The sequence below is a fragment of the Peromyscus maniculatus genome, chromosome 20 (genome assembly GCF_049852395.1).
Source record: "Peromyscus maniculatus bairdii isolate BWxNUB_F1_BW_parent chromosome 20, HU_Pman_BW_mat_3.1, whole genome shotgun sequence".
NCBI lineage: Eukaryota > Metazoa > Chordata > Mammalia > Rodentia > Cricetidae > Peromyscus > Peromyscus maniculatus.
The window spans coordinates 7,174,643-7,246,731 of NC_134871.1; the positions used below are offsets into that span (position 1 = coordinate 7,174,643).

General features: G+C 40.0%; 1 protein-coding gene across 1 annotated transcript; it reads left to right on the forward strand.

The window, feature by feature from the left end:
* Positions 1-23,236: 23,236 nt before the first annotated feature.
* Has2 (hyaluronan synthase 2) lies at positions 23,237-51,542 on the forward strand. Its single transcript, XM_006982381.3, has 4 exons — positions 23,237-23,838; positions 34,497-35,123; positions 46,112-46,213; positions 47,967-51,542. The coding sequence occupies exons 2-4, from the start codon at positions 34,497-34,499 to the stop codon at positions 48,894-48,896; spliced, it is 1,659 nt and encodes a 552-aa protein (XP_006982443.1). The 5' UTR covers positions 23,237-23,838; the 3' UTR covers positions 48,897-51,542.
* The last annotated feature ends 20,547 nt before the right edge of the window (positions 51,543-72,089 follow it).

Here is a 72,089-nt window from a genome sequence, read left to right on the forward strand (position 1 = left end):
CAGGGCAGAAGAGAAGCTATTTTGGGGGAAAAATATATATATACACCAAGAGCTATATACACCAAGCTCTTTTGTCCATTTACTTTATTCTTCAGTGATAAAATTCTATCTACATAGCTTCTGAACTGTTCTCATGCCTAGCTTCTTTCTTGCCTGATTTCTCTCTACATTTATCTGCTGTCCCCTCTAAGTTCTATCTTAATTCTCTTGTCTTAGTTCTGCCCCATCTTGTTCTTTCTCATCTCATTCTTCTGTATCTGACTCTTCCTCATCTTCCATCTCATCCTCAAGTACGCTAGTCAAAATCCTCCTCTATGTCTCCTTATACTTCTCAGTTCTCTCCAAGTCTTTGAGTTATTCAGTTATGAACCTAAGCAATAGCAATTCTCTGGCAGAGCAAGGTCACCAGGCTTGAATTCTTTCAGGGTTATAAAGGCAGATAAGAGTTTTCTCCAGGCAGTGACCATCAGGCTTTCTTTTACAACCCAAAAAGGGAGTGGTAAAGGAAGAGGTCAACTGAGAGCTAATGATCGGTTAGTACTAGAGAACAGTTTGGAAGCTATGTATATAGAATTTTATCCCTGAAGAATAAAGTAAATGGACAAAAGAGCTTGGTGGGTTTATGTGCTCAATCTACACTCCTAGAAGTAGTTTGGTAAAATGTTAGGAGTCTATAATGTTAGTATAAATGCTGCTAAGGCTGTATAAGAAAGGAGGGTCTCAGCTTAAATTGCACAAGAAATAAAGCTATCTGCCTGACCTAGGAGACAGGTATTGTTTCTATAAGGGTGTTACCTTAGTTCAGGAGATCATTTGGCCTTGGATGCTTGATAGATATTTTAGATAAATGCACTGTTAGGAGTTCTTGGAAGCACACATAGTATACAAGAAAATCATTGCAGGAATCAGCTAATATATATACAAAAGCTAAAATATCACCAAGACTTCTTAAGCCATGGCTTGACCTTCAGAAAAGTCCTTGACCTTTCCAAATAGTAGCTTATGAGATAGTAGCTGAATTCCATTACATTTTCCTGTGGCTTGCAGCATATATACTAAGTTCTCTGATCTTATAAGTATACTGGTTTTATAATGGAAAACAAAAAATTAATAGTTTCCTGCCATCATCCTTCATTTTGTATCTTAGTTTCATTTCTGTAGCTGTGATTAAAAAACAAAAACAAAATAATAAAACAAAACAAAACAAGACTTGACAAAATAACTTTAAAGGAGAAAAATAAAGAACTTAATTGGCCAAAATTCCATGATATAGCTCCTCATTGTGGGGAAGTCAAGGCTACAGCATTTTGGGGCAGTCAAGGCTACAGCATTGTGGGTGTGGAGGGCCCCAAAACAGCTTGACCACACAGCAGCCATGACAGGCTTAGAGGCCTAGACACAGCTTCTGGGAAAGGCTTATTGGCATGCAAACACCCAGATCCAGGAAAAGCCTTAAGCTGATACGACCCAGGGATCCATCCAGGGATGAGGAAGTACCTGACATCCCAAACATTCCAACCATTAGATAAGGTGGCCAGATGTCCTTGAGTCTAGCACATACCTATTTTTGTTTTACAGATACCCCTAGACAATTGTCAGCCAATCCCCTGGAAATTCCCTCACCCCAACCTCTGCTATGATAAAAAAAAAAACTCTGCTGCACCTGAGCTCAGGGCTCTCTGCTCTCACTGCTGCGTTGGACAGAGAGAGGGACCGAGCCCTGAAGCTTGAAATAAAGGCTCTTTGCTTTTACATGTGGGATTCTGTTTCCGTGGTTATCTTTTGGGGGCCCCCCGAGATCTGGGCATAACAGTGGGATGTCAAGATTACAGCATTGTGGGGTAGTCAAGGGAAGGAGCTTGAAGCAGCCACTTACATCTACATCAAGAGAGGAAAGAAATGATGTGGGCATGTTTACAGAAAGCTTTCTGGCTTCTGCTTGGTGTACCATCCTTCCTGGGACTAACCTAGGGAATGGTACCACCTACTTTTAGGCTATCAACTATATTTTCCCACATCAACTATGAAATCAAGATAATGCCCCCACAGACATGCTTTCTGATCAAACAGATCTAGAAAAGTCTCTCACATTTCAGAAGATTCCAGATTGTGCTAAACTGACAATTAAAACCAACCATCACAATGCTATCATCATATTTATATACCTTTGCCTCATATCATTTTTGTTTTTAAGCTTTCTGATTTGAGTTATATTTTAAAAATTCAAATTTAAATTAATTTTGGCTTGGGATTAGGAGGTAATTTTTAATTATTTCTGAAATGGTCCTGAACATCCTTCTGTCATTTTGTACAACATATTTATGTGCAACAACATTCCCAGTTGATCAACTCTGAAAAACGATTCCTAATGATACTCTGCTATACTCATAGACCACAGTCTAGCATAATTGTCATTAGAGACTTCATCTAGCAACTGATGGCAGCAGATAAAGAGATCCACAGCCAAACATTAGGCAGAGCTCAGGAAGTCCTGCTGAGAAGGGAGAGGAAGAATTGCAAGAGCCAAGGGATTGAAGGACACCAGGAGAGCATGGCCCCACAGAATCAACTAAGCAGGGCTCATATGAACTCACAGAGACTGAAGTAGCAAGCACAGGGCCTGCACTGGTCTCTGTTAGGTCCTGTGCATACATGCTATGGTTGTTTAGTGTGGGGTTTTTGCGGGACTCCTAACTGTGGGAGTGGGGGGGTGTTTGACTCTTTTGCCTGCTTTTGGGACCCTTTTCCTCCTTGTCTAGTCTTGATATGAAGGTATGTGCCTAGTCTTATTTGTTATGCCTTTTTGGTTGATGTCCCTGGGAGGCCTACTCTTTTATGAAGGAAAACAGAAGGAAAATGGAGGAGGAGTGGATCTGGGGAAGCAGAGAAGTGGGGAGAAGGGACTGTGGAGGGAGGAGAAACTGTGATCAGGATGTAATATGTGAGAGAAGAATAAATAAATATTAAAAAAGAGAAAAATATTGACAATTCCTATATATTGTTGTATCAACTATTCAGACAAGATTTAATCAGTTATGTAAAAAAATGTACAACTATCTCATTATTATGCACATTTATTTTAGCCTTTAATAAATGATAATGTATGTATACCAAAGAATTAGTTTAAATAGGTTTCTTTATGGCTTATCATCAGAAAAGGTTTGATTTATGTACCTAGGGTTGATAAGATTTTCGTGATGAAAAGGGACCATGATAAGAAAACATTTAAAAAACCCTGATCTATACAGTGGAAGTCATAATTCCCACCTGCATCCTATGTTTGACACAAACGTTAAACTAATGAGCATGAGCAAAATGTTAGAAGCAGTGCTTGATACTCAGGCATATTAACTCTCAGCTCCTTTTCACAATATATCATACCAGTTAACAGCCAGGGGCTCTGGAACCAAATCTCCTGATTACACAGAGGGACCTTTATAAACTCCACCACAAGCACTAAAATCTAGCACCTTACACACTCATGGACAGATTGTCTTCTTTTTTATTTTTTATTAAGGATTTTTTTTTTTATTCATTTTACATACCAACCACAGATCCTCCTTTCTTCCCTCCTCCTGCCTCTCCAGCCTCCCCTTCCCAACCCTCCCCCCCATTCCCTCTTCCAACAAGGTAAGATCTCCCATTGGCAGCCAGCAGAGCCTGGTATATTCAGCAGGGGCAGGTCCAAGCCCCATCTCCTGCATCAAGGCTGTGCAAGGTGTCCCACCATAGGTAGTGGGCTCCAAAATGCCAGCTTATGCATCAGGGATGGATCCTGATCCTACTGCCAGGGGGCCCCTTAAGCAGATTAAGCTATACAACTGTAAGTGGATACTAGATGCAAAGCAAAGAACAAACAGACTACAACACAGCCCCAGAGAAGCTAGCTAACAAGGAGGACCCTAAGAGGGATGCATGGATTGCCCTGGGAAGGGAAAATAGATGAGATCTCCAAGAGTAAACTGGGGGTGAGCGGGGGGGGGGGGGGTGATGGAGGATAGGGGTTAGGGGATGAGAACATAAGGGAACGAACTGGTCAAACTGGAACACGGACAGAGCAGGAGAGCAATGAAAGAGATACCACAATAGAGGGAGATGTTAAGGGAACAGGGTGATTACTAACCCCAGTAATCAGATCAGTGAATATCCTGTCATCATAGAGCCTTCATCCAATAACTGATGGAAGCAGATGCAGAGATCCACAGCCAAGCACCAGGCTGAGCTCCAGGAGTCTAGTCGAAGAGAGAGAAGAGGGATTCTCTGAGCAAGGGGCATCAGAATAATGATGGGGAAACCTACAGAGACAACCAAACCAAACAAGTGAGAACTCATGAACTTTAGGCCAACAGCTGTGAAGCCTCCATAGGACTGGACTAGATTAAGTCTTCTTGTACCTGTACTCTGCTAAGCACCTTATTCTTGAACTCGCCCAATGATCCCAGAAAATGACTATTTCAGGTCAGCACTTTCTCTGCAATTTTACAACTGAAACCTGAAAGTATTTATTCAATCAATGGATGTATTGATATAAGATCTTTCAGAGGTGAACTTTGGCTTGATTTGAGACAGTCTATTCATTTATAGACTTTATCTATTTAAAATCAACATTTATCTGACTCACTATAGACATTGTAATAAGTTTCATATTGGAATTGTCTCAAATCCTCTAAAAATGTTAATATATTTCTTTGGATTATTAAATAACATGCAGTGTTTGTGCTGTATTGCTTTCTAAGCATTTGGAACTCCTGATCCCTTTTCAGGATGATAGAAATTATTTATGCATGTCTGCCAATTTACAAAATAGTAGCGAGTTAGACACTAAACCTAGATGAATGCTGTGTTCTAAAAAATTTAACTTAATAAAGAGCTTCAGAAGACTTAAAAACATTGTCATAGTTGTTAGGAGCATTAAGTATAAGCTACATTTGCAACTTTTTGAGTTTAACATCACCAGTCGATGTTCTATTTGCTGATTAGTCTGAATCAGGGTTTAGCCGCTCTTTGAAGATGACTCACATGGGCTTGAATTTGTGATGATATACAGCTAACACTCTCAAATTCTTCACTAAAGAGAGAGGAGATGACAGTAGAGACATAGAAGAAGCAAAATTAATAAAGAGAATTTGTGAAAAATATTAACATCAAAGAACAAGTCCACATATTATTTCCCTTATAAGTTGTTCCTGATGTACTCACTCTAGCAGATGAATTTTTGCCTCTGCGTGTCTGCAGAATTTCATACCTCTACAATAAAACTTAACTCACGCTAGCCATCTAAATTATTACACAGGCGTCAGCTTCCTGATAATGAGGACAGCCGGTATCCATTTTTGTACTATTCAGGGTACATGAAAAGTGTTTAAATGGTTTAATACATATCTAAATTACATTAAGCAATTTCCTTAAATAAAAGTTTGTATGTAAAATGTTTCACTTTTCTATATTACCAAATGCATCTGCTCTCCAAAGTTTTAATTAAGGAATTATCAGTCCTTATCGTAACGTCATGTAGCAGAAGTGAAAACCAAAAGCTGAAGAGCTACTGTTCGAAACGAGACAGGTGCCAATGCGAAGGGCATCCCAGTCTGTGCTTGGCAGACTCAGAACCCACAGCTTCATGTTTCACAAGAAGACATAGCAGCTGCAGACCAGTATGCGCGAGTAGGTGATCTTAGAGAAAACATTTCTAACATACTTGGAAACACTATCTTTCTTTGTGTGTATGTTAAAATGTTAAAGTCTGATTTGTTCTCTCCAGAAGTTCCCTGAAATTGGAATACTCAAAGCTATTGGTGCCTCATCCCTTCACTTGATTGTTCTCTTTCAATTATACAACATTAGTTAAATTCAAGAGTAAGGATTAGCTGAGCTAGTGAAGACTAGAAATAGTTGATTTTTTTTATTAAAGTAGGTTCAATAATCTACCCTTTAATTCTATCCTTTCTATATCCCATTTTTTTTTCTTTTCAGAACAAGATCCCTGAATCTAATCTTCTCTGTTTAATTATTTTCTGACCATTACCAATAACAACTTGTAACCAACCCTCATAAATGATGACAAACATTCATAATTTATGTTTGGGAATGTGGCATATTTCTCTAGACTATTCCCTGTTGATTGGAAGTGCTGGTAATTTTGGGGGGACCCTGAGAAAATTTATGATTATCATCAAGTCCTGACTGAATTCTATGAGGCTGAATCATCTCAGCCAGCAGCCTTAAAGCTGTTCTGGATGTAGAACTCAGAGGAAACTGCAACAGAGTGCTATTTAAAGTTGGATTATCTGGACCATTCATTCCCAGCAGAGATGATTCAGAGAGTCTTCCTCAATCAAACCTGATGTTTCTTAACCTGGAATGTATCACAGCCTCTCATTCCCTGTGGAAATAAAAGCAGAACCTCTTTCCCAAAGTAACATATCTTTTGACTTAACTTTTGAAGTCATGATATTTTTAAAATATATAGGTTGGCTTAATCTGGTAGTGTTCATAATCAAATGTTTCTTAGAAGTTACATTTGTTTAGTAGTAGTCAAACATTTAAAGACAATACAATAAGATATAGTATCTAGACTCTCTGTGTATTTTCCATCTTTATGTGGCTTTTCATATTTCTTTATTACACTATTCCATTTTTATGGACTTTATTTTAGAACTATATTTTTTAATCTAAGACTGTATATATAGCCAGGTGGTGGTGGTGGTGGTGGTGGCGGCGGCGGCGGCGGCGGCGGCGCATGCCTTTAATCCCAGCACTCAGGAGGCAGAGGCAGGCGGATCTCTGTGAGTTCGAGGCCAGCCTGGTCTCCAAAGCGAGTTCCAGGAAAGGCACAAAGCTACACAGAGAAACCCTGTCTCAAAAAACCAAAAAAAAAAAAAAAAAAAGAGTTAAAAAAGACTGTATATATGTATATATATATATATATATATATATATATATATATAAGACTGTATATATGTATATATATATATATATTCTTTTTCTTCTCTCTCCCAAGCCTATGCATATTTCTAAAACACACTATGACCCATTTAGAGGCTCTTTTTTCTGTCCGAATCTCTCTTTACTGCATATCTCTATCTTTTTCTGACCTCATGAGCCTTTAAACTGCAGTGTGGCTAGGACCAAAGAGGTGGCTTTGGTGACTGTCTATGCCCCACTTGGTTCACTATGATGCTAGTCTCTTGGCAGAAGTACATTTACCACCAGCTCTGGGAGTCATGTAATCACCCCAACTCTAGGAAGTTTCTAGGGCCATGCTGCCACTGAGTAGCATGCCATTGGCTGCTCATAAACACCATTTCAGTGTTTGTCAGCAGAGCCTCTTAAAAGAGCCACCCATTTTTGTCACTAGCACCAAGTCAGGAATCCATCTTTTAAAGGTGCTGCACCTCTGCTCACCACCAGCACACAGAGCCCACCTGAGAAAAGACGGTACCAACAAGCTGTTCTTGACTCTGTTTTTGTGTGCTTAGAAAATTTTTAAAGCTTTGTCAGGTTTTATGTGGAAATTTTGGCCATACCACACGTTGGAATGCCATATGTAAACAGACGTTTCTTGTCCCACAGTTACTCTCAAGTAAACACACTGAGGCTTATATTAATTACTATAGTTCAGGCTTACTACTAGCTAGCTCTTACAACTTAAATTAACCCATTTCTATTACATAGGTATTGCCAAGTTGCTCATGGCTTTACCTGACCTCTAGCATGTCTTGTGTCCTGGGTGGCTGGCTGGCATCTTCCTGACTCTGCCGTCCCTCTTCCCATCATTCTCAGCTTGGTTTTCTTGCCTAACTTCCTGCCCAGCTACCAGCCTGTCAGTTTTTTGTTAACCAATGAGAGTGATACATACTAATAGTGTAGAAAAGGATTGCTCCACAGTACAAAATGTTAAGTTTCTCATTCTAATTTTATAGTAATCACTTCAAAAATCTTAGTTTGTGTCCATTAAGTCAATTTTATTGATTTATGTAGAATTTTACAAATGTGTTAATTATAATAGCTTAAAAGTGGAACAAGCCAGGACTGGAGAGATGGCTCAGTAATCAAGAGCACCACCAGTTTTCCAGAGGGCCTGGTTTCAATTCCTAGTATCCCCTTGGTGGCTCACAATCATCTATCAACTAGTTCCATGGGATTTGATGACTACTTCTGACCTCTGAGGGTACCAGGCAAGACATACTGGCAAGCAAAACATTCACACAAAAGATAGTAAATAAATCTCCAAATTTTTTAAAACTTAGAGCAAACCTCTGCTTCTGGAGAAAGTAAAATGCACATTTTTTTTGTATAGTTTTCCCTGTGCTCAACTAGAAACCTTGAGAATTACATAAGACCAATGTAAGAAAAGCTTGAGAAGTGGAGAAAAGAAGGTTGACTAACTAGGCATCCTGGGATCTAAAGAATAACAAATGAGTGACTTTCTGTGAGTTTCCTAGGAATACACACACACACACACACACACACACACACTTATATAATATCATATCCATATACACATGTTATCATACATATACCCATATATGTGTAGACACAAGTATGATATCACACACACATATATATTATATGCATACAGATACATATACACATATGTATATAATATCACACACATATAGGCACATATGTATATAAAATCACATATACACATATATATGCACACATGTATATGATATATACATATACACACTTATATATACACACATTTATGATATCATAGACACACATATGTTTTGTAAATCACACTGTAGCAAAGTTGGCCACTTAGAAACATCAATTAATTTAGAAAACAACTTCAAAACCTTACCAAATATATATATGATATATCTCTTTAGCCAGTATATCAAGAAAAGAGCAGCTAGCAAGACAGAAAGCATTCAATAGAATTTCCAGACACACTGAAATAACTATGGAATCTCTCTGTGCAGGTAAAAGCCTAGTGGTGAGATAGGTTTACCCCTTTATCAGGCTAATCTAGAAGATGTCACAACTCCAACATCCTCTGCCAATTTGCTGCCAAAGATTTAGCAGGGAACCAGTAGTGCCTGCCTTGTGGTAATGAACCCTTATTGCCTGAACTACCACAGGAGGTGAATTAGGAACCTGGAAGCCCCACCTCTACCTGGCAGTAACAATGCCCCACCCCAGCTCTGTGTTGGGACAGTATTTGTGAGAACGGCTATAGTGCAGGACTTTACCATTGTCTCCGTGAGTCAGAGGCTACACCCCTCTCCTGTCCACTGTGTCAGTGAGGACACACCAAGAGCCATAGCACACTACCCCTTCCCAGACAGGATCCCAAGGCTGGAGACCTACTCCAAGTCCCAGCTGTATCAAGTAATAATAAAGAGAGCCTTCCTAAAATGTCAAGTGGAAAACCCAAACTCCTACCCTCATCTGCCTAAGATGGGCTGATAAACTTTCTCTCTCCCCACAGTGATGTCAAAAAAAAAAAGATGACTGTAACAGGATTTAAATGAAATCCATAATCTCTTGTCATAATACCCCAAATACCCAAGTTTCCATTTAGAATAACTCATCAGACCACAAACTAGGAAGATCTCAAACTAAATGAAAATAAAAACATGGATATTTACACTAAGAGGGCATATAAATATGTTGAATCTCTCAAAGGTGATTTTAAAGTAGTATTATAAAGTGTTTTCAGTATTTTAAGATGATATATAAATGAGTAATTATGAACATCCACAAGGGAGAAACTAGAAAGCCTAAGCAAAGAGATGGAACATTTGCTGACTTTGGAGATGTGTAAAAGTTAAAACCTTCCTTTTAAAAAAAAAGAAAGGGGAAGTGCTGTGGGACAGTCTGTATGTCAAATTGCTCTGATTGGTCAATAAATAAAACACTGGTTGGCCAGTGGCCAGGCAGGAAGTAGGTGGGGCAAGGAGAAAGGAGAATTCTGGGAAGCAGAAGGCTGAGGCGGGGAGACACTGCAGCCACTGCCAGGACAAGCAGCATGTGAAGACGCCAGTAAGCCACCAGCCGCGTGGCAAGGTATAGATTTATAGAAATGGGTTAATTTAAGATATAAGAACAGTTAGCAAGAAGCCTGCCACGGCCATACAGTTTATAAGTGATACAAGCGTCTGAGTGATTATTTTATAAGTGGATTGTGGGACTGCGGGGCTTGGGGAACCTGGAGAGAAGCCCTCCAGCAACAGGGATGTAAGACTAGATGATTTGAATAAGATTGTAGACAGAAGACCTAACACAGATACACACTGAACATTCCACCTAGCTGTGCCACACAATATGTTTTTCACATTCACACGAATCTTTTTCTAGGACATAGTATGTGGTATATTATGTGTTAAGTCATACAATGAATGTCACCAAATTTAAGAGTAGAATAATGCCAGATTCTGTGTGTCATCACAGTGGAATGAACCTGAAAAATTCACATGTATGTATGAATTACAACACATGTTGGAATAACAATTGTGTTAAAGTAGGCTACTTCCATGGGAACTTCCATCTTTTTAAATTTACATAACCTAACTATACCTCAAGGAAATAATTCCTCCAATTAGCAGAAAGACTTTACAAGGATTATTAGAGCAGAAAATGCAAAATACAAAGAGTTAAAAATCACTGAAACTAAGAGATGGCTCTTTGAAAAGATAACAAAAACTGACCTTTAGTTAGACTAAGAAAATAAAAGTGTTAAATTAATCAAACTCAGGAAAGAAAAAAGATAATTTATTACTGCTGCTACAGAAATAATAAAAAGATATCAACAAACAACCTAAAAATGGATACATTATCAGAAACATACAAACTACCTAGTGAACCCTGAAGAAATGCAAAATCTTAATAAAATTATAATTAGCATGCAGTTGAATCAATAAAGTCAACTTTAAGAAAAGCAACCATCCAGATGTGAAACAAGTGAATTTCAACAAGAGGTAAGAGGCAATGCCCCTCCCTCTCAAATTCTCCCAGTAGACAGAAAAGAAGGGAGTAATCTCAAATGCAGTTTGTGCAGCATTTCTCTGATATTACAGCTAGTCAAAACAAAGGAAAACTATAGAGTAGGGTCCCTGGTGAATGTAAATAGAAATCCCATGCCAAATTAATAAACTAAAATTAACAACAAGTTAAATGGATCATATACTATGACCAAATAAATTTCATCCTTGGAATTTAAAGGTAGCTTAATACATAAAAATCAATGGTGTATTACCTCAGCAAGTTAAGAGTTAAAAGTCACATGATCATCTCACTAGAAGAAGGACAGACTATGCTTAATGAAACTAAACACTCATTCACAACAATTTTTTTTTTTTTTTTTTTTTTTTTTTTTTTTTTTTTTTTTTTTTTTATCAATTGAGGGTAGAAGGAGTATAGTAAACAATAGGGATGAAGACCAATCAATCACCACACTTACTCAAGGGTGAAAACTTAAAGCCTTTCATAAGATCAGGCACACACACACATACACACACACATACACACACACACACACACACACATACACACACACACACACACACACACACACACACACACACACACATATATATATATCACTACTCTCTCCACTTCCATCTAGTAGAATCCATCCAGAGCATTCAGGGATAAGTAACCAGACAAATACAGAAAGCAGGTCCAGATCAGGATCTGAAAGGAAAAAGTAAAATTAGCTATGTGCAACAAACGTAATGGACAGAAAGCCCTGGATTCCCTAAAATAACTAAAGTTAAATTGGTAAAATTATAAAGATACAAAATCAAGCAAAACTCAGGAGTAGACTCAAAGGAACTTAGCGAAATAACTGTGCTTGAAATAGCACCCAAAAGAATAAACTATCTAGCAATCAACTTGAAAAGCTGAAAGATAGAAAGCTACAAAACACTAAAGAAAGTAATTAAATGCGACAACCCTCAAGGACATAACCTTGTTCTTGAACTGAAGAGTTACTATGTGGCACAAATTCTAATGGGTCTTAGTAATAAAAACCTGGAGTCAGATATCAGGGTAGGCTGGAGAGATGGCTCAGTGGTTAAGAGCACTGACTGCTCTTGCAGAGGTCCTGAGTTCAATTCCCAGCAACCACATGGTGGCTCACAACCATCTGTAATGAGATCTGGTGCCCTCTTCTGGCCTGGAAGGACACATGAAGACAGAGGACTGTATACATAATAAATAAATAAAATCAGATATCAGGGTAAATGCTCAAAGATCAGAGAAATGAAGGAGCTAGCCAATAGAGCGACTTCTTACCTCCATGGAATTGCCAAACCAAGGAGTTGCCGAGCTCCTGTCTCCTCCCACCTTGTATTACTATCTCCACCTCCCTAGTGCTAGGATTAAAGGCATGACCTCCACAGACCCGCTCTGTTTCTCTTTTAGACTGGATCAATCTTGCAGAGCCCAGGGTGGCCTTGAACTTCTGATCTTCCTGCTTCCCCCTCCCAAAGCACTGGGATTAAAGGTGTGTGCCACTACTGCCTGGCCTCTCAGGTTAACTAGTAGCTAGCACCTCACTCTGATCTCAAGCAAGCCTTATTTGTTAGAGCACTACAAAATATCATCACATGTACTACATGTAAGATGTCTATACTACCTCAAGTGATCAATAGATCAAATATGTTCCCTATCAAAACCTAAATGAGATTATTTTCAGGAAAAAAGAATTCTCTAACACACTCTTTTTTCACTGTTGCCTCTGATTGAATGCAGAGCTTTGGGAATGTTACAAAGTACTGTACCACTATGCTGCACCTCTACCTACTCACTCCCAATATTTCCTGGCAAGGAATATTAATATTAATATTAATATTCACATGGAATGAAAACAGCAAGTTTTCAAGTTTTGATTGGCAGCATCAATATCTGATTTCAAAATATATTAGGAAGCTGCATTGATCCTGCCATTAAGACAGGCGTAGTTAATGAAACAAGAATATAGAGCCCAGAAACAAATCTTCATGTATACGCTTGACTGACTTTTGACAAGGCTACCAAGAATTCACAATGAGGAGAAGATAGTATTTCCAACAAACATTCTTGGGAAAACTTGATATTTGTATGCAATGAATGAAATTAGACTCACATTATACATAAAAATCAAGCAAAAAATTGATTAAAGATTTAAATGTAAGACATGACACAGTGCAATTAAAAGAAAATATGATAAAAAATCTTCACAATGATGGTTCTTTTACACTGATTTCATGGATCCTACTACAGATGCAAGCAATAACAACCCGAAATAAACATGTAAGATTATCTCCAATTAAAAAGTTTCTTGACAGCAAAGGAAACACTTTGCATATGGAAAGTACGCTTGTGGAGTGAGAAAAATGTTTGAAAAATTTATACATAAGGGATGAGTCATCAAAATATATAAAGGACTACAACTCAATAACTCAAAATAAAATTTTCATTTTAAAAATTAGCCAAAGATGTTTCTCCAGTGACAATACATACTATGTCAACAATACTGGAAAAATGCTTATATCACAAATCATCAGATAAATATAAAGCAATAAAATAAAATATTTAATTGTATCTGTATTGCTACACATGTATACTACAGAATTCCATTTACATGATCTGCCTAGAAGAATAAAATTTCCCTCAAAAGTAGAATGGAGAGGCAAGTTTCATTTCTAGAATCTATGTAGAGGAGGAAAGAGAGAACTAACTCCTTAAAGCAGTCCTCTAATCTCCACGTGCACCACATACACAAACATATTATTCACTTGAACACATAACAACAATCAAAAGAAGCATGTAAGAATAAACTTCCCATTTTTTTTTAAAAAAGGAGTGGTTATTTTAGTAACACCTCATGCAGAAAAAGGAATATTATTAAATACTGAGAGGTGAATCTTGTAGTGATGACGTAATGATCTATCTAGCAAATTCCGTAGCCCAAAATATCTTTGCAGTAAAAATTTATAGAACTGTAGTCTTTGAAGACAATTATTAAACCAGGAAAGAGAGAAAGGACAATTTAAAGCTGCAACTGCAAGCTCTAAGACTAATTTTTAAACCACACTGAGGGCAACTTGAAAGTTGATAAAATAATAGGACAACAGAATCATTAGCAATAAAATTGAATATTCCTATCCTAGGACTCACATAACACACTGTAGAGAGTATCATGAACCATAAAGTAAAACCCTCCAAATGTAATGAATTAAAATGACATAGACTTTATTCTCTGGCCATGCTGCAATCAACCTAGAAATCTATAACAGAAAAGTGGAGACAAAATAAATTGTGGTCAGATATGTATATATACATATATATATACCTTAAACTGAATGAAAACAACAACAACACAGGATCTAAAATGTGTGGGCGGTTTCTACAACAGTGTTGTAGGGAGTTCACAGTGCTATGTGTTTTAATTAGAATTGAGAAAACATCTAAAGAAGGAAAATCTCAATTTTAAATACCTACATATTTTCAAATTATTTATTTGTCTCTCATACTTTACATCCCGACCACAGTCTCCCCTGCCTCCCTCCACCCCTCCTACTCTCTCACCACTACCTTCCCTCTCCCCCAGATCCCCCCCCTCCTCTGTTGCTCTTCAGAAAAGAGCATGCCTCTCATGGATATCAACCAAACATGGCATAAAAAGTTACAATAAAACTAGACACATACCCTCCTATCAAAACTGGACAAGGCCACCCAGTAGAAGGAAAAAGATCCCAAAAGATTAATTTAGATTTACTGACATATTCTTACTATCCTATTGCAATTTAAGGGACTCCTTAGCTCAAAGTCAAGACTCAGTTGTCTACAGCTATCTGCTTTGCCATCTTAAACTCTAGGTCAAACATCTGCTTAACTACACACATCTTATTCATTCATCTAAGGACTGGCTGTCTGGAATCTGGGAATGCAGGTAGGTTTGCCTGAGACCTTCTGCGCTGTCTCATTCCCCAGGCTGAAGACAAGAGTGATGTGTTTGGTTTTGTCTTTTCAAGTCTTCCAAAACAGCCCATCTTGGAGGCATATGAACCTGTGATGAGAAGTCAGGATGTCCTCACCCCAGCAGGAGTCATTACAACATGACAAGTCCCCACAAGGCAGCAATCATCTTGTGATGAGTAGCAAATTGCCCCCTCAAGCAATCAAACTTTCTCTGGAGTCAGCTAGTCCTCCTACAGACTGATCTGAGACTATGATAGGAAACCACAACTCCATCAAGACTGTTGGAGGATGAAGCTGTGCAAACCCCTTGCCTCCATCCTTAATTCTTCCATATACACTCCTAAAGGTCACCTTGGTGTTCAAAGGAAAGGGTTTAGGATGCTAGTCCCTTGTTTCTTCCCTGATGATCACACTGAATAAAAAAAAAAAAATCAAAAAAACTCCCTCCTTAGAAAATGGAGTAGAAGCCAGCCTGGGCTACAGAATGAGATTCTGTCTTAAAAACAATACAAGGGATGGAGCTATTTCTCAGTTGTAGAGCATGTACCTAGTACAAAGCAAGGTCTGAGTTTAGTACCACATACTGCAAATAAAAAGGAAACCACGGGGGTGCTTATTCTCCAAACTATATGTTTCCTCTGGTAAAAGCTGGGGTCTCCTATTTATATAGCTACTCTAAAAAGCCATTTATTTTTACAATAGAGTTATTTAACTTTTTTACATTTATTTATTTATTCTCTCTCTTTCTCTGTGCATGTGTGCGCGTGTGCGTGCGTGCGTGTGTGTGTGTGTGTGTGTGTGTGTGTGTGTGTGTGTATGTGTGTGTGTATAGCAACTTTGTGAGGGTTAAGACAACTTACTGGAGTTGCTTCTCTTCTATCATGTGGGTTCTGTGGATTGAAACTTGTCAGCAACTACCACCGCTTCCCACTGAGGCATCTCCCTGCCCCCTTGCAGTGGGATTACATATTACAATACAGTGTTAGCAAAAAAAAAAAAAAAAAAAACATTATCTAAGTAAAAGGTTTTCTATAATTTAGATAGACTCGGCAAGTTTTATTGCTGTTAAGTGTTGTTTTCTCAAATATGCTCTTCTGCCTTTCAACAAAATAAGTTCTTGACACACGGGTTTCTTTAACGCCAAGGAAAATTATGCTGTTTGCTTTTGTGTCTCTTAGGATACCTGAGTCAAAGATTTTAAACTATTATGTATTTAATAAATATCAACCAAAGAAACTAATGAGTATGTAAGTGATCACTTGCTATCTTTTAATATAATCAACCAAAAGCCATGCTGTGGTGGAACATTCTAGAAGGCACTGTGCAACAATTGCAGTAAGATGAATTTTAAAGGAGGAAATAATAACAGAGGAAACAACATTTGCTGTAAACAATGTGTTGTGTTTCTTTGATCCTCCTAGTCATGCTATGATAAAGTAAAGCTGATGCCACAGACTCCATCTTGTAGCTGAATACTCCAGCACTCAGAGAGAAAAATTACTCTGGAGGCTAGGAACTTCTAATTCTTCCATTTGTCAAGGTAAATGTCTCCTTGTTCTGTTATCTCCTGGTGGAAGAACAACAGAGCACCCACAGAGAGACAGCCCAGACTTTGTATCAGAAACTCCCCCTTAATCACTATCCCCTGATATAACAAGGGTACTAATCCTTCCTGAAAGCAGAAACTCCTGACCGGATCACCTCCCAAGGAGCCACCTCTCCAACACATCTCAATACTGGTTAATTTTCTCATGCATCTCAGAGGAGACTGTCAAGCCACAAGTTCTCTCAAATGAGTATTTTAAATTTTTTTTTTTTTTTTTTTTTTTTTTTTTTAAGATTTATTTATTTATTATGTATACAGAAGAGGGCGCCAGATCTCACTACAGATGGTTGTGAGCCACCATGTGGTTGCTAGGAATTGAACTCAGGACCTCTGGAAGAGCAGTCGGTGCTCTTAACCTCTGAGCCATCTCTCCAGCCCGAGTATTTTAAATTTTAAACAAGGAGCTTACAATACTTTCGGTGAGATTTGGCAATCGTTAATCTAGCCAGCTCCTTAGGTACTGCATACTTGCTGCTGATGCTTAGGAGGTGCTTTCGGAGGAACTGTCTGCAGGTGTTGAAAGTCAGATCCGCAGCTCTTAACTCTTCGGGAAGAACTGACCAGTGTTTTATGCTTTAGAATGCTAAACAGTCTCACTGTAATGAGAAGAACAAATTCTTAGGGACACTGCCATTTTTAAACTTCTAGTGTTTTCAACAGCACTAGTAATTATGGCTAACTCTTATTTGATACCTATCAGAACATTAAAAGAATATTATTGTTTATGTCCCACAATGTACTTCGAAGATAAACTTTCCCATTCATATCCATTTTATTATAGAGAAACTAAGGCTTATGCAGACTAAGCAATTTCCCAGAACCATGCGGAAAACAAAAGCAGGATGCCCAAGGGGGCAGTTGAGTTTCAAGCCCTCACTTTTCACAGGCTCCCAGCCTTCCTGAATGTACCCAGTGGATTAAAGTACTAGATTTGGTACTTTAGATAAAGTATTACAATTGGTAGCCTACCGATTGCATGGACCTCAGGGTGTAAAAAATAACATAAAGCCATCAACAGGAAATGCTTGAAACTCCACAGTAGCATCATGCAAAAGAGGCAGCTTTTCAATGACCAAATAGTGTTAAAGACAAAAGCTGTAACTACAAATAACCATGTGTAAAAGGCACAGGGAATCTCATTTGCACCTCCAATGTTACTGAAGCTTAAGGTCCCTAGCTTCAGGAGTGCGTAAGAACTACCAGGAGGCTTTCCAAATTTCCCAACATATTTCCTGGAGTCACTAAAGGTTCTGAGGAACTAGGTTGGCCTGAGGCTTTAACGTAATCTGCATTTTTTTTTTTTTTTGGTTTTTCGAGACAGGGTTTCTCTGTGTAGCTTTGCGCCTTTCCTGGAACTCACTTTGGAGACCAGGCTGGCCTCGAACTCACAGAGATCCGCCTGCCTCTGCCTCCTGAGTGCTGGGATTAAAGGCGTGCGCCACCACCGCCGGGCTATAATCTGCATTTTTAAAGCAGCCTAGAGCATGTATCGAAGACCATCCTCTGACCGGTTTGAAAAAAACGGGTTTATATTTCTTTTCCCTTTTGACTCTCAACGCTCCTTGTCTTTAACCTTAAAACCACTCCTTAAACTGCTTAATTAAAAGTCTGGCAATTTTTGTATTGAACAAACTGCCATTTGTGAGAGAGGAGCCAAGAGCAAAACCCAACAGTATATATCCATGCTCAGATCTCATATACCCACATTGATCCAATGGAACTAAGAACTGTCAAGGTGTTGGAAGGAAAATTCCACAGGAGAGACCGTTTCTGAAACTCAGGAAAAGAGAATTTCTTGGAAAAGCACCACCATGTCTTGCTGTCATTCTCAAGTCACCCTGACGGTTAGGAAGTGACTAAGCTTGGAGTGGCACTTCTTGAAGGTACTTGGGTTGACAGTGGTGATGTTTGCCCTCAGGTGCAGTTCCTGTAACTGGGTGTGCACCTGGCACCTTCCTTCCTTAAGGGGAGGAAACCTCACTTTGCACTCTAAGTCCAGACACATCTCCCCCCAGTTTTTGCCACTTGAATTTGTTTGTTGTACTTTCTCTCTCTCTCTCTCTCTCTCTCTCTCTCTCTCTCTCTCTCTCTCTCTCTCTCTCTCTCTCTCTCTCTCTCCCCCTTCCTTCCTTCCTTCCTTCCTTCCTTCCTTTCTTTCTTTCTTTCTTTCCTCCCCCTCCCTCCCTTCCTTCCTTTCTTTTTTTCTTTCTTTCTTTCTGTCTCTCTCTTTCTTTCACTTTTCTTTTAGTTTTTTGTTTTTTTTTTTTTTTTTTTTTTTTTGTTGTTGTTGTTGTTGTTTCTTTTTTGAGACAGGGTTTCTCTGTATATCCCTGGCTGTCCTGGAACTCATTTTGCAGACCAGGCTGGCCTCGAAAATCAGAGATCCACCTGCCTCTATCTGTGCCTCCTGAGTGCTGGCTTGGAGTTTTCTTAACCTGAATACCTTCTTAACCTGAAAACTTTTGCATTAGCTTAAAGCTGTGAAATCAGGTGTCAATACCTGATTAAATACCTGAGTAAAGGGAATGTAATGAACTCTTGAAGAATCTAACATCCCCAGAATTCTCCCAGAGAACCAAGCATTCCCTAACATTTCTTCCAAATTGCTTCCTAAACACTAAACATTGTCTTCCAAAGTGATTTCTGAACAGTAAAAGGAACTAAGTATGCGTCATTAGAAGAGATATCAGCATGGTAGTATTTTTCTCTCTCTTTTTTTTAAAAATAAGTACATATTATAGTTTCTAAATAATTAGGAAGAGTTGGGATGTCATGGTCTTTTCAAAGATACTGCAATGTTTCACTTAGCATGGGATTTTTAGATTTGTGGAAACAGGTTTGGAAGGCAGTAGGGGGCTTCTGAAATCACATCGTAATTTCTGGATGTGTGTGAATTATTTTGGGAATACAGTAAAAAATTATCAAATGTCTGTCATACTCTCTGGGTCTTTTTGCCATAAGAAGCATTAGATATTTCCTACAGCTGTGCTTCATGTAACATACTGACATGTGTGTTCCTAGTTCTAGATCTCATCTCTATCAGTGACAGTTTGTGTAAAATCTTAAAATAAAATTGATAAGAAAAGCACAGAGTCACATCCCACTGCATTTAGTGTATATAACATAAAATAGTTTTTTTTTTTGTTTGTTTTTTTTTAATCCTTTCGGGAACCCAAGACTCTTCAAGGTTATCTAGGCTAGTTATAATAATAACAATGCATTATTTTTATCTTCCCCCTTAGTTGTCTTGAGGCAATACGTGGTGCCTATCCTGCCAGGCTTTCCAGAAGAAACAAATCATTGCACTGAAGTGACCCCCGGCACACTCACGAGCAATGAGCAGTTTCATTTGAGATGCCCTAGATGAAGCATTATAGATTCCTGACCAAATTTCAACTCTCAGCTTTCTGGGTTCTTAAGACTCTTTATGAAGATATGGGAAGTACATGGAAAAGCCTTCTGCTGTGCACTTAATCACCGTGGTTGTTGGCTGGACATGCTTCCTTGTGTTGTGTCCTGTATTGGACACTTAGATCCTAGAACATCATTTTTCTTGAATGAACAAATTACTATTATTTTATTGGTTTTGTTTATTTTTTAAGTATTAAGATAGCATCTTACTCTATAGGCCAGGTTGGCCTTGAACTCAAATCCTCCTGCCCCATCCTTCAAAGGGCTGGGATTATGGTTATATACTAATAATGTTCAGCTTGAAGGATCTCTTCTAATTCAATGAAGCGAACCTGCCACCACAGTGTCAAGGACTGATGGTATCTGCTGCTGCTGGAAACCCTGAGCATCCAGAAGAAAATTCCTATGTGGGAAATGTCCATTTCTCATGATTGGTATGAAAGCTTCCAGTATTTGGAGCTTAGAGATTGTGCTAATGACTGAGTGTACTTTTCAATAGTGTGATATTAATAATTTGAACATCTGAATAACCTAGTAAACTGGTAGGTTTCAGTATCAACATGTGATATTACAAATTTATGAATGTTTTCAAAAGATGGTTTATTTATTTATAAGATAGATGGTACCAAGGCTGGTTTGAACTCATGATCATCCTGCTTCAGGCACTTGGTGTCTAGGAAAATTTAATCACAATGCACAGCACCAACCAAGAGACACATTTAGCATGTTAGATGGACAAGTTTTTAAGTGGCAGAGTAGCTAAAGTTCACTCCTGTTTCTGTAGGTTGGGCGGTGGAACCCTCCACGCTGTCTCTGGAGACGATTAAAACATTGGTCCATTTCAGTAACATGGATGTGGAAAGAGCAGCTTTATTTTCATAGAGCTCTATCAAAGCAACAGATAAATACTGAACAAATGCAGTACAGTTTTCTTCCGTAAAAGACTAGACAGTAAACACACACACACACACACACACACACACACACACACACACACACACACATGCATGCGTGCCAAAGACCAGAGAGAGAGAAGGAGAGGGGTAAAGAGAGAGAGAGAAATGCACAAATGTTCCTTTTTCCTGTCCTTTTCCCCTCCCTTCCAAAATACAAAATTAAAGATCCAGAGAAGTAAAGTACCTTTCTAACCCCACAGACAATAAATACCAAAGGTGTGATTTGCACATAAGGTCTATTATTGTGAATCCCTTTTGCTTATAGGGAACTTTATCTTCTAGCTTTAAAATGTGCTAGCATTTTCTCTCTTGCCTCAGCGGGGGAGGGGAGGGCAGAAGTTCACAAATGTAGTTTATATCTGCCCACAGCAGGAGGACATGCAACATTGCTTCGTGTGTGATGAACTACAAGGTAGAAACAACAAACGTGTTTTTCTTTAATAAAGAAACTCGGTTTTATAGGTGCTCTGTTGCTTGAATTGTTAGCATAGGGATGGTAGAACACCCTCATTGGTGGGCAGTTAGGTGGTTAGACATGGGATGGAGGCGACAAGGCCCTTTGCGGGGCTTACAGGTAGAGAGCCTTGGCACCCCACAATGTCTACCCTACTCCTAACTCAGTTTAATGTACACTATAGGTCGTGGAATAGAAGTTGGGTCATACTTTATAATAATAGTTTACCATTCCTCAAACCCTGAAAAATCAGGAAACTCAAGTCTGATTAAGTGAGATGAAACCGTGCTCTGAAGTTGAAGCCAGTCTTTGTAAGAGTGGAATCACCTCAGGCGGAGTTCAAAGACTGAGTGAAGTCAAGCAGCGGTCTGCTGGGGAAATGAGGAAGTGGGTGTCCCCAGAGTGGACTGCAGTCATCCACCACAGCAATGCTGCCCAGAGGTGAAATGACCTGTGTGTTTTGAGGGTGGGGGCGGCGGACTGGCTTTGCTGACCCAGCTCTGGGGGATGGGTCAAGCTGAACTACCTGGCATTGGAGCTGCAACCCCGGTCACACCCCGCAGCAACTCCACACCTGTCCGATGTGCAGCAATCGCCACTCTCAGTTTACCTTTCAGTTTACGTTTGAACTTCGACTCTGGCCCAAATTTATAGTCGGATCTTATCAAAAACCAACGACCCAGTCATCAAGAAACAGTAGAATTGAAAAGAATTCCACATCAACGGCACGTAGAAGGGAGGGAAAAGAAAAGAGAGGAAGGAATAAAAGAAATGGAAGTAAAAGACAAGCGAGGCTTTACTAAATTACTTTAGCCAACTTTTCAAAGACCAAGTTACTGCGAAATCCGATCTCATTTTTTCCTAAACAGCGCCACCTACTGTCCAGTTTTTTACTCATTGAACTTTTTTTTTTTCTTTTTACCTTTTACTTTGGGTGGGGGCTGGGGCGAGGGCTGGGGCTGGGGCGGCGAAGGATCAAGGAAAAAGAATAAAGGGGCGCGGACGCCTGCAGGTTGAGGAAATAACCGGGAAAACGAACTGTGCCGTCTTGGCGGCATTGAATTTTTTTTAAAAGTATTTTGAAATCATTGAATTAAAGGCTCTCAAGAAGCAAAAGTCACTTCAGCGGACTTTAGAGATGACAGTTTCCCTTCCTTAAGCGTCCTCAAATTTATTTGTATCACCATCATCATCATCATGATAAGTTTCTTTCCCATGTGTCTTTTGCACGTTTTCATATCTGGGAATCATAATACAAAGAAACTTTAAAATATTTTCTCTTTTCAGTTCTCAGCCCACCCACCGCGAAAACTTCTGCAGCAGCGGAGAGGTGTTGACACTTGCCTTCAGCTTAGAAAGTTTGGAGTTGGCAGAAAGAAAGGGTTAACAAATGGCAGACTGGTCGCCCTCTTTTCGCTTCCCTAGGCGGTTTGGGGAGGCTCCAGGTAGCAGGGGCGTGCACACACACACACACACACACACACACACACACGCACACCACGCCACACTATCTTGCCCAGGGCAGTGATTTAGCTTAAGAGAAACATTGGGACTTAAAACAAATCACTTATATGCAAGAGGGAGTTTATCCAATCGAGGGAATCCTTTTAACCAGGACGGACTTCAGCAGTATTTGCAAAGCAGGGCTCCCGCTCTGCCGCTGGAGGAAAGGGAGTCAGGAGGTGGGCAGCATCTGTGCGCTGCGTTTCTCTGCACACGTTAACAATCAAGTTAATTGAATTCATTGGACTTTAGAAGCGGCCTCTAGCTCTAAGAGGGCTTTGAATGGCCAATTTCTCTCTCTTCCCCCCTCACTCCTCCCCGCCTCCCATCCCGCCTAGTCCCTCCCCTCCGGGTTCCCCAGTCCACACCTCCCTCCTCCACTCCCCTCTCCCCCACTCTCTCCGTCCTATTAAAACACCCACCGGCTCACTTGTTAGGACCCCCTTAAGTTGGAGGAGGCAGAAAGGCAGCGACAGCAAGGCAGGAGAAGTCAAGGCGTCTGGAAAGAATTACCCAGTCCTGGCTTCGAGCAGCCCATTGAACGGGGGACTTGAACCAGCCAAAGACTTCTCTCTCCATTCTGCGCTTCCTACGCTCTGCTGAGTCTTCACCAGGCTTTTAGGTTGATGTGAAAGAGAGACTTTGCCTTATCGGAGGGAGGGGGATCCGAGCAAATAGCAAAATAGGGGGGAAAAAAGTTAATTTATTTTTTAAAGCACGTTTAACAAAAAGAATTAGAAGATTTAAGTACAACGGAAATAATAAAAGAGAATATTAGTACAATTTCTTCTCAAAGAGGGGAGAACCAAGCATTGAAGGCTTCCCCCATCTTTTTTTTTTTAAATGTTGTTTTTAAATTTCTTATTTTTTTTGGCCGGTCGTCTCAAATTCATCTGATTTCTTATTACCTCAATTTTGGAAACTGCCTTCCACGACCCTCCGGGACCACACAGACAGGCTGAGGACGAGTTTATGAGCAGGAGCTGAACAAGGTACGTTACACAGGCGCGTTTGGGTGAATTGTGAATGCCCTAGATAGACCCCGGGCAGGGAAGAAATTATCCACAGACCTTGGGGGAAAAAGAAAAAAAAAAAAGACCCAGTTTCTATAGAAACATGTGAGGTCTAAAGTTTTCTTTTTCCAGCAGACTGCATATTAGGGAATATTGCCAATCACTATCAGATCTGGCAGCAGCTTTTATCATCCCTGTGCTTTAGCCAGAAATCCTCTCCCTCTGAGGGCGCACAGGTAACTGTGTAGCCTAGGGAAGCTGATTGTCCGGAGATGTACTTTTCCACTAGGCATCTTCCGGAGAGTCAAACGGGCTCCGGGGCTAGAAAACAAGGATTTCCACTGTGTAAGGAAAAATGCATTCCATAAATGACCTTACCTTCCCACCCTTCCCTTCTTCCTACCCACCCACCCCTGTTACTATGTGGGCAGGAACACCCTGACACAGTTCTGTGTGCTTTAAGGGGGGTGGTGGTGGGGAGCTGAATTTTGGCTTGCATTGAAAGGGTTAAGCGATCCAGGCTTCTAGCTCTGTTGGGCTGAGACCCCAAGGAAGGAAAGTCCTGCGCCACCTCCTCGCTACCATCCTGGTTCAGCCACTCCCCCCTTTTCCAGGGCCTCCACTCTTTTGCAGTTTCCAAACTCCATTAAAGTGTCAGGCGGGGTGCATCCGGGCTCAGCCACCCTGCGGAAGCCTTTCTGGGCCGAGGGGTCCCTAACGCAGGCGGTGGCATTCGCCACTGGGGGCGAGAGGAAGGCGCGCATCCCTCCTTGCTCCAGGCTGTCGCCTGAAGCCCGGAGGCAGGGCGTGCGCCCGGGCAGCACTGCGCTCCCGCAGCTGCACCCATTCCTGAGCCAAATACGACGTGGCACGGAGCACGCTGGCGCTTCTTTCCTCTGCTGCAGCTGAAGACACCGCTGTGTGGGGGGACTTAGGGGCTCTCTCCCTAGACCCTTGCCCAGGGTGGAGTTGAGGGACCCTGGGAGCCGGAGTGGAAGTGGGAGGGGAGCCAGAGGCTGGGTTGAGACGGGATAATCAACACCTTGGGCGGAATTCGTCACGGTGGTTCCCGCCCAGAGTGAGCCAGGGCTTAGAAATCGGTCCCGGTGAACCAGAGGGCGGGTCTGAAAGGAGGGTCTGTGTGAGGGTGAGAACTTCGCGGCGACAGAGGCGGCTTCCTCTGGCCCAAGAAAGACAGCCCAGGGGAAACAGCTCTGAAAAGGACCATTAAGGCTGGGAAGAAGGGCTGGGAGGCAGGGTGGTGTCTGAGGACCAGGGCTTACAAGACCCAGGTCTTATTACACCGTCTTTGGTTCCAGTTTCTATCAGCACTGCTCTGGACATCCCCCAAACGCCAGGGCACACTATCCTGACTCAGGTACCCCGAGCCACTAGGGAAACCAGCTGCAGAAACCCCGTCCCGGCTTGGAACATGTAGAAGCCCAGCCGGCCCCTCCCCGCCCTTCACTTCGCTATCTCCTGGGACCCTTTGCTGCCAAATGAGTCTCTGCGGCAGCTGCACAGAAACGTTACACTACTTCAACCCACGTGGCTGGGCTGGGATTGCATTTGATGTCACACCCTGGGAGGGGTGTATGTGATGCAATAGGTTTGGAGGCTCTGATTGGCCAGGAAATGTTCCCCGCCTCCCGCCTCCCGCACCCCACCCTAAACCCCCACCCCCACCCCGCGCTAGAGGCCAGAGTATATATAGACACTCCAGGTCTGCTTAGTGTAAAGCGAAAGAAAGAAGATTGGCTTCCTTGAAGTGGTGTGGCACATACTTGGTAGAGCAGCCTCCCTGCCCATTGTAGATGTCAAGGCTTAGCCTGGGATTTCCCTTTAAAGAGAGGCATATAGCAGTGTACCTTTGGGGGTGTTAAATCTGGTTGTGATTTGTTTTTAATAGGTTATTTTAAAAATAAATATTTGAATAGTCGGCCCATATTTGATCTTAGAATATGAGGCTTTTAAATTGAAAGATGCATTTGTGTGGAACAAATATCCATGCCCATCAACCTATTTACTTACAGATAACGTTTACATTTTTGCAAAAACTATTAGATTGAAAATAACTCAAATTTTAAACCTTTCTCTTTGCCTTCCAGCCTATGCAAAATGAGTCATTCATAAGTTTAATGTTTACAGTTTCCTAGATAAGATTAGCTACTCAAATGAGATCATGTTTCTGAATAATAATAATCTCTCAAAGGTTTTCCTAGTAGAGTAGTGGTTCTTTTACATTTTCAGTGAAAATTTAGAGACATAAAGCACATATGTGGCACATATGTTATGCTTTGCGTGTTCACAATTCTCGACAAACCCAGATCCTATGTGGAGGTCCTAGATTAAAGCCTTGTACCTGGAATATCATCTTTCCTATTCTCCTTCCCTTACCCCTTATCTTAGTTAGATGACTAGACATCTGCACTGTAAATGTGTTGATTAGATGCATTTTACCTAGGTTGGTTCTATTATATCTAAAACCGGACAATCATCAGCATATACAAATCCAAATATACAACGCGTTAATGATTAGCATCAAATTTGAATATCGCTCTGAGGAAAGTAAATACTATATACAGTCAGCTGTTGTCCAGGAAAACAGGACTTGTGCAATGGGTGACTAAGCGATAGTTACTAGAAAGTAAGGTAGCCCGAACTGCTCCTTTTTATTAGCTCTATAGGATGTAAGTTCACAGTATTGCATTTCATTAATACTTTTCCATTTGGGCTATCTTTACCAACTAAGATTTCTTGATGTCCTGATTTCTCTCTTGCCCGCCTTCTTTCCCTCCCTCCCTCCCTTCCTTCCTTTCTTCCTTTTTTCCTTCCTTCTTCCCTCCCCCCTTCCTTTATTTTTTTTTGACATGGTCTCACTATGGAACCCAGATTCATCTCCAAATCAAAATTTCTCAGTATCACCACACCTCGTTGCAAGACTTTACAAAGCATTTTCCTCTTTGATTTTTGAAAAACACATTAAAAATAATATCTTTTTCTAGATATTTCCTAATTTTGGCACTGTGGGGAAAGCCTTTGTCTTGGGATCCAAGTGGAGATCCCCTTTGGGGAATTTTCATTGCACAATATCATTTGAAATCTGAGGACAAATGACAAGGAGTTGTGTGTTATTTACTACCTGCCTCATGCATGATGTGCAGCCCACAGATTTACGTAATGAAGGACTAACCCATAAACTCGGTGTCTTTCTGAGTTCTTTCATCCATGAATACCCAGGCTGTGTTCTTCTAGAAGCTGTAAGGATAGGGACAGAGCTCTTGAAAACTGTTGTGTTGACTGAAAAAGGGTTAGCTCCTTGTACAGAAAATTCATGGCCATAAGTTACCACAGCTTGAGTTTCATCACTTTCCCTGTCACAGAAACATCCATAGAATGAGTATCACCTTGCTACATAAGGCTTTACATTATTTCACAGGGACCGGACATTTGTGCTGTACTTTACTACATAACATGACCTAAAGAGTAAGTTTCCAAGCCCAAGTATTGGTAGTCAGGAAGGCTGCATGTCAACTCCTTGTAATTTCCCCCTCCACTATGAACACAGTGCAGGATGGTGACATTTAGGAGCCACTTGCAGTTTGGGAAGAAGGATATCCTAGAAGTACATGATTAAAATTGATGGTGCAGTGAGGAGCAATTTGAAGCCTGAAGTTCTGTTTGAGTGACAGGACAGTTGAAAGGCTTTGTATTCTGATTCTGCTAGTTGGCTCTAGAGATAGAAAGATAACTTCAAAGAAAAAGGGGGTCAGAGGAGTAAGAGAAAGACATTGATGTGCTCCACTTTGAAGACTCGGGAGAACTTCAGTTGGGTATTTCTAGCTCTGGTTTCTAACAGATAAGAGAAGGAAATCACACAATAAACATCAAGGTGAAGGAGGATTGAACTCTGTAACTCAGAGTCTGCTGGCCTAGACTTTGTTGCACTTTAGAATCTTGTGATACTGTAGTTGCAACTTATATCAAGGAACTCTGAATACTGTCCCAACAACACACCAGCTGATTTTATATGTCTTTAGGTTAATCGGATATATATCAACATTTGGGAATCACTGAATTTTAATCTTTCATTCACTATCAATTTTTTTTTGTCCATGGCCAGCTGGCAGAACTATCATGTAAATATCTTTTATTATGGAGAAGCAAGTTTCCATTATCCTTGCTAATGTCACCTCTCTGCACCAATACTCTCAGTTCTAAAGATTGTACACAGCATATGAGACCTATAGGGGAAAAAATGAAGCACTTACAAAATATTTAATGAATTTATGGTAAAGAAAGTTTATGTTCCAGTACTGGTCTATATATTGGTAGAGTCTGGAGCAGTGCTTTCAGTAAAGAAACATCCTTTATATGTCTCCTGTCATCTCTATGTTCTTAATGTGACGACATGTTGATTGCAAGTTACAGTCTTCAATGGCTTTGAAAATATAATTAGGAGAGGAAGCAGGTGTGGACTTTATAAATTATTATTCTCTGTTTGCATTAAAATATTTGCTTGTATCACCAATGATGGTTAAAAGAACCATTTTTAAATATACACCATATTTCAAGCAAAGCATTTCATATATGTTTTGTTCCTCAAAATGGTGTTATTCACAAGTCCTTCAGAGACCAGGAAATGAAGTGCAAGGAGTGGATACCAAGAAGAATTTTCTGTCTATTCTCATCAGGTAAATATGGTGAAGACCACAGAAATGGGAGGTTTAGTGTAACCCAAGTTTATCCGTGATACTAATGGCAGCAATACTAAAATTCACGTGTCTTAATGCTCACTCTCAAAACTTGAAGTTCCATTATATCAATTGAATTGTCACATAGCTTCTTCACAGAACCTTCGAAAGTTTGTGTAAAGTCAGATAGCTGGTATAGGGCCAAGCTTGGATTGAATCAAATTGTTCTAACCCCTAATTCTTCTGTACTGTTCATCATGCCATAATTTATTAATTATTAACTAACAAGTAGCAGTGGCTACAAGGAAAGCAAATGAAGATAATTAGGCCATTATAGGTAGGAAAAGAGCGTTACAAAGATTTAATTGATAGCTATTTCTTTTTAAAAGCTTCTCCTCTCTGTCCACCTCATTAGCTCCTTTGCAGCTCTATATGACAGCTCCACTGCAAAGCTTAAGAAACTGAAGTCAGATTATCTTAAGTACCATGTTCAAGGTTGCTCAACGATTAAAAAGAGGAGCTGTGATTATATCTCAGCTCAGTCTGTTTCTTTAGGCCAAATTCTATGGGGTGAATGACAAACTGAGATTTGAACATAAGTATATCTGATTTCAAAACTTTTGCTAATCTAGTCAATGCCTCATAATCTCTCCAGTTGAAGAGACAACACAGATGCATGAACGGACACACACACACACACACACACACACACACACACACAAACACTCACAGAAACTCACAGTCACAGTCATAATCACAATTGCAAGTCATTAGAGACAAAATGTAAAGCTGTGTGAGGATTAATGAACAGAATAAGACTATGGGGAATAGCCTTTTGGTGCATGAAAGATAGTCTTCTTATCCCTCATAGCCCAAATGTGACTCCCTTACTTGTAAAGTTGTTCAGATTGCAAGTCATAATTGCTCTGGATGCTCTCAGGGACCATGCATATCTTCTGCCTTTATTATCTTTATTGCCCCAGAGTCTTCTAGAGCTGGTCTGGGACTCCTCACAATCATTAAACTGTATACACTAGGAGGGACCATCTGACCTACTACTATCTGCTGCTTTTCCCAGATGCTCATGCAACAAATTTGAGTGAGCTTCAGTTCCCCGGATCAAATATAGAAGGATGCTGTATGAAATCTATGGGAACTCAGTTCTCAACATGGCACTAAGACTTTTCCTCATGGTCAAGGGTGAGGAAAAGGCCCTGATGCTTACTGACCCAGGGTCCCATGTGGGGGAGATGAGCTACCAGTAAGGCTGTATGTCTCCTCCCAGGTGGCAGTACTGAAAACAGTAGTCCCTTTCTTATGGTAAGACAGGATTTCTGCTGCTGGCATTAAAATCACACTTGCTTAGATGGGTCACTAGCTTATTTGGAAGCAACACTATTCTTTATCTCTTTAAGCTGCATGCATATGGAAAAGTACACAAGCCCAGGAGTTTTTGAATATTGCCTGGCCATATATCTGAACCAACGTGACTGTTCATTGTCTACACAGCACAGTAACAGGGATGCATCTTAAAGTTCTCCCCCAATCTTCCCTGTGCCATGCAGTTTTTAGCTAGAAACAAAAGACTTCTGTGTAATTTCTCATAAGGATTCAGCATTTTCTCAGCAAATGCTATCTGGATTTAAGACACTGTGTCAGTCCCACTCCTGATTTGTAACTTTGGGTGGGTAATTTCAATACTCAGTATCTTGGTTTCTTTGTCATATACATGCATTATGATGTGTGATTAATAATATGTTTGCCACCTCAAGACATTAAGATGAAATAAGATCATATAACTTAAAAATAAAACAAAAGCCTTTCTTTTCTGCTTAAAGCCAAATAAATGACAAATAACTATTAGTTGCCACTGTATAGGGGATAATGATGATTACAATTTTGATGAATGCATTCACTTAGCTGAGTGAATATTAACTGTAAATTAGGCAGTGTTTTATGTCATGCATACATTAGTGAAAGCAACAGATAGATAAATATATGGATGGATAGATAGATGGAGACAGAAAGACAGACAGATAGATGATAGATAGATAGATAGATAGATAGATAGATAGATAGATAGATAGATAGATAAGAGAGAGGGGGTACAGATACATGAATGCATGGATGGAGATATGAGCTTATACTGTATTAGAGTAATCCATTCTCTTACATTTTGTTTTGACCTAAATTTGGGGGGGGGCAAGTTATTAAATAGTTGCTATCAAGTCCAAGTACAGTAGCAATCCAAAAGCCAATGGGCTAAAATCTGATCTAGCCACTCCCCAAATTCAAGTTCTACATTTGAAATATTTGTAAATTTCTAAATCATCTTTCTTAGGATCTAGGACTAAAATAACCCAATTTCTCTAACTCAAGAGAAAAGCCTCACAGACATATTCTTCTTTTAGTTGAAAAGTAGGTTTGTGTAACAGAGTGTTTGAATTAAGGATTGTCTGAGAAATTTTACACATATGGTACCCACATCTATGAAATTGCTCAGAGCAATTAAACAAACCACAAACACACACACACACACACACACACACACACACACACACACACACACACACTCACATCCCTGTTTGTCACTCTCTGAAATCCATGCATCCACTCGGCAAAGCAGCAGGCTTTACCATGTGCCTTTTGCCCTTTGGCCCGCTCTGAGATGCTCTATGTGTCTCAGCCGACAGTACTGAGCTGTAGCAGGAATACAAAGGTTCAATTCTAACCACATTATTGCAGTTTGTTAGCAACTTTCCCAGGCTTCAAAAGGACATTCTGTAGACGCCTATGATGTCAGAGGGTGTTCCCACCTCAGCTGTGGCCAGCAGATGCTCTGTGACTGCTCTCCACATCCATGTGTGCTGATAAAAGCAAGGAAAATGTGAATAAGGGAAGAACAGCAGGCTGTTCTTTTGCTAGTGATGGTGATTTTTAAACGCAAGCTGAACACACACGTAAGCTTCTCCCTGGCAAATGCTTTGGTCCCTTTGAAATTTTTCACTCTTGTGAGAATGACTCATGTCTTGGAAATGACAAGTTCCAAGTCTGGTGCTTGCAGCACCTTTAGGCATCGGTTAACGTGGGCTCTGGGAGTGCTCAGCATCCTGTCAGCTCTGTTAATTAACAAGGGATGCAGTCCTTGCTCACTACTCACCGAAGACTCTGCAGCTCACTCTTTCTCCAGCCGACTCAACTTGCCATTTGTGTTGAAGCTGCTGTCATCAGACTCTGATACCACACACCAGGGTGTCCAGTTTATCTGCTAGATGTGTAACTCACATCTCTATTTTGTTTTGAAAGTTTTTCGGCTTCCTAGCCAACTGAGCCATCAAAGGAGGCAGTGACTCTGGCTTTCAGACACACTTTCTGCTGTTTTGCTTTGCTCCTCAGCAGTGTTTTGGAGAGTCTGATGAACCTGATCATTTCCATTTAACAGAAGGAAATGGTGTCCACAAGGTAGAAAGATAGCCAGCATCTTGGTCTGTGGCCTACATTGCATTATCTTGGTTATATTAATTAGGGTTAATGAGATCCAAAAACGTATAATGGCCAATTTAAACAGAACAATATCCTGTAAGTTAGTTACCGCTGACATGAGTCCATGCAGCTGCCTTGATAGATGAATGACTGCATTCTACATTTAATGCAATGAATGACCAACCTCTATTTTTATCTTGGGGTGATATATACCCCCAGAACTTTGCTGGTATATATTCAGGTCAGAGGAAGATTAAACAAAAAAAAGATTGGAGGGAGATGATGTTCTTTTTAAAAATCTTTCTCTTTTCTACTAGAAGAAGCGTTATCTTAAATTTCCACAGGCCACAATATTGTAGCTCCATCATACTGTCTGTAGACAAGGAAAGGCAATGTTTTTGGTAGACAGACTCATCAAAATTTCTGAGAAGTCCAGTGCATACCAAGTCAAGTGTGAATAGATGCAATAAAATGTGAAGATAGCTGCACAGTTGTTAATAACCAAGATGTTACTACTTCCTAAGGGATATTCATCTTTACAGTTTGATAAGGATTAGGAGACTATAAATAACATACAAAGGAAAAAGTTTTGTGGAGATAATTGGACTCTCAAATTTTTCATTTAAAATAATTCATTCCATTTCAAACATTAGTTGGACTACAACATTATTATATATTAATGATATGCAAATATAACCCATTCCCAAAGTGGGTGGAAATGTGAACAAAGGAACATTGCATTTGTAACAATTATTCATCTTATGGTAGTTCATTCCTAGAAGGGGAAGCTTAAAATAAAATAAAAAGGGTTTATGGAGCAAAATTCCAATGCTTAATATCAGAAATGATTTAGGAAACAGAAAAAAATGACTCTCCACTCCCTAAATTATTTAAAACCTTGTTTAGACAGAGGTGCGCAGATTCTTAAGGTTCACTGTCCAGGTGACTTGAAAAATTCCAGGCCAATGATATACCTTGTCTCAAAAAGAAAAAAAAGTGTGATGGAAAGTGGACCGCATTGGAGGCATGACCCTGGAGGTTGTCATCTGGTTTCCACATGTATGCACACACAGGTGCATATGTGCTTGTACATACAGAAATATGCACACACACATATCCCCCACCACATAACCTTATTTAGGATACATGCAGAATTGAGGGGTGAATTGAGAGCTGAGATAGGCTTAAGGTCTGATCTGCTGGATCTTTTGATAGGATAGACTTTCAGTTGCTAGAATCCAGCAGGATGTTTTTCCTTACTCAATGTAGCCATTATTCTAATAACATGCATTTTGTTCTATAATGATGCTGTTGTTTTCCTGACCTTCAGGCCTGTACCACCTGACATTGGTGGATGGAGTGTCTTTCCAATACAGGAGCTTGGAAAGATCTTTATACAGGACATCTAGGGGTAACAGACTTTAACATCAAAGGGAGATTTGTAAAATGTGAGCATTTGAACAGGTCTTAAACAACAAACATATGCACGAACAAATACACTGAGATCCAGGGAAGTGAGATGATGCTTGCCAGATCACAGCACTAACTGATAAGCTAGTCCCAGAACCCAGTCTTCCTAATCTCCAATCTCATCCAGCTTCATGGAGATGTAAGCCTAGGGATGTGTGTTAGAGATGAGATGAAGTCATACTTTCATGGGAAGGTCAGCAGAATCTTCTGTGGATTTCTTACTCATCAGTAATTATGGACTGAAGAAAGTATTGAGCAGGCAAAAATATTGCTTTAGGAAATTTATTTTGAAGCCTAGCTGTGGCTACATTCAAAGGGAGCTAGCTGCCTTAGGCATTGGACCTAAGACACTGAGAACAATGCATCCAGGTTTGTATTCAATGCAATGTGACATATTCTAGCACTACCCACTCACTTGATTCTTGAAACAGTCCTGTGAGTTATGCTATCTGGGCATCCTGACTTGAAGGTGAGCTCTGATGTCAACATAACAAGTTAAGTGAGAAACTTGGTATTATAATTCCTGAATGTTGTGTGGGGGAGGGGCACACCAAATCCCATTCCTAGCTAAGGAGCCATTGACCGTTGATAGCTGCTGGAGAATGAAGACTCAGTTTTCATCAGTAATGCAGCTTCTGATAGGTTGTCATGCTTAGCATATGGCTCTAATGGCGCTATATCTATGCACAGGTTGGCAGCACTAAGTAGACTAAGCAGATTTAAAAGAAAAGTGCATGAATTTGGGAGAGTGGGAGGGTGGTGGCAGTATGAGAAGAGTTGGAAAGGATGGAGTAGACAATAGTATTGATCAAATCTATTGAACACAGGTTTCAAATTATCAAACAATAAATATAAAACGAATAAAAATAAAAGGTGTGGGGGGAATCCCTGAATGCTCCTCGTACAGTGCTCACTGATGCCCATAATACCTGTATATGATAAGCATGGGACAAGATTGGTTAACAACAAGTGTCTCTGATTACATTACAGATGCATTGTGAGAGGTTTCTATGTGTCCTGCGAATAATTGGAACTACACTTTTTGGAGTCTCTCTCCTCCTTGGAATCACAGCTGCTTATATTGTTGGCTACCAGTTTATCCAAACGGATAATTACTATTTTTCCTTTGGACTCTATGGTGCATTTTTAGCATCACACCTCATCATCCAAAGCCTCTTTGCCTTTTTGGAACACCGGAAAATGAAAAAGTCCCTTGAAACCCCCATTAAATTGAACAAAACTGTAGCTCTTTGCATTGCTGCGTATCAAGAAGATCCTGACTACTTACGGAAATGTTTGCAATCTGTGAAAAGGCTGACCTACCCTGGGATTAAAGTCGTGATGGTCATAGATGGGAACTCAGATGATGACCTTTACATGATGGACATCTTCAGTGAAGTCATGGGCAGGGACAAATCAGCCACCTACATCTGGAAGAACAACTTCCATGAAAAGGGACCTGGTGAGACAGAAGAGTCCCATAAAGAAAGCTCACAACATGTAACACAATTGGTCTTGTCTAACAAAAGCATTTGCATCATGCAAAAATGGGGCGGGAAGCGAGAAGTCATGTACACAGCCTTCAGAGCACTAGGACGAAGTGTGGATTATGTACAGGTAGGTCCGAAAATGCCTGCCAGGGCAAACATACGTTGAAATAAAGCAGCTTTTGTATCTCCCCAGCCCTATACTATAGCCCATCCTCGTCCCTTCTGAACACAGGGCTCCTTTCAGTCCATTGGAAAACAGCATGACTGTTGAAAGCACATTTTGAAAGACAGAAAAAAAAATTCTTGTAAAACTGTTAAAAGCATCTATGAAAGTGCTTCCTTGTCTGTGCCATTGGTTAGAAATTGGGATTATTTGGACAGGAGACCTCTCCTTTCGTTCTCTCTCTTTTCCTTCATTTTTTCTCTGTCCCTCTGGATTCTGCCAAGTCAAACCCAACATCCTTGTCCTCACTGTTTAAACACACACACACACACACACACACACACACACACACACACACACACACACACACACACACACACACACACCAGCAGCAGCAGCAGCAGCTCTGTAAGAAAATAACCTCTGCCTGAGTGGAAAGCTTTTCTTGAGAAAAGCTGCAGGGCTGAAGGGAAGACTAGAAAATGATTGGTGTGCAGACTCAGGGGAAAGGGGAGCGGTGAAAATGGCCTTGACTTTAAAAAGAGCAAAGATTGTAAAATTGAGAGGGAGAAAGAAAAAGGGAAAGGAGGGGCAAATCATTGGAGAGGGAGCAAAACCAATGTGCTGTTTATTTCACTCCTCAAGCAGCATTACCTCACTGCAACTTGACCTTTGAGAGAGTTGGGGATGATGTGTACTTGCTGGAAAATGAGGCAGCCTGTGTCTCCTTAATTCCCTTCTAGCTCCCTGCAAGGCTACTCCTCCCTCGGTTCACACTGGGTATGTGGCATTTTTCTCGTTTTCATTTGCTTTCAGCTTCTTTACTTAGATTTTGACCATGATGAGACCAAGCAAAGAGGAGTAAGTCTGGTGTAAGAAAGCCATTGTAACCCTTTGTCCATCCTTACAGAAGGGAAACCCTGTTTTTAGAAGTGTGATCCCATTGCTTAGGGGTCTTTATCGACACATATCATACTCCCAGGTCCAATAATGAGATACTCATTGCCTGAGTATCTAATCACAATGATTGTTAGCTGTTGACTGAGAAATTTCACCTCCTTGAGCCTCAGTTTACCAGATCAAATAAACAAATCTTAAAAGCACTTTAAAATAATTAGATCAATCAACACATCTCTAGGGCTTAGCAAAAGTTACGTGGTTATTGCCCATATAACTAGAGATATTACTGTAAATAGGTTGTTTATTATCCCTCCAATTTATACTAAAATATATAGTATGCACGATCTGTTGTCCTGGGGTTAATTTCAGACAGTGTGGGAAGAGTAGGAGGTATTTCACTGGTTTCCATTTGCGCATTAATATAATTTCTGTGAAGTCAGCATAGGTCTTCTTTTGTTTGTCTCCTAATTTCTCAGTGGTGCAACTTTTGCTATGAACGCAGATTCAGTTATTTCTGGACATTTGATGTTTACATGCTTTACCTTTGGATCTAGATAGGAAGATGACAGGATGTTTCCCAAAGAAACAAATAACTTAGAACACAAAAAACAAAGCTTTTTTTGCCTTAAATAAGAAAACATCTGTTTTGATATTTTGCTTTTAATTCTAGTTACACTCGTCAGTTCCAAGGAAGACATCACTGTGTTAATTCTTCCTTTTCCTTAACCTACTCCTCCCAAACCCCCTTCTCCCATCATTCTTGTTTTGAGCTTTGTTTGTTTCCTTGACAACTGTGCACTGTGCTTGTCCAGGAAAAAGTAATAAGGAATATGAAAGGCTAGAGTAGGCTTTCTGTTGGAGTCTTCCTCCAGACTAAACTTTCTAAAAGACCGACCCCAGCAACTCCTGGCATCTGGGCTCCGAGGCCTTCTGAGACTCTCTTGCAGCTGCAAGCACACAAATCGGAGTAAAAATCATTTAATATCCCAAAGCTGGCTCTTCCTTTCCATGCCATCCCCCAACAAACCTCCTGAAAGACAACCTTGCTTGGTTACAAAATGGCAGCCACTTAAGGTTCAAACTGCACCCTGAATGCTCTAATTTCCCCTTGTGACTGATCGAAAGTGTGGAAATTGTGAAGTAGAGGCTACATTAAGACAAAAGGGAGAGAAGTGTGAAGGCAATGGTGACAAAGCCTGGCTGGGGATTGAACCTGATGGGTAAGTGCCTTAAGGAGAGTAGGATGCAATGCTCCCTGGGTCTGACACAGGGAATGGAAGTCTAAGGAAGAAGCTGTGACCATCTGTGTGCTTGCTAGAGAATACTGACCCACCATGGAGAGGTGTGGCCAAGACATTTGGTTTCTAATCACAGCTGGTCTTCAGTGCTCCTCAGTACTCTGCGCACTTGATTTTTGGGTTTCTGGCTTATTGCTCTCATGACCTATTATTTCATATCTTCACCATGCTCCCAGTTCCCAATCCAAACTCCTCCCAGCATAACTACTAACAGATGATCTCACCTCCCACAAAGGAGAAACCCAACAATACGAAATGTTCTTAAAGCCATCCGTACCCTCTGCTGTTTTTCCTATCTCAATAGCACCCAAGCCAACTTGTCTTTCTGCATGAGTGCCCTCTTTTCTAGATAGTCTCAGGGGACTCTACACTTCCTCTGGACTGCTCAGGAATAAGGCCTCAGAAATTGTGGACTCTCCCTTTGTCTGTCTTCTGGGCTGACTACTGTCCTCACTTGCAGCCTTTCAAGCTAGAATACTGAGGAAGTCCTAGTCAGGGAAAGGTAGTGTAGTAGCAGTTTACCTGTGATAGTGGTGGTTGCTCTCAGAGATAGAACAAGTAGAAAAGCAGAAGAACTGAAAGCAAGGATACACAACGAAAGGAAGGTAATCCTTATGAATAGGGGAGGAAGAGAGAGGAAGAGGAAAGTTTAGACATTGGAATGGATGTATTGTGTAATGAAACCAGTTTCCAAGAAGGGGCTACTCTGACCTAATTGCCTATACCTCGCCAAAGGGGAAAAGTCTTATTTACCTCCTCAAAAGCAAGCTCATGTTGGTTATCTCATTTATTAAGGCAGTGCACATTTATAATAGTATATTTTATGTATTTAAAAATCACAATGCACAAAATTAAATGCCCTGCAAGAAATCAGTCACTAGTGATGGATCAATGCTTTCTAAATATATACTCTTGGTGTTTTTTCCTGAATTTTCAAAAGTTTAAGATTATATTTAATTTTTCATTAAATTTTGACATAATGTTATCAGACTATAAAACATTTTTTGATATCCACGTTATATAATTGTTTTTTCAAATCTCTTATCTTTGAACAGGCATAATCTATATAACAAAGTGGCCATCAGGCTATAAGAGAGAAAAAGCCAAAATCTCCTGATGTGTACATTAAGGATTTCTCAGGCAGAAAGAATTCTATAAATATGAACATTTTCTTTTTTTTAATTAAAAATTTTTTAAATTCATTTTTATATAACAACCACAGATTCCCCCTCTCTTCCCTCCTCCCATTCCTCCCACAGCCTCCTCTCCCCGGCCCAGCCCCCACCCACTCCTCCAAAAGGTTAAGGCCTCCCATGGGGAGTCAGCAAAGCTTGGTACATTCAATTGAGGCAAGACCAAGCCTCTCCCCTCTGCATCAAGGCTGAGTAAGGCATCCCACCATAGGTGATGGGCTCCAGAAAGCCAGTTCATGCACCAAGGATAGATCCCACTGCTAGGGGTCCCTCAAACCGAACAAGCTACACAACTGTCTCACAGATGCAGAGGGCCTAGTCCAGTCCCATACAAGTTCCACAGCTATTGGTCTAAAGTTCCGGAGTTCCTTTGAGCTTGGTTCAGTTTTCTCTGTAGGTTTCCCCACCATGATCTTGAACCCATCCCCCACCCCCCTTGCTCATATAATCCTTCTTCCCTCTCTTCAACTGGACTCCCGGAGCTCAGGAGAATTACAAGTGGCAATTTTATCATTAATTTAACCTGACAGCATCATAGGTATACAGATTTCTTTTGTTTGTTTTGATTTGAAACAGGGTTTCTCAGTGTTGCCTTGGCTGCCCTGGAACTCACTCTTTAGATGAGGCTGGCCTTGAACTTATAGAGCTCTACCTGCCACTGCCTCTGGAGTGCTGGTATTAAAGGTGTGTGCCACACTGCCTGGCATGCATATATACATATATACATACATATATATGTATATATGCATTCACACACACACACACACACACACACACACACATATATATATATATATATATGTATATATATGCTATTATATGCCTCATGGAGAGGAGTTTTCTCCAGGATGTGTTACTGGCCATGAATTCAATGTTAATACTCAGTAATATTCATTTATTAAGAGATGTTTGAACAGAAGCACAAGCACAACAAGGTTATGTATTGATCAGGTATATGCATATAAACAGTTCTCAAACAACTACCAATAAAAATGTTAAGAAAATAATGATTGAAAATGTAATCAGTGCCTCAGAGAAGCATAACTCTGGATTCCTGCTAGAAATGTTTTTTAATAACTACTGCTCCTGTCTTTATGAAAAATTATAGAACACAGATATCATAAATAATAACTGCTGCATGACATTTGCCTATTTTTGAGTCTGTGTAGAAAGCCCAAGAAACTGAAATATTCCCAGGGCAGTGTTGAAAATATCATATTTAGAGATATAAAGTTGAGTGCACCTTGAAAGAGGAATAGTGAGATCCAGTTCTGTTGTTTGTTGTGAACTTGACCTCTGCTGAATCCATGTTTGCAGGCAGAACTCATGATTGACTAGTCCTTTTCAGATCATGGCTGAACTTAGTACCATTATTACTCATCCCACCTGTTGATACTTTCTAGCAAAATACTGAAGATCTACAAAGGACAAAGGACAAATCGTATCATAATGTTCTCTCCATGTATCTGTTACTATCTTGGTTCTCATTTTCACTTTGTTCCTTGAGGCAAAAGATATGATTAATTAGTTTTAAGCATTATAAGATACATACCTCTTAAAGCATCATACAGTACCCCCCTAAAGATGTGCAACTTTTGTTTTTCAAAATTGTTTAATTTATTCTTTGGCCTCCATCCCCTAATGCCCCTTACCTCCTACCAAGTAAAAACCTTGACCACAGCTAGTGCCTGTAACTTCAGATGGGGTAAAGAGAAGTAATTCCCTGAAACTCATTGGACAGCCAATCTAGCCTAATCCATGAGCTTTAGAATCGGTGAGAGACCCTATCTCCAAAAATAAAGGTGGACATCTATGAAGAAAGATATAGTCATAGTCCTCAGGCCTCCACATTCAAGCACACACATACTCACATGCACCCCCCCACACACACACGTACGCTCCTGCACTAACAAATACATACAACATACACACACACATAACACATAACACACCAACACAAATCAAAACATAAGGAAGGGAATAAGAGCTGGGCCTGGTGACACACATCTATAATAGCACAGGTCAGGCTAAAGGAGGATCACAAATATAAGGCCAGCCTGGGGTGTAGCAGGTGAGCTCTTGTCTTAAAACAAACAAAAACACATGAAGGGAATGTGGAAAGCTCAGTACAGGGCCCTTAATTTAGGATTATGTTAAAGGACTCTACTTTGGAGAAGTGTGGGGCGTTTACCCACCACCCCCACAGCTTCCCAGAGTTTTCTTGAGTGCGATCAGCAGGAAATATTAGATAGAAGGATTTATAGCGGAGAATCTTGCAGAGATAAACAGATAGAAAATAAAGGATAGCCTCGAGAGGGCCTGGAACCTATTCCAATGGGCCCCGCCTGTCTCTGGCCCAGGGTTTTTATAGAGACACCAAGGGGTGGAGCAAAAGACCTCCTCCCCCAGCACAGCCAAGTGCAGACCATCTCAGACACCTGCACTCAGGCCCGTGGTCCTGATCATCCTCTATTCGGACCTGCTGGGTAAAGCCACGAGGAACCCGAGAACGGGCTCCCACAGAGAAGAGAGCAGATTGACAAGTAAAAGTGATTTGGTTTGTATCCCAACCAAGTCATGAATTAATCACTGTCAAATGCATACCACTCTCTACAGTTTATACTTCTTTCCACCAAACTATAACTCAATCTAAGATTTTTTTTTTTCAACATTGGCTTTAGATCACTTGGGTCATCTAAATTTGTCAGGTATTAGTGAAATTCTGGTTCCCTCTGCTTCAGGGTGGGTCATAGTTTAGTTAAAATAACTTCACCAAGAGCTCTTTCTTGGAACTAGAAACAAGAGTTTATATCTTTTTTTTTTTTTTTTTTTTTTGTTTGATATGCTTCTTCGAGTATATCATTTCTATTCATTACTTACTATGTATTATCCATTAGCAAATGTTTTATATATATTATCTTATCATGAAACAATTCTGACAAGGTTTGATAAGAACAATAATAATCTATGTTTGTCTTGAGGGATAAAGGTTTAGAGAAATGGGCTGAGAGGTTGAAGTTAAGAACCTGGTCCAAGTTTATGTAAGTGGCAGGTTGTGGATTGGGAATGGTTTTATTTTCATTCTAAAATCTCACATGGTGCTTTTGTTGTATTCCCTGCTTCCTCTCTGTCTCTCTCTGTCTTTCTTCCTTTCTTTTTGCTTCGTTTCTGAAGACAAAACCCAGGGCCTAATGCTTTCTAGGTGAGTGTTCTACCACTAAATTAGATATCAACTCCCTTCCCCATCCACAGGTCTTCCCTTTAAGTTCTCAGTGTTTACAGTGGTGCATCCTTAGTGGAGTCTAGGGAGAGTGGGGCCATCTTCTCTTTCCTCATTGGTAACTATTTGTGAGGGCTTTGTGTTGTTGTTGTTTCTGTTTATTTGTTATTGCTTTTTCTTTTTTTTCCCCTCACTCTTGCCCTCTTTTGTTTAGAGACATTCCTTGGGATAGAGGACCAGAATTTCCATTTACTTTATAATTAAGTTGTAGCAGGAACCAAAACCGAATTTCACACCCTCTAGAAATAGTCACATTGTCTCAAGGTTAAAATGAAGGGCCAAGGTTAAGATGGAAAGTCAAGGTTAAGATGAAGGATCAAGATCAAGAAAGAGTTGAACTGGGAAAGGAAACACTTGAAGAGGTCTTGATTTCTTTTCAACTTGTTTCCTCATAGAAGTCAACCACAGCAATTTCAGATTTCCTCTTGCTGTGCCGGCTTCACACTGCTTGTTAAGATGAAATATGAACTACAGAGGTGATCCATTAGTGAAACTGAAAGGAAGGAGGACACTTCCCAAAAGTTTGAGGGAAACATTCAGCCTTTGCCTTTTGGACTTGGGTCTTGGGATATGAAAGGCGGTGGGGGAGAAGCGCTCTTGAGGGGAGCTCCAATTAGGTTGCTGTGAGGTTCCTAACTGTTGTAGATGGTTTCAGGTAAACTATAATCTGTTTCCATAAGAGACAGTCTACATGTAATCATGTAGACTGTCTCTTATGGAGTCAGTCTCTAAAAGAGTCTTGTGTCTCTTTTAGCGCTTATCTCAATTGAGCACTCTCTGTAGGGCAACGATCTCTGAGGTTTGGGTTCCCTTGAGAAGCAAATCATTTAAGGATTACTTACTATTTTGTACTAATGACATACAGTGTTTTGTAACACATGCAGTATTTACATATTCAGGGTCTCACTAATGAACTGTGATTGTGATAAGTTCAAAGCCATGCACTGGTAAGAGGCAAGACTCAAGAATTTAGGTTTCTTGATTCTGTGAACATTTGTTCTTAAGGTAGGCAGTCTTGACTATAGAAAATCTATACACTAGTTAACATTCTCTGCTATATGAGTCACCACTCTGTACCATATGGAGAAGAAGGGAACCTTTGAAAAGCCTGCATAATTAAAACTGGGATTTAAAACATTTAATCTCAGTGTTGTTGCTACTTTTTTGAAAGCAGAGCCTTTTCCTTCAGCCAATTACTTTAAACCCAAGGTCGGCACACTTTGCTTGTAAAACCCTGGAGAGTAAATATTATGCTTTGCAACTGTTTGACTTTGTTGTAGTGTGAGCACAGAGGAAGATAACAGGTATGTGAACAAGCTTGGCTGGATGCCATAGACAGTGAAATTTGAATTTCATATAATCTACATACGTGACAAAATATCCTCACTTTGTTTCTTTTCAAATTCAAACACAGAAATCATCGTAACCCCTGGGCAATATCCAAATAGGTGGCAGGCTGGTCTTTACCTAAAGCCCCTTGTTTGCCAATCCCTGCTTAATATAAGGAGAGATATAGGAGATGAGGTTAACTCTTGGCTAAAATGGTGGGAGTAAGAAACAGAAAGGAGAGGACTGGTCTTTCTGTGCTTTTCCCAACAGTGGGCTGGACATTGGACTATTTTTTTTCCTTACTTTATTCAAAAGTTGTTATTTCTCTTCAATTCTGTTATTGGCTGCTGAGAAATCTTATAACTAATTATTATGTGCTTCAGCTATTCACAATCATACCCTAATATGGGCAAGACTTTTGATCTATGCCCTGTTTCCTGTGTGCAAATCATATCCTATAGCTTTTTTTGATGTGAGCTTCAGTTACTCATGAACTAATGTATATCTGTCCTACGTTCTAACCCTGAGCTGAGCAGCCAACATTCATTTTGTACATGTTATTAACTGGTGAGGAGGAAACTAGGAACAATGTCCTATTAGATGAGTTTTAAGGACCAAAACTGTATTCTTCACATCTTATTAAGTAAAAGTTCTTGTGCCCCTGAGTGCACATGCTTTTTCCAACTGGCAAAGACAGGGTTTCTAGTTGGCATTCAGTCACTAAACATCATCCAGAAACTGAAATTCTTTAAAGCTCTTAAATCCTATGATAACAAACCCCTTCCCAGGAGATTTCTGAGAACTTTTCCTCCCAATATAGCTAAGCTCACCATACTAACAGCCTCTCTCAGAGACTGCCTGGAGTTTCTTTTGCAAAATGGGAGGGGCCAATTCAAATATGAACTTCAGAGATTTAGTTCAAGTTTAGTCCATTCAAAGTGGCAGTTCCTCTTGCTCGCTTATGCTCAGAAGCAGGCGGGGTTATTTGAATGTTACTTCTGGATTGCTCCCTTCCTGTTGTTTTAAGCTTATTTTAGCCTTTGGTTTGCCATTCCTGACTTAAGTCAATAGAGGTAGATGTGTCCTTAACTTTAGATGCTGGAGTCTCAAGCAGGGCTGGAGTTGCGCTTTTACCTTTCTCTCCCCTTAGCGCAGGCCTCCTGCCCAGAGTTTAGGCTTATGCAAACTGCTAATAAACAAGTCATGGAAGAGACAAAGTCACTTTTTGATTGACTTTGTGTGTAGCTTACTCAGGCTTGGAACGCTTGGACTTAAAACAGTGTTAGTGGAGTCTTGTGCTCTAGAATGAAAAACCGAAGCCTTCCCTCTGCCTATTTTGTCCTCCTCAAAATAAATGACTACAGTGATCCTAAAGGTAATTTTCAAAAATCAATAAGGCAGAACAGACAACCACAACAAGAACAATGGACAGACTTTTTTTTTATTTGTAAAGGAGTGCTTCTACTTAGCAAAACAACAACAAAAAATTTAAACCCATAAGTTAAACTCAAATTCCCCATGACAATTAAAATCTGAAGTGGTAAGATTACTTCTTCTAATTGCATGTGCATACATTATTTAAATCTATAAATTCCAATACTGCCTTTAAATAACTGTTTCCAGCAATCTTCACTAGCAAGGAATCTTTTCAGAAAAATAGCCACTAACAAAATTGAAAGAGATAGGTTTTAAAAATGTTGGGATTCCTTATTTAATAAATGTAGTTAGCTCCTAAGGCTCCATGCTTCGATAATTTATTTATTTTCTTCAAATTATTTTTAAGGAAATTCGGGGCTTGGTTAAAATTGCCCATTTTGATTATAAATGTGGTTATGTGTTGGTTGATAATGGTAACATACTCTGAAAATGCATTTTAGATGACTTTTGTACTTGGGCAAACATCATAGATTATGCTTATATACACTAAAATGGCTACAAAGCCACTCGATGGTATAATCTGATGAGGCCACCAGCAAACACATCACCCATCTTTGACCAAAATATCATTGTGTTGCATATGACTGTAAATAGGATAAATCTTGAGTTCGTACTATGAGGATAGCCAGGACTGATGTCAGAAAACAGAATCCGGGAGAAGCAGGCAACCTCTTAGGGGAGGACGGATTTATTTTGCCTCAGGATTCAAAGGAATACATATCCATCATGGCTGGGAAGTCATGGCTGTGGGTGACTCTGTGATCATGGGAGCTGGCTGCAGCTACTGGCTCATCTCTTTGTGGATCAGGAAGCAGAGAGGGCAGAGACCAGTCTAAAATTTTCAAACCCCATCTCCCAGGATTCCAGCGAAGCTCCATCTCCTAAAGGTTCCACAAACTTCCAAACCAGGGCCACTCACTAGAGACCAAGTTCACACAGACAAAATCATAAGTGACGTTTCACATAAAAACTGCAATAGCCTGTCCAATGGTTCATCACAAAGCAACTCTGGTCAAATTACATTTGTTAGGGCTTTACTTCATTTAATAGAAAAGAGTAGTATGAACCATTAATGAGTGTCATGGCACTCTTATCTGAGATGATTTCTGCTGCTGTAACAAAATACCTAAGACTGGATCATTTATAATGAACTTTATTTGGCTCACAGTTCTAGAGACTGGAAAGCTCACAGGCACCTGATAGAGACTTGCATGCACAGCATGATGAAGAAGCAGAAAGTCAATTACAGACTGTGTGAAAGGACAACTGAGATTAACCAGCATACTGGGACAGTCTGATTATACACACTCAAATACTGTCTAAGTTAGCCTGTCTAGCAGTGTATTGCGCTTGATGGAAACCTGTCTATATTGGGCATGATATACAGAATCCTCTGTCACACTTTCTGACAAAAGTTTTGGGACAATAAGGCTAAGAGTACAGTCCATAAGCTCCACTGTGATGGAGGTCCAGTTGTGTTTCTCTTTAAATCATTCCCTGCTTTCTCCTTGGCAGGTGTGTGACTCAGACACCATGCTTGACCCTGCCTCATCTGTGGAGATGGTGAAAGTTTTAGAAGAAGACCCTATGGTTGGAGGTGTTGGGGGAGATGTCCAGGTACATGTGGTTTCATTGTTTTTTTTTTTTTTTTTTTGGTTTTTCGAGACAGGGTTTCTCTGTGTAGCTTTGCGCCTTTCCTGGAGCTCACTTGGTAGCCCAGGCTGGCCTCGAACTCACAGAGATCCTCCTGGCTCTGCCTCCCGAGTGCTGGGATTAAAGGCGTGCGCCACCAACGCCCGGCCCGGTTTCATTGTTTTTGTATGAGATAGTTTTAATAACACTCATGAATTGATTCATTCAATGTCTATGTGTTCAATGTTCCATGGTCTTGGTGCTGGACATATGTGAGAACATGCATCAGACAAACTTCAATCCTGGTTTTCTTATCTAACTTTAAATAATTTGGGATGTCTATGCTTAGCCCTGGTGTATAACATGTATTTGTAGTGACTGATTAGTCACATATAACACAAATGTATAAATATGATTAATGATTTCTACCAAGCACCCTTAGGTCACAACTTAATATTCAAAACCCCACTAAAATCTGATAATGCAGTCATTTAGTAATAGAAGCAGTGAAATGGAAGTATATTTAGAAATGGATGGTATATTGTATACCTCTGCATTTAGAAAACTGGCCACTGTGGTAGGTTAAAATTACAGAATGAAAGATCCGAAGAAATGATTGAATTGTTAAGAGCATTTGCTGCTTTTGCAGAAAACCTGGCTTCAGTGTCTGGCACTCACATGAAGGCTCACAACCATCCATAGCTCCAATTCCAAGAACTCTGTTGCCATTTTCTGGTCTCTGTGGGCACTGCATACATATAACGGACATGCATATAGACAGGAAAAGCACTCATATGCATAAAATTTTAAAACATATAAATTGAAAAGCAAAGGCAAAAGAGAGAAATACCAATTGAAATTTACACCAGTAAGAACAGACAAAGACAAAAATCAACAAGTGTCCCACTATGTATTAGTAATGGAGAAACAATTATTAATGACACAATACTGATGCATCTTGGACAGAAATATAAGTATATGAAAATATGGAAAAGGTTAAATCAGAATGTCCCTTGAAAGTATGGTATTCAATTTTTAACACCAGAGGGGAAGTACAAAGAAAATGAACGTCAAAACATGGATTGGTTTGTGACTCATGTATGCATGCTATAAAAGACAATAATGAGACATCATATGAGGAAGAACAAAGAAATTTATTTTAAAAAGGAGATAGGTATACAAAATTCAGATAGAAATAATTATTTGGGGGATTCTTTTATCCCAGGCATTCATTACTAAATGGAGAAAGAAAATGAACAGATAAGGATTGGAAACTGGGAAATTAACCAGAACAGAAGAATCCTAGAGTGACCTCGTTTCTTTCAGGGACCAGTGTGAACAGAACACCCATCACAACACACCTAGAACCTTAAAAATCTTCCAATCTTAGATGGTAATTTACAAAAGCACATCTGGGAAACTTAGGGATTGATGATTGATGCTTAAAAATATAACTCAATATTAGTGCCCAACAGCACAAAAGAATATAGCAAGAAGATGAGAATAATGAAGTAGGAAAAAAAAATCCATTAATATACAGACACATACACCCAACCAATCAAGCTTATTTCATAATACAGAGCCTGAGAAGACAAGGAATGGCAGAAAGAGAAGAGATGCCAAAATGGAGTCACAGAAGAACATATCTCATGCCAGGCAGTGATCTCAGGACACTTTGGGGCTTGTTGGTATTATTAAGCTAAAGCTAACTTCTGTTTATTTATTTTTCTACTTGCAGATTTTAAACAAGTATGACTCCTGGATCTCCTTTCTCAGCAGTGTGAGATACTGGATGGCTTTTAATATAGAAAGGGCCTGCCAGTCTTATTTTGGATGTGTTCAGTGCATAAGCGGTCCTCTGGGAATGTACAGAAACTCCTTACTGCATGAGTTTGTAGAAGACTGGTATAATCAGGAATTCATGGGCAACCAATGCAGTTTTGGTGATGATAGGCATCTCACCAACCGGGTGCTGAGTCTGGGCTATGCAACAAAATACACAGCTCGGTCCAAGTGCCTTACTGAAACACCTATAGAGTATCTCAGATGGCTGAACCAGCAGACCCGTTGGAGCAAGTCCTACTTCCGAGAGTGGCTATACAATGCCATGTGGTTTCACAAGCATCACTTGTGGATGACCTATGAAGCTGTTATCACTGGATTCTTTCCTTTCTTTCTCATTGCCACAGTCATCCAGCTCTTCTACAGGGGTAAAATCTGGAACATCCTCCTCTTCCTGTTAACTGTCCAGCTAGTGGGTCTCATAAAGTCATCTTTTGCCAGCTGCCTTAGAGGAAATATTGTCATGGTCTTCATGTCTCTCTATTCAGTGTTATACATGTCAAGCCTACTTCCTGCCAAGATGTTTGCGATTGCAACCATAAACAAAGCTGGGTGGGGCACATCTGGAAGGAAGACCATTGTTGTTAATTTCATAGGACTTATTCCAGTGTCCGTGTGGTTTACAATCCTTCTAGGTGGTGTGATTTTCACTATTTACAAGGAATCAAAAAAGCCATTTTCTGAATCCAAACAGACTGTTCTCATTGTGGGAACCTTGATCTATGCATGCTACTGGGTCATGCTCTTGACTCTGTACGTGGTTCTCATCAATAAGTGTGGCAGGCGGAAGAAGGGACAACAGTACGACATGGTGCTTGACGTATGATCTCACTGGGATGTTTGCAGTCACACATGGGGACAACACACACACACACACACCTTAGCTCCTCCAGGGGTTGTACAGTATTGTGGCATCTCACCCTGCCACCACAGGAGACATATCACTGCTGCTGGGACTTGAACAAAGACGTGTGATGGGTTGATTTTTGATTCTGCCAAAGTGAACTGACACATCAGTAAGAAGAAACTCGGATTTAACCCAACATTTTGAGGAACGTGGGATGACTTCTTTGTTTATGCACTTTTCCCCTTACTGTGCATCCGCCTGACAGTGTTTGTTCTATATACCTCACTAGCCATGCTTTATGTGGGTGATTGTGGAAGAAAAGGATTCTGAAAACTCAAGGGAACATTCTTTCAACCTACACAACCTAACTTATGGACTTTTTTGATAGATGATTTTTTTCTTTCTTTTTTTAAGGAAAAATGTTTGTCTTTAATGCTACCAAATCAAATGCCAAAGGAGAATTTAAAGGCCACCGGCTATGCTGTATTTTGATATAATTGTACTGTGTTTTTACATTTTGTATGCCAATTTTTAAAAACAAATTTCACATCATAGTCTATATTTTACTTTTCTGCCAAAATACACTTTTCTTTTCTTTTTTTATAATAAAATAGGTTCTAAAAAATTCATACTATAAAAATTAACCTGCCCAAAATGTGAAACTTGGTTGACCGATGTTCATGAAAGAATAAAATGATTCTCTCTTTCTCTACCTTTTATAATTGAATAGTTTATTTCTGTGAAAAAATATGTAAACTTTCGATATTCTAACGTTTTATTTCTTCTAGAAAGGGCCAAGATACATTTCAATTTTTAGGTAAAAATACATTACTCACATGTGTACACGAGCAAATCATTAAAGTTGAGGCCAAAGGGGTAGAAAAGTGCAATTTTTGAATGTGATTTTTTTTTCAAAAGGGAATGCTAGTCTTTGAAAGAAAACACTGGGCACCTTGTACTGAATAAATATGAACATCAAAAGTGAGTCATCTCTAGAGATGATGGCAGTATTTGTGTAGGCCTAGGAAAATGGAAAGCTGGTGAAAATTTATCTGTGTGATTGGAACAAATACAATGCAATTCATCAAAAGTTTTATACTGTGGCCTGTATGTGGTAGACCTTAACATATACACATTAGGTGTGTTTCCCCTGTTTAGTGTCTGAGTTTGCCAATTCACACTGCATGTTGGTGATGTTTACTTGAGTGAATTTAAACTAATATAAAACATAATTCAGAACTGGCACATTTGTGTTCCAAGTGTCCTCTTTACTTCTCAGGAAGGGTATTTTTTCTGAATTGTACAGGTAATCTTTTCATCTCTTCCATACTTGGCCTTCCTAAAAATGTCCGCAAGCAGAAATGATGTTAAGATTTAATTAGCATTATTAAGAGCGGGTACATACAAAAAGGGATGAACCAGTTCTTCCGAACTTGACTAATTCAGTTATTCCAAGGCCTCAATTATTCAATTTGACTTTTCACACCATATATTTTGCCTTGTGGCTGGTGCTGTGTAGACCTGTGCCAAACATGCACTAACACAAGAATAGCTGGATAAAAGCATTGTGGTGAAGCAGATATAGAGTCAGTGTTCTGTTTCTTTAGTATGCAGACTTCTGTGGTCCATCTTGACTAAGGGAAGCTGCACATTCTACCTTGTATGAAGAGGTTTGTTCAAGTACTGAAAAACTCAGACTCTCACTGCATGCACAGCGAGTGGAAAACAAACACACCACGACAATAAATGAGACTAAAACTTGAGTTTGCCTTTTTAACTATTTATGTTCTAAGTTAAGCTTTGATAACGTTCAAATGTCAAATTTTCTCATTCTTATAAAAAGTTGAATTAATTGCCTTGTATTTATTTTAGCAATTATTCAATGTATTTCCATTATAGGATGTATAGTATAATTGATTTTTTCTGTAAATAAAATATTTTTGATAAGATTACTGTCTCTTTTTTCTAAGGGAAGGGGGGTTTGTTTTCCTGAATGTAATGGTCTAAAACTGAGCTGTGTAGAAAAAGTATCATGGCTGGTCAAAGATAATATGTCAGCTAATGATTCATATACTCAGTGGGCATCTTCCAGTTTTATGTTGGAAATCTCCAAAGAGCCCATATCAACTAACATTATCTTTGTCTCTAAATTTTTCCTCTATGCTTCCTTTGTAGCTACCCAAATTAGAGAGAATTTTTATTATATTAATTTGTCATAGCTGGAAACAAATCCCAGAAGTGAAGAAAAGCAATAAACAAATTTGTATATCATTGCATTCCTCACACAAAATAACAAAAACGTAAATTAATTAAAATGGAATAACATGGGCAACAGTTCGATGGTATATTAACATTATTTAACAGTTAAATGGAACGTCAGCCACTCAACAGGCTATCAGAGAGTATATGAGAATGTTGGAGAATGTCACACTTGAAGTATTCATGACCATTTTGTACAGTAGCATCCCAATTTTGTAATGACCAGTGTTTAAATGTGGTTATATCTAATTATGGCAATATGGTTAATTTATATTCTGTATACACTTTTGTATTCTTCTAGTACCGTGAACATGTATTGTCTTTACACGAAGTAAAAGGATAATAAATATCATTTTTTAAAAAGTAGGTTGAGGCATCGAATAGCATTTTCTGGCTTGAGGAATTTTTGTGGTTAATTGTTCCATTTTCCCAGTTATTAAAATTCATCAAGTTTTCTAAATTATTTTATTTTTATTGTTTTGTTTTCAAAGAATCCTTCATTTCTTTGGCAATGCTACCATGTGGCTAGATGCACCAGATAGTATGGGTTCAGTAGGGACCAGTGGTATTTTTGATTCTAGTCCTAGGAGTTCCCACTAAAGTCTCTTGGTGCTATAGTAAGGGTTGGCAACCTTGTGATGTAGAAAGATAGTCTACATTTCCAGTGTTGGTGGTATGTCATGAAAATTCTCACCTCTGCCAACTTAGTACAAAAGAAAATAAACACAGCTGATATGTAAATAACCTCATGAGTATGTGGCCCAGAGTACTTTGCTCATGAACATTGAAAATTTGGAGTTTTGGAATAATGTTCATATTACAGAGCCTCTTTGTGATAATTTTCAAACAAATGTTACAAACATTAACAAATGAAAGACTATTCTTAGTTCATTAGCATTACCAAAGCAGGTATTACTGAGACAGATTGTACTGCCATCCACTGTAAGTCACTGGCCAATGTTTCTCAACTCGCTTGCAATCCCTGTACATCAAGCCTTGTTTCCTTTAGATCTTTCTCCCTTCTCTCTTGTGAGATATGAATAAGAGAACAGAACAGGATAATCTCTTTAGAAGTTTCCTCTGCCAATTATCCATTGCTTTTCAATTCAGCTTCAATCCAGTTTACAGGCCATGAGCAGAATGGATCCACATTATTCACCAGAATATAACATAAGTGTCTCTTGTCCCAGTTCTCTATGGAGTCCTGGTTATCCCTTAAAACTTCATGAACCAGGCATCTGCTGTGCACATTTATGAATATCTTAGCATTTTAGTTCTTCAGACTCCTACGGGAATAGCCCATTAAGCTCTGATTACAATATCTCAGGGATACTTAAGCACAGAGCTCCAAACTCCTCCATCCACTGCCCCTTGCAAAGCCATTCTAAAAGACTATGAATCACACAATCAAGTTCATCACAGAAGCATCCCACTCTTTGGGACCAATTTCCCTCTCACTGCTATGAAAAAAAAGTAGCTTGCAAATGTGTGTGTGTGTGTGTGTGTGTGTGTGTGTGTGTGTGTGTGTGTGTGTAAAATTGAGAAAGGAAGGGTTTATTTTGCCTCACAGTCCATCACATGGCAGGAGTATGAGACAACTGGTCACACAGTATCTTCAGTCAGGAAGCACAGAGATGGATTCCAGTGATCAGCTTGATTTGCCCTTTTATCCCATTCAGAACCCCATCCTACAGGATGGCACCACCCACATCAGGGTCAGTGTTCATTTCTCACTTAAACTTTTCCAGAAACACACTTGTAAAGACACTCAGAAATATAGTACCATGGTGATTCCAGGTCCAGTCACATTGACATGATTATCTATTATCACACCATCTCTTGGTTATTTCTTCCTTGGAGCTTTTGAACTCTTCCCTAGATCTTCATTAAATGTTTAACACTTTCTTATGAACTGTGTAAGTATCCAGTGTGTGATGATAGCCAAAATAAAATTCAATACTGACCACTTAGCATCTGACAAAATAAAAGTTTCAGAATATTCAAAACACTGGGACAGTAGGAGGAAGGATGTGACATTGGTACCCAGTGGATTTTAGTTTTCCATCCACTTCAGTGGATCCACTGTCTTATTTGATACCCTTGTTGCTAGATAGCAGAGTATATCCCTGCTGCAACCTCTGTAGGGATGTTATTGAGATTTAAAAATAATAACTGAAGGGGAAAACCATTTGAAATTCAGAGAAACTCTTCAGATTTGTGTTGCTATTGTATTTATGAATGTTAGGAGACACTGAGTTTTTCCATGACAGAGAAATTTAGGGCCCTCTATCTTCTTGTATACTTCTCTTCATCCTTATCATGACTGTTGTTGGCCAATCTCTCAGCACCTTGTGTTTATCATCAGAGACGTCTGCCTCTTATCCATTCTTCTTGTTCTTTATTTCTTTATAAAACAGTCAATGGGAGAGCTTGTCACTCACCTGCTTAGATGTTTTTATGTGTAGTGGGTAACCATTCCAGCTTTGGTCTGGAAGTTCCAACCCCCTCTGAGGCTTCGGTAACTATCAGGCCTACAAGGCGGGGTGAAGGGATGGCCCTGAAGAACCAAGATTGGGATGCGCTGTGCTCTTTTCCTTCTTAGACCCTGGATGCTAGAGGTAGACTGAGGAGAGTTCTCCAGAGAACACCGCCCGACTGCGCTGCATCTTTCACGGAACCCTCAGCCTACCTAATCCTTTCATTTGTAAGTTATGCCATTAAATAAATCTCCTTTTAACTATGTGGAGTGGCCTTAATAATTTTACCAATATTTATGTGCCATTTTTCTTAGGATACCATGTTCCATGAGGTCCAATAGATTCACCACTCTTTCTTTTCATGACTGTTTGCTAAACATACCTTTGCCTTATTTATTACACCCTTGCACTTCTTTTTTCTGTTCCCTGGCCAAGATAAGCTTGTTCTTTCTCAGGGTCATGAAAAGTTAGTATTTATTTTTCCCAAAGCACTCTTCTCCAAGAAGTTACCATGGTTGATTTACTCTTGTCATACAGATCACCTCCTCAAGAGTCCTTTCTTGACCATGCTATGGAATGTGATGCTCTAATCCCATCCAATGTCCTGTCACTTTCTTTTACTTTATTCAAAGCACCTGTCATTATCAGGAAGCAGGCTATTTATTTATTTACTTGATTGGTAACTCCCTTTCTACATAGGGTATAACAATCAGAGGACAGAGGCACACTCTGTATCTCAGTGCCAAGAACAGTGCTTAGCAAATAGAAAATGCTAGTGAATGTGGTTCAACTCACATTCATATGGAGTCATGCCAAATATCATCAACTTTCCATAAATCTAGTAGGAAAATAGCCTATAGTACCATTGGATTTTTCCTTTGCCAGACAATGTTATTTCCATAGAGACCCTTAGGAAAATTTCAAAACATTTTTCAAAAATATAACTACATCATTTCCCTATATTCCCTTTCCTTCCTCTGACTCCTCCCACCCTCACCACTACATTTTCTACCCCCACACCTCCTGTTGCCTCATTCTTTCCCAAATTCCTCCTCGCCCATCCTTTGCTATTGTCATATATGTGTATATATGCATGTATGCATGGATACAACCTACAGAGTCTCTTCAGTATTGCATGTGCATAATTTCATGGCTGATCACTTGGTGTTATATATTCAATTAGAGGGTCTCTCTGTGGGGGAAGACTACTCCTTCCATCCATAGCATTCCTTAGTTACCTGTAAGTCTTTGTCTAGGAATGGGACCCCATGATTTTTCATTTTTCCTTCCTTCATGTTAGCATGTCTACTGGTCTTGTCCTTGATTGGGTCTTGCTTAGGCATTTCACTGTTGAGCTATCATGGCTGAAGCTTCCCTGCCATTTCTAGGAGACACAATCCCATAACAGATTTCAGAGGACTCTGGCGTTTTGTTTTGTTTTCTTTTGTTTTTCGAGACAGGTTTTGGTGGCTGTCCTGGATCTTGCTCTGTAGACCAGGCTGACCTTGAACTCACAGAGATCTGCCTGGCTCTGCCTCCCAAGTGCTGGGTTTAAAGGCGTGTGCCACAGCTGCTCGGCAACTCTGGCTTTTATAAATCTTTCCCTACCTACTCCCGCCATGTCTCCTATTGTAGATGTATCCCTTTGGTCTGGGAACCCCATGGTCAGTTGTTAACTAGCTGTAGCTTTTTGTAAAGGTGAGGGCCCTTTCTTAAACCGATGTTGTCCAGGCTAGCCTTCTGTATACACAATGAGATACCATTTTATATGGCCAGAAGGAATTTTGAGGATAGTTGACTTTGGACCTGGTTCATCAACACTGAAGCCTAAGACAGACACATTGGAAACATTAAGTCTCATTTATTCTCCCCTGCTATTTATTGTCATGAATTAAGAACTTTTCCATAGCAGATTCAAGAAAATACTATGAAAATGTATTGCTTGATTTTGGATAGACTGTGAAACTAGAGTTTTGTATGTTTAGAATGCTTTTTTTTTTCATCAGTCCCTTAGGAATGTGTATTTAAGCTCCCAATATGTCTTTCTTATCTGGTAGTACTTTTTCCTGTCTAAATATGGTGCTGTTTGTTAATCTAAGAAAGGGAAAATGTACTTCTGTACATACTGAAGTTACTCCTTTCCAAACATCTAGCCCAAGATGAAAGAAGTCTTGCTCCATATAGCCAAGGATCTAGGTGTTGGGTTGTGATTTGTAACTAGCAGTAACTTGCCCTAAGCAGAGTTTTGGCAGAAGGCACTCAGAAATCTGAGCATACAAAGGGAGCTGAGAAATTCTAGCGATCTTCCCCCTATGATGACTGACTGCTGTGATCCCAGTAGATAGCCGCTTTCTAAATTATTCAAAATTAATTTTGGGCGTATAGATGATATCTCACTGTATGGACAGAAGCCCGGACTGCATGAGGTTTGTTTGAGAGAGTGTCTCCATGGGAATGACATTATCTGGCAAGGGGTAAGTCCAATGATGCTGTAGGTAGTTCCCATTTTCCCTCCTTGTACTTGAGTCATTTCCTTCATAGACAAGATAAGGAGTAGCCTGCAGACTTACAACTGGGTAAGAATTCATCTATAAAGGTTGAATTATTTCCCTAGAGCTGATGTAACTCAGCTGACTTTCCAGAGTCGGATAAAGACAGGCTTTCTCAGCATAGCTTTCCTCATGCCATTGGGAATGTGGGCCGTTAACAGACCAACTTTTCCACTCTAAACCCACTGAGAAAGGAAACTCTTTTATGTTTTTGTACTAAAAATAAGTTGGTAGAGTGAAGGGAGACAACTTTAGAGTGTGCCTTAGTTAGCAGATGTTCACAGCAATTCAGCCTCTTCCTAGTCACGATTCTTTGGTTAGTTAACTTTATAAGGCTTCAAATACCTTATCCAATTACTCCACCTATGAGCTTTAGTGGCTTTAGATCTCTTCAAATACTTGAAGGACAGTTAATGCTACAACATTTTGCTTTGCAAAGAAAAACAAAGTGATTAGGAGGGGTTTACAACTGTTCGCTTGTCTAATGGGAAGCTTCTGCTAGAAATCTCACTAAGGTTTGGAAATAGTCCCTAATGAATGAGAATGATAAGGTTAGGAAGTTTGTTCCCACACTGAGTTGGTCTGGGTCCAGGGGGTATATTTTATTAGCCATTTACTATGTTTTTCAAATAAAATTATTTTTCTGGGAAAAAATGGTTGATTTTTCTATATCAGATGTCTTGTTATTATTTTGGTCTGCAATTAGCTAGCCAATTTATCCTCTTCTGGATGTCTGGCACAGTACAGTAGTCCATAAATGTTACTTTCATTCTGTTTGTAGAACTCAATATAGTATTGAATTTCATCAGAGTTCATGCTAGAGGAAACAAAGAAGAATTAACTTACATGAAGACAATAACTATTATTCAACACACTGAAGGGGAGAGTTTGATTAGCCTACCTGCACTTAATACCCCTTACCCCCCCAAAAAAAAATGTACAGGTAAAGTAGCTCCCACATGGTGTCCATGGAGCCTAGCACTTAGAAGATCAGAGGAGATAGACATGAGTGTTCATCACATGCACTAATCAAATAAAAGTCAATATAAACAAATCCAGTGAAGCAATGTAATGGTGCCTACTGAAACCAACACCCATCTTCCATTAACTACTTAACAGCTCTCCAAGTCCTGTGCTGTGGTATGTCTTTCTGTATGCTGTGAGTATGTGTTGCTATGATTGTTTAATAAAGAAGCTGCTCTGGCCTATGGTGAGTCAGGATATAGCCAGGCAGAAAATCCAAGAGAAAGACAGGAAGAGGAAGGCAGAATCAGGAGTCACCAGCCAGACACAGAGGAGGCAAGATGACAAGGCAGAACTGAGAAAAAGTACCAAGTCACATGGCTAAACATAAATATGAATTATGGGTTAATTTAAGTGTACGAGCTAGTCAGTAATGAGCCTGAGCTAATGGCTGAGCACTTATAATTAATATAAGCCTCTGAATGATTATTTTATACATGGACCACAGGACTGTGGGGGCTTGGTGGGACCAGAGAAACCTTCCAACTACAGTCCTAGAAGTTTCTGCCTCAACTACTTCCTGCATGGGTGGGTGGAGAGGTGCTGGATGCTATTCTTTTTGCCCAGCACGACTTTAACTTAACTTTATTTGTAGGGCATAGGGCTCACCCTTAGTATACCTGCTTCTGCAAGGCACACCCCTGGAGGACCTTGATGCCATGTTCTGATTTTGCTTAGGCTATGTGGTTTGTTTGTCCTTCCTTCCTTCCTTCCTTCCTTCCTTCCTTCCTTCCTTCCTTCCTTCCTTCCTTCCTTCCTTCCTCCCTCCCTCCCTCCCTCCCTCCCTCCCTCCCTCCCTCCCTCACTGCCTCCCTCCCTCCCTCCTTCCCTCCCTGCCTCCCTTCCTTCCTTTCTTTTTTGTCTGTCTATCTTTCTTTCCTCCTTTTTTGTCTGTCTGTCTGTCTTTCTTTTTTGTAGCTGTCACTCCATTGTCACATCTACAGTGAGCTCATCTCCTGTAATGTCTGTAAAGTCCTCTCACTTGGGCTTCAGTTACTCTGCTTTAAAACCCCAACAAAATGAGTGAGAACTCAGGAGACTTATACTACACAGTCCGGTACTAATGGCTTCATCATTGTTGATTTTTCCCTGATTCCAATGACAAACCCCTCAGGTCAATTCTGAATGTTTATCATATATCTTACATGTGTTCCTAGGACAGAATTCACCTCTATTTTCACAGTCGGTTTAATGCAAAGTGCATCCAGGAAAAACACTTAAAAAGTTAGTGAAAGGGGGTAATGGGAGGTAGAAGAAGACGACTTTGGGAAGATGCATTTGGAATGGAGGCCTCAGTCTATTGCCCAGGGTTTCCAGAGATGAAAAAGCCCTCCAGATGACCCTTAGTTCAGACAAGGGACTACTAGACTATGTCTCTGTAATCCCACAGGCTGTACCAACCAGTAGTTACATGAAAGTTATTTTAGGGCTGTTGTAGGTGCAGAGGGATTGAGTCAGCATAGGCATTTCCCTGGGAAACGAGTCACTCCACTGTCATTCAAAACAGTACTTAACACTTGGCAGCCAAAGGGATGAGTAACTGTGTCCTAAGGCAGAGAAGCAGGTATGGCATCTATTGCATGGGGCTCATTTCATGCTCCCATTTGGGAACTTCCATCAAAATACCTTGCTCAGGGCTCCAGAACCTCTGGATTTCCTGGTTTGTATCTCCTCTAAGCCTGCTAGTTATTTTGGTAAGGACTGGTGCAAGTAAGGACTCCAGGCCCTCAGAGGAAAGACTCCTTTCTTTCACATTCTTCTTTCCATTTCCATGCAGAATATACTCCCTTTTATTAGCCAATTGTCCCTTTACAAGATTTCCCATGCTGTCCCTGGCAAGAGTAAACTTCCCCAAACACTGGAAAACTCATAACTACAAGGCCTATTTCATTACTTCCTGAATTGCTTCATAGTCATTATTTTCTCTCTCTCTCTCTCTCTCTCTCTCTCTCTCTCTCTCTCTCTCTCTCTCTCTCTCTTTTGGTTTTTCAAAACAGGGTTTCTCTGTGTAGCTTTGCGCCTTTTCTTGAACTCGCTTTGTGGACCAGCCTAGCCTTGAACTCACAGAAATCTGCCTGCCTCTGCCTCCTGAGTGCTGGGATTAAAGGCGTGAGCCACGACTGCTGGGCTTCTCTTCTTTTCTCAAGAGATTATATTATGATACCAAGTTTTAGTGTCTCCCAAAGTGACATGCCTGGTATTCTCTCACTTTCTGTAATATCTGACATCTTGTATCCAAGCCTCTGTTACACTTAAGGTCTTCAGGGAAGGCTGCACTAAAAGGCTTATCTGTACTTTCAGAGGAAGTCTGGGACAGTGGATGTCTGCAACAAAGCTTGGCAGAAATTTGCATGATGCTTCTCTTTCTCTGCAAAACCAGAGTGAAGGACTGTTTGTGTCCTCTAGATAGAACATTTGTGTTATGAACAAATTCCAGAATCAATAGTTTAAATGCCGGAGAGGCCAGAGATATTGCCTGTTATGGCTTCTCTTTGTCCCTAAGTCCTCTTGAATTTCAGGGACTGTACTGAAGATCATTAAAACTCTACTATTACTATAATAGTAATAATAATAATAATAATAATAATAATAATAATAATAATCAATTGCAGCCCTCACTTGGATTTGAATTTATGTTTCCTAAGAAAAAAATTAGTAATATTGCCACATAAGGCAGATTTAAGCAAGGATTGCTCTAAAGTGCTACACCTAAACCTTATGTACATCTTCATTCTACAGCAACGAGATCCTTTGTCAAACAAGGTCAGTCAATCAGTTACTGCTCTCTCTCTTTCTCTCTCTTTTTCCCAGGAGAAAAACCAAGAGATCCTTTTCTCCAAGCAAGATAAATCATTCTACTAAAGACAAGTTGAATTTAGAGTTAATGGCAGCATGATTAGAATAACCCCCATCTGCTACCCACAAAGTGGAATTGAAACTTTTTTGCATTCAATTTTTCATGTAAGATATTTGCAGATTTACATAGTGGAGTAATAATTCCGACAGCACCCACACCTTTTTCCTCTTTACTTTCATTCTCTTACTAGTTACATTTTGTAAAACTATCTTAACAATACCATGAACAGCAAAATAGGTTTGGTGAAGTCCTTCAATCTTGTTTAGGTATCTCCTGTTACACTTGGAGCGTATGAATGACTCTGTTTGTGTGTGTGTGTGCGTGCGTGCGTGCGTACGTGCGTGCGTGCGTGCGTGCGTGTGTGTGTGTGTGTGTGTGTGTGTGTGTGTGTGTGTATGTTTAGGTCTCTGTTTTAATTCATGTGTAATCTGTGTGTTTGCCACCTCTGTCATTTTAGTATTCACATAATCCTGTTATGTGAATCCTTTCTGCTGACAGCTTATAACCACAAACTTACCTCCTACAATCACTCTTTGGTAACACTTGCAACAACTCCAGCTGCCCCATGGAGACAAAGTTGCGGGAGAGCATGTGGAGGGGGAGGGGACAAACAAAGAAGCTGTTGCAGCCATCTAGCTTGCAAGTGACAATAGCCAAATAGTTTACTTGTATCCAAACTACAAAGGCAGAACAAACAATGTGCTGTGGAATACTGAAAGAAGCTGTTGAGAGAAAGATGTTGAAGGCTTAGTGTTTAGACCCTGGTACTCCTTACTGGAGGAGAACTGAAGGAGAACCTTCAAGGGTTGTGCAAAGTATGGAAATTGTGGTCATTGAGGGTCTGGTCTTGAAGGAGATATTACATCTCTGGCTCCTTTTCTTTCTTACTATTTGTTTTGCTTCCTGGTCTTCACGAGGTGGGCAGCTTACTTTTATCACATAACTGTAGTAATGATGTATTGTCATGGTACAGATCCAAACAGAGGCCAAACAGCAACCGATCGAAGGCTTAGAAAGTGTAAACTAAACTTCATTGTCTTGTGCATTTTGCCAGAGTGATAGAAACCTGACAAAAACAATCACCATTCTAAATCATACCAGAAAAGTCCTCTCTGTCCAAGGTGCACACCCCCTAAAGCCATTTATAGGGGAGCATTCACCCAAAGGCGCTTTCTTACCTATGAAGCCACCTGAAAGGTATTGCAGGAGAAGCTGCTCAATTCAATGATGAGCATTTGCTGGAGGCCCAGCATTTTTCAAGCAGGATGCTGGAACCTAGTCCAGGAGAATCATATGCTTTGCAGCATAGCAATGTTGAGTAAGTCACCCACATTATTAGGGTTCGGCATTGCATAAAATGCTCACCGAAGATATTTAGCTTTGGAAAATATGGTGTATGCCTCTTCTTGGAGGAAAAACAGCTCAGAGAGAAAGCAAATCCCCTTCTTCCTGCTGAGCTGCTGAGCCCTCTACCAGCAAACCTTACTCATTCAGCAAGCAAAGTGAAAATGCCTAAGGGGAGGGGTGGAGTGGATAGATAATAAATCTATAGCTGGTCCTGAATCATGCTCCAGCAAGATTTGTAGATAAGTGACAGGTGTTAATGGTATTTAGAATTGGCATGGCAGAGCAGGGGAGACAGGAAAGGAAGTAGGGAAAAGGGAAAGTGGGGTGACAAAATAGAGAGAGAATTAGGGGTGAGAGTGAGAGAAAGCATGTGACCCTTGCTCCTTTCTAAGTAGTTGTCCAGATAATGTAGAAGTTAAAAATCCCCAAGAAATTGATCATTCTTTAGTAATGAGGAGGAATTATAAGACTTCCTTATAATACTTCTTTATACTTCAGGATAGTTTTCTGTGGGGTTTAGGGAGCTCCCTTGTGGGACAACAGCACCTAAACATTAATCAAAAAATAACCACACAAAACTTTTAAGCTCAAAAACTTCAAGCTCAGGCAAACAACAAAGCTCGCAAGAAACGTTTTGCAAATTGCGGGATATATTGCATAGGATATTTTGAAATCACTTTCCAGTCATATGGGGAATTAGAGACAATAACAGGTCAAATGAATGAGGAAATCTCTAAAATCCTTTGCTCCTACTGGAGTATGCTTAAAATAACTCTCATGGGTTCAAGATTGTTTTGTAGGCTCAAGGCATGAACTGTGTATCTCAGACATAGTTGGATGTTGGGGGTCAGAATTCCAGAAACTTAAAAAAAAAATCAGCCCTAAGAATCCCAATGAAGTGGCTCAAGCCCAGGAGTCATGAAAAGGGGGGTCGTGAGAGTGAAGGACATGTGACAGAAGGGGAAAATGAACATGGATTTACATACCAGGGCTTTCCTAAAGGTGCTGGGGATGTCTTTCTGTATGCTGTGAATGTGTTGCTATGATTGACTGATAAATAAAACGCTGATTAGCCAGTAGCCAGGCAGAAAGTATGGTATAGGCAGGATAAGCAGAGAGGAGAATTCTGGGAAGAGGGAGGCTGAGTCAGGAGTTGCTGCTGCCACCACCATGAGAAATAAGATGTAAAGTACTGGTAAGCCACAAGCCGCAACTTATAGATGAATAGAAATGGGTTAATTTGAGATGTAAGATCTAGCTAGCAAAAAGCCTGCCAGTTTATAAGTAATGTAAGTCTCTGTGTGTTTTTTACTTGGGTCTGAGTGGGACTGGAGAAAACTCCAGGTACACAAAGGCACCTATCAGACTCCATATCTGAACTAAAAAATAAAGTCACAAATTGAAAACATCAAATCAAGGAGCGAGATGCCTTATACAAAGAACACAACAACCTGGGATGCCTAATCAAGCATCCTGAACTTCCTCTAACATAGAGGAGGTTCCCTGGCAGTCTGTCTCCATTGCAAAGCTCCTTCTCAAACTTTAGGCTCCCCCTGTTTTTGCCATGCTGGTTTTTATTTAAGCCTTCAAGGCCCCCCAAGTAGAAGCTTTAGAGATTGCTTCTGAATCAGTTCTGTCATGTAATATTCATGGTGCCAGTTTTAAGAAGGGAGGGGGAAAATAGCAAAACAAGAAACTCCTGGAGCCCAGAAAAGCTTGGCTCAAGTCTATGCACATAATAAAAAATAACAAGGAAGGAAAAAAAAGTGTGTGTTCTTATAAAATACAGAGTCACAGCTTTTATTTGTCATCAAAACTTCATTGTCAAAACTCAGGCACAGCTGTGGCTAAACCAATCCATGAGATAACCATGAGGTGAGTACCTGGGGTGCATTATGGGGCCATGAGGTGAGTACCTGGGGTGCGCTATGGGGCCTGTGTCTCCCTTAGATTTTCATTTCAACACTTGGGCTAAATACCCTAGCAGGGCAGCCTCACTGACATTCTCAGGACATAGAGACTGTGTTCCACACTCAGTTCAGCAACTGGTGCCACCCTGGGTGTCCAACTTCTGTTCTAAACCAATTCTCAGAACAGCCTGTCCTCCAGTCCAGTCTACCAAATCCAAGAGGAAAAAGAAAAGGCAAAAAACGCAATTATGTTTTCTTTTTCTTCCTTTTAAAACTCTAGTTAGCCCAGGCTTCAAACGGCAAATGAGAGACTCCCATATCCCAACACTTGACCTTTGCCGCAACTTGATCGCCAGGATTGGAAGGGTTTTAAATCAGAGTGCCTCCACCCTGTTTGGAGAGTGTCACAGAAATCTCCCAGCAGAATTGTATTTCACATTCACACCAGCCCATTGGGATGTCCCATGGGGCCCTGTCATCTCTGTCACTCCCTAGCCTGTGGATTTAGATGGCATGATGCCAATTCCTCAGTGGCTTGTGGGTTTCACGATTAAGTCCTGTTTAGATGTTCAGTGTAGAGGTTTTGAATAGAAGCTGGGAGAATCAAATTGCCTGTGGTTAAATTTCAGCTTGTCTATTTAAAAATTGTGTAACCTCAGTCTAGTCATTTAACTCCCCAGAATCTGTCTCCTCATCTAATCACTGGAGATAAAAGAACAAACACTTGTTGAATTTTTGTTCCCTGAAATGTACTCACAGACCTGTATGCTTTCAAATCTAATCTTTACAATATTCCTATGAGACAGGTAATCTTATCATAATCATCTCCCCTAGTTCAATTATAACAATAGAACACAGGGCTATTAAATGACATGGCCCAGGTGGAATGAGTAGTATATTGAGCAGGGATTTCAACTCAGGAAGTTCAACTCTATGTCTAAACTCTGGGTTTCACCATCTTGCTGTATTGGTCATCCTACTTACCATGTTTTGCATTGGGTGGAAAAGGATATTACCAACCACCGCAGAGGGTTATGGCAATGCTTATGTGAAGACCAAATGAAGCACAGTAGAGCATTGGCTAGATCACCTTACCTGAGAGACTCTTGCATGTGATTATGACTGTGAGTGACAACAGTATGACAGGGATGAGATTTGACAACGGCATGAACAGAGGCACCTGAGACAATGCTGTTCACTCTTCTCAAGTCTATGTCATCATCTTGAGGGAAGAATCACTACACACTTTATTACCCTGAGCAGAATCACTGAACTGCACACAGGTCAGGATGGAGAGCTGGTGGTAGAGTAATGCTGTGGCAAGGGGAGGGTACATGGGAGAGGATTGGGGAAGGAAAAAGAAGAGGAGAAATGACGTAATTATAATTTCAAGAAAGTATATATATGCATATATAACGAGGCACTGTTTAGAAGCCCTGGAGGCAGTGTGAGAATAGGGAGAGGAACAGTAATAGTGGCTAGAGATACAGAGCTCAGTTGGTAGAACGCTTGCCTAACATGCATAAATGCTTTGTTATCCATCCACAGTAGCACATAATCCCAATGGGTGGCACATGCCTTTATTCCCAGCATTTGGAAGGTGGCAACTAAAGGAAGTTCAAGGTCAACCTCAGTATACAGTGAAATTGTGGCCAACACGCTGTACATGAGGTCTTGTCTGAAATACAACAACAACAAAAGAACAACAAAAATAGTTTCTTTTACCTCATTCCTTAAATTTGACCTGAACTTCAAGACAGCTACCAGGTGATTCACCTGCTGTTTTTGTTTTTGTTTTTGTTTTGTTTTGTTTTATCAGCTAAGAATCTGAGCTGTACAGAGGCTAAGAGAAAGCTAGTGAACTACAAATGAAGATTTTTCTAAGGCAAGATGAGTCTCTGGCCCACATTGCTGGGCTACTGCAGTGGTATTCAGGAGCAGTTTACAAAAAATAATTGAAATAAATTGCATAGAGTCCCTAAACTAGGAATCACACACATTTTCCCATAGCATTCTTTCATCTGACAAACATTTATTGACAATGTCATAGATACCAGGCTTGGAGTCCCAGCATTCCACCAGAGAGAGAGAGAGAGAGAGAGAGAGAGAGAGAGAGAGAGAGAGAGAGAGAGAGAGAGAGAGAGGCCAAAGCAATGCAGAGTAACCATTTAGAGAGGCTGTGTGTGTGTGTGCTGGCTGCGGCACTCCAGAGCTGCCCTAGTCGGGGAGGCAGCTGTCCAGGAAGCCATTAAACAAGGACACAGACTCATAATTCCAAACAGTTGGGACTCTGTCCTTTTAAACACCCCTCAGCTCCTCTTTTCCTCTCTAGGTAAAAATAGCCCAGTTGCCAAGAAACCTGTAAGTGGTGAAACATGCCCTCACTAACCAGACACATAAATTTGTTATTAAATCCAACTGTGGATGCTGGCCCTTCAAAGCTGAAACTTACAATGGCAGAATATATGGTGGCTACATATTCATAATATCATGAAATGGGTCTTTACTTTTCAATAATAAAAGTAAAGAGCACACTTAGCACAAAACTTTTAGGGTCTTATGTTGCTCTTATCAAATCCCATGTCAGAGTCCTGGCATACACTGTCTCCCTGGGGACTGTAGAGTTCAATATAAGTTCAGAGTATTATTCTACAGGAAACTCTGTCAGTGTTTTTAAGTAAGTTGTATCCAAGGTATACGTAAGTAATTTCACAGTTGCTTCTGCTGTAAGTTGACTCATATCACTCTGAAGCATAGATGCAAGTATTGAATTTCTAACCCTATACTTCATAGTATTTGCCTTAATTGGAAATGGAGAAAAGATGAACTGAAGGGGAGACCATTCTAAAGTAGACTGGACTTTGATCTGCCCCAGCTGGTGTCCTTGTGAGAAGAAAGCAAGGGATACAAAAAGAAGATGGTTGTGTGTGATGACACAGGCTGAAGTTGGATTCCACAAGTCAAGGACTTCCAAGCCTTACCATCAACCAGGAGATTCTGGGGGAGAGACGGTACAATACTCTCCACAAATCTACCAGGAAACACATGGTCCTGCCACTGTAGTTGGAAGTTTTCCTGTGTCCTGGCTGGCCTGCAAGGTGGTCAGGACAAATCTCTCCCTCTCATGTCCCCCAAGTAAACACATAGAGGCTTATACTAATTATAACTGCTTGGTCATTAGCTCAGGCTTATTACTGACTAGCTCTTACACTTAAATTAACCCATAATTCTTATCTATGTTTAGCCATGTGACTTGGTACCTTTTCTCAGTTCTGCCTTGTCATCTTGCTTCTTCTGTGTCTGGCTGGTGACTCCTGACTCAGCATTCCTCTTCCTAGAATTCTCCTTGTCGGCTTATCCCACCTATACTTCCTGCCTGGCTACTGGCCAATCAGCATTTTATTAAACCAGTGTACAAAAGCATTATCCCACAGCACTACCACTACCTCGGCTTTAGACTTCCAGCTTCTGAAAGTATAAGACAAAAACATTTCAGTTGTTTTAATTCATCTAGATTTACACAATTTGTCATATCTTCTCCCGAGGTCACTGTGATAAGAAACTTACCTCAATTTATGGGAGAAAACAAATATCTTCTCTAGCTTAGAGGCAACATGCTACTTTATTTATCTGTTTAATTTTACTTATTCATCTAGTACCCATGGCACTCAAAAAGAATTGAGTGAACAAATGAATTAGTGAATGTACATACTAACTGAAGGTAGTATCTTCACCTGGGTGCCCCCCCCCCATACCTATTTACCACCTTCTAAGTCAAACTGTGTTTCAATCCCTGCTTCCTTTCCCAAGGAGACCTCTTGGGGGACCTTCTGGCCAGATTTTGTGACTTTTTCAAACATTCTTTTGTTTCCTTGAGAAGAGGGAGTGCGTTACCAGCTCCTAGCCTCTCCCAGGTGTGGTGTGTATGAAATACATAATTGAGTTGCTAAGAACTGAATGAAACCTGTGTAATGTTTACTTCTGCCTTTATTCTTGTTTCTCACTCAGTTGTGCCCCCATAAGTGATACCTCATAATTTTTCTGATGACTGAGTTTGTATCACACTGAAAGTCAAGATGTTCGGGACAGCTGCTGACCTCTCTTCAACACAACAAAGGAGAGAGAATGGGGCAGTGGTCCACTTAAAAGATCCTTGAGGACCAATAAGTAGGACCCGACTGGATCTAGTTTGAGACATGTAGACAAACTGGATATGAACTAGGATAGAATCAGAACATCTACATTGAATTTTATTCATTAATTTATTGGGCATGGTAATAATCTTGTCATTTGGGAATAAGCTGAATTTAGAGATATATAGCACAATGAAATTTTTTAATTGGCAAAAGAAAATGGTAAAATTTAAACTACTTACTGTTAAATTGGATGTGTTGAGAGAAACATAGATACTCTATTTTTCTCAAGATATAGTCACAAGAAAACAAAACAAAAAACCAAAATTATAACCCAGCAAGCGAGTAATCAGAGTGATGATTCAGCATGAGGAGCGCTCACTTCATAGAAGATCCATGTTGAATTCCCAGTACATATTTAGGATGCTCACAACTACCTGCAACTCCAGCTTTAGGGGATCCAACATCTTCTTCTGACCTCTCCAGGTATACACACACGTGCTTATATATACATACAAAGACATATACACATAAGTAAAAAAACAAAGTAATAAATGTAATTAAAAAACCCAGGGAAACAGATTTTATGTCTAAATATGAGAAATAGAAACACAAACATTATAGAACAGGAGGAATTACTCTACATGTAGGGATTGGTGAGTAGTTCTTTGACATGACACCGAAGTCACTATCCAGAAAAAAGGAAATAAATAACACACTGAACTTACTGAGAACTTCTGATAGGAGAAAATCACCCTGAGACAAGAACGACAAAGCAAACTGCACAATGGGAGAAGAGATTTGTAAAACAAGTCTGAAAAGGACTTGTATCTAGAACACTCAGTACTTAGCAGTAAAAAAGAAAATTGCCCATTAAAGTAAAGGCGAATGACATGAAAAAGGAGGACCCATGTCATTGAGAAAAAAAAAAAAAAGACAGATACTGAATGAGCTCTGAACATTGTTCATTGCTGCTGTCACCAAGGAAATAAAAATTAAGAGCATATCTCCAGGTCACTAAACATCTACTTGAAGAACTAGAGTAAAACAATGACAATATACAGAAAATACTGGCGAGAATACAGAAAGTGGGGTTCCCACACTAGGCTGGTGGGAATACTGAGTGCTACAGCCACTTTGTAAAACCACCCTGAAAATGAAAACAAAACAACAACAACAATAAAAACCCTGAAACATTCCTATCATCTGGTTAATCAATGGGACTTCTGGCCCCGTATTTCCATGAAATGAACATGGTCTCACAGACACCACCACACAACGTTAGCAGCTTTATGCCTAGTAATTCACACACACCGAAAACGGGCCAAATGGACTTTCAGGAAATATGTGATGAAATAAGGTGGTATGTCTACGCAGTGGAATATTACTCAGCAATAAAAATGAATAAGCCGTTGATATATATGACTTGGGTGAGTCTCACAAAAATTATACTGAGCAGAAAAAAAATCCATTGTCGGAAGGTCATGGGTCAGAGGATTGCATTTCTATAGCATTCTACAAGTAACCAAACTACAAAGATAAGAACAGAGCTGTGGTCCTCAGGTAGCATTCCTTAGAATTTGTGTATGTCTGTCTCTTCAGAAGTACTGGTGATTGAGAGACTCTGTTCCAGTGTGTTAATTTTCCAGTTAACACAAGTAGTCCAGAAGGCAGGTTTGTATTCTCTATGATTATTTTTCAAAGATAGAATTAGAGAGGGGACCATGGCATAGAAAAATGGAGTGAGGGTTTAGGACACAGTGGAAGCCAGGGCACACCACTTTCAGAGTCAGATCTCCTGGCTCTCAGGACGGGGCCCCTTTCAAATTCCACACAAGGGTTTCTGTAGCTGACTGGTTTACACTACCGTTTGTGGTCCTAGCAAAGTCAGGACTCATGCCACTCCCATCATTGAACCCGCATTCAGAACTACTCACAGGTTCCATTGTACTTTATAGTATGATTCAAAATCCAATGGGAGATTTGAATCTGGAGGAAATTTTCATAGCCTGTCACTGGATACAAAATATGACTCTGTGATCACACATGCTGTTTAAGAAATAGTTCCCAGCACAAAAACCGTCGAGTGGACTTTAAGTCAGGAGATCTTCTAGGTCTGGCTGTGGGGTGAAAGGCTCTGACATGGGACAAAGCACTCTCCTCCGGGGCTCACTTTTATCATCTGTTAGGATAGGGCACAGCTGATCAGCTGCTTTCTAATAGCTGAACAGAGTCTAGGATTCTGTGTCTGACTTTATTACAAATGTTCTTATAAGGTTAATTTCTTAAGTCACTAAATAGCAACAGCAAGGCAGGGTTGGGGCACGTGAGCAAGAATGAGTTTGAATTCTGACTCAGGTTTAAATTGGTTCTAAGAATTACTGACAATGTAACTTTGTCCATCTCACAGACTTTCAGGAAACTTGTTTCTTATCCATCGGTACTTTGTGACTGCTACATATTATAGCATGCTAAAATTACTGGTAGGAGTCAGCATGCTGTGGGATGTTCTGCATGCCCTAAATGTGTTGCTCTGATTGGTTAATAAATAAATTGCTGATTGGCCAGTGGCTAGGTAGGAAGTATAGGTGGGACAAAGAGAGAGGAGAATTCTGGGAACAGGAGGGCTGAGGGGGAGACGCTAGCCTGCCATCCAGGGAGCAGCATGTAAAGGCAACAGGTAAAGCCACAGAACACATGGCGACTTATAGATTAATAAAAATGGGTTAATTTAAGCTATAAGAACTGGATAGCAAGGAGTCTGCCATGGCCATACAGTTTATAAGTAATATAAGTGTCTGAGTGATTATTTTATAAGTGGGCTGTGGGACTGCCGGGGTCTGGCAGGATCCAGAGAGAAACTCTCCGGCTACATTAGCATAGCATTCCTAGTCTTTCTATTCCCTCTTTGTACTCATCCTAACCCCTTTCCTTCTTTGTATCCTTATTTATTGTGAAATTCGCTTTTGCATGCATGATTTGGACACATTTACTCGGTAGTAAGGGAATAGGACACAATTTATTCATTTCGCATGTATGTAGTAATTAGCATTCAGATGTTTAAGCTTTTCAAATATGGGAACATAGCCTTACAAAAATCATTTCACATTTTTTCCAGTCTAAGCCCTTCATTAAAATTAATTCTGAATTTTCTTCTATATTTTTCCCTCTTCTCTGCACAGTTATAGAAGTGCAACTTCCCAGCATCTGAGAAACCAAGTCAATTATGAAAGTGACCATAAATCCTTTGAATTTTTAAAATAATTTCATACATATCTCACTTTGTCTTTCTACAACAAAACAAAACAAAAAAACCTAGGAGCTGAGCTTGTGTTTACAGGCTTATAACTTTATTGTACAATTAGTAAGAATGAAGAACAAAGAAGCCTGGTCTCTTTACCTTAAATTCCATGGATGCTTTTATTATTCATTTATTTAGTCAATTTAGTTCATTTCCCTATTGCACTGATTGGCCAGCTAGTCACCAGACCAATGTTCCTTCCTTCTTGGGTTCACAGATGACATTTCCCACCTTCTCTTGTCCTTCATTGTGTTCAAAATTTTGAGCTCTAGACAGCTATAGAATTGAAAAGAAATATTGGATAACATTTATGGATCTGATTCCTGGTAAGATCTTTTATGCATTATAAATTTGCAGCAGCCAACGGTATGCTATTCTTAACAACCATTTCCAACAACTCATTTACCCATGGCTCCTTCTTTTCCCAGAACAACCTGCACCTTTTTTCTCTTGTGATGTCATGAAAGCCACTGACCTTCAAGAATCCATACTCCAAGGATCACATCATGTGAACACTCTATGCTCCATAACCCTTTCTAAAGAATACCTGGGATATACCGTTTTTAAATTCACAGAGTCAGCAATGAGTGTTGCATGTTGTGCTATTTGGTTTAACTGAAAGAATGTTTTCATGCCCATTGAGTTCTATCCAAAACATAAGAATGCAACATGAAGTTGGGACTGGAATGGATGAGAACACATTGGATTTCCACCATTGAACTACACCATCAGCCACCTGCCAGATAACTTTCACAGTTCCAGATGTACTACATAGGCTGTTAGGCAAAAAAGGGTGTCAACAGTCTGAATCAGCTGTGAACCCCATTCATTGCAATACCTACCAACCCAGCAAGATGTGCCCACCTGTGTGATAGTGGAACTGCTGTTATAGGGATAACCAATCACTTATTCTCTAACTGGATTGAACCCTGGCTCCAGTAGAGGGAATCTATGCCTGGCCCTGGCACTATAGATCCAGAAGGAACAAACAAACAAATAACAGACAAAAACTAACCCTGAAGAAGACATAAATCCTAACCAGGAACTTATTACTCTTACTTAACTAAATGAACATAGCAACAAACTATCTTCTACATATTGATGCTTATGCTTATAGACAAAAATTGTTCTCACCTTTAATCAGAGAAGTCTCTGTAGTGAATGGTGGTGGATGTAAAGACTCATAAATACCATTGATGCTAAGAATAAGTGACAATTAAGGACTCAGCCCTAAACAAGATGCATATATCTCCCCTTCTAGGGCTCAGAAACATTGTGAGAAGGTGTCTAAAGAATGTAAGGGTGGCTGGGTGGTG

What these genes read in the sequence shown, in the direction of transcription:
- Has2 (XM_006982381.3), top strand. Translation starts at nt 34,497, where the DNA reads ATGCATTGTGAGAGGTTTCTATGTGTCCTGCGAATAATTGGAACTACA. An exon ending in GAAGTGTGGATTATGTACAG is followed by an intron (nt 35,124 to 46,111) that starts GTAGGTCCGAAA and finishes TCTCCTTGGCAG; the next exon opens with GTGTGTGACTCAGACACCAT. An exon ending in GTGTTGGGGGAGATGTCCAG is followed by an intron (nt 46,214 to 47,966) that starts GTACATGTGGTT and finishes TTCTACTTGCAG; the next exon opens with ATTTTAAACAAGTATGACTC.